General features: G+C 42.0%; 1 protein-coding gene across 5 annotated transcripts; it reads left to right on the top strand.

The window, feature by feature from the left end:
• The first annotated feature begins 17,953 nt into the window (after positions 1–17,953).
• Positions 17,954–24,020, top strand: LOC127305615 (fatty acid amide hydrolase). 5 transcript variants are annotated; one of them, XR_011747825.1, is made up of 9 exons: positions 17,963–18,605; positions 18,713–18,773; positions 19,547–19,711; positions 20,397–22,113; positions 22,235–22,323; positions 22,679–22,766; positions 22,964–23,115; positions 23,219–23,343; positions 23,499–24,020. XR_011747825.1 is itself a non-coding variant. In XM_071822952.1 (9 exons), exons 2-4 carry the CDS (start codon positions 18,390–18,392, stop codon positions 19,570–19,572), a joined length of 303 nt encoding a protein of 100 aa, XP_071679053.1. In that variant the 5' UTR covers positions 17,968–18,291; positions 18,373–18,389; the 3' UTR covers positions 19,573–22,113; positions 22,235–22,323; positions 22,679–22,766; positions 22,964–23,115; positions 23,219–23,343; positions 23,499–24,020. The 5 variants fall into 5 exon arrangements, 2 of the variants coding, with proteins under 2 accessions (XP_071679053.1, XP_051192076.2); XM_071822952.1 differs by having other exon boundaries at positions 17,968–18,291; positions 18,373–18,605; positions 19,547–22,113; XR_011747826.1 differs by having other exon boundaries at positions 17,954–18,605; positions 19,547–22,113; positions 23,219–23,395.
• The last annotated feature ends 48,069 nt before the right edge of the window (positions 24,021–72,089 follow it).

The following is a 72,089-nucleotide window of genomic DNA, read 5'->3' as shown; positions in this document are numbered from 1 at the left end:
TTATTAATAACATCCAATGTTCATGATTATGAAACTAATCATCCATTAATCAACAAGCTAGTTTAAGAGGCATACTAGGGACTTCTTGTTTGTCTACATATCACACATGTACTAATGTTTCGGTTAATACAATTCTAGCATGATATATAAACATTTATCATAAACATAAAGATATAAATAATAACCACTTTATTATTGCCTCTAGGGCATATCTCCTTCAGTCTCCCACTTGCACTAGAGTCAATAATCTAGTTTACATTTGTAAAGATATAACACCTTGGCCTTCTGGTGCTTTATCATGTATTGCTCACGGGAGAGGTTTTTAGTCATCGGATCTGACACGCTCAGAAACGTATGTATTTTGTAATTCATTTGCGTCTCAACGCATCACTCATTTCCAAATGAGCTGGCATTAAATATGTTTGATCTTCTGGTGGAACCTTAATTCCGCTGTCTGAAATATGTCACTAATATTGTCACACACAATATAGCTTCAAAGTTCTGACTCTGTCGGAACTACACCAAGTTCTCAAAGAACCTCTTGACTTAACATCCTTTGTCATTGTCAAAACAATGACATACTCTGCCTTCTTTTGTAGAATCCGTCACCATATTTAGAACCCTTCTAAATCTAGCATAGACAACTTCTAGCTCATTGTGCTACCTTTTAAACAACACTTCGTCTAATTTGAGATTGAATTTATATTTTATATGTGATAAAACCAATATCGGTGTAACACCTTACATCGATTTGTTTGTCATTTCTTCATACAAAAATATATATATATATCCTTAGTTCTTCGAAAGTACTCAAGGATATTCTTACTGTCGTCCAATGATCATCATATGAATCATTCTGGTATATGCTCATAACACTTTATAGCACATGATATCTGATTGTGTACATATTATTCGTGATCTATAATCACTCATGTGTTTTTAATCATTGAGTGTCAGATACACTCAAGTCTTGTTAAACCTTCACATGACAAGAACATTTTCTTAATATTTCTATATTGAACTACTTCAATATCCATCATATGCACTTTGACTTAAACTTATTTATGTGTTTCAATCTATCTTCATAGATCTTGACACTAAATTTGTTTCAGTCCATATCCTTTCATTGAAGTTAATTCTCAATGAAACCTTTTAATCAAGTATATAATTACATCATTTATAACCAACTATATGTCACCTACATAAAGTATTATAAATGTGTCTTAGCGCTCCCACTTAATTTCTTGCAAATGCAAGCCTCTTCATTGTTTACGATGAAATCAAAAACTCTTTGACTATTTCATCTAGTGAAGATTCAAACTCCGCTATACTTACTTCATCAAATTGAAGTTTGTATACCTATCTAGTATTCCACGGATCAGCAAAACTCTTGGTTGTATCTTGTATACACCTTTAATACACACTTCTGATAAGTAATGTATTTTGCCATCCTACTAACATATCTCATAAAGGAAATATGTAGTGATTACTAGAATAATCCATATAGACTTTAAGCATTGCTACGGAAGATCTAATCTTGTCGTAGTCAACTCTTTGAACTTTGTCGTAAACAACTTTTCGACAAGTTAAGCTTCTTCAAGGATATTTCATCCAAGTCCATCAATTTTATAGATCTATTTTCTTTCAAAAAGTATTCATCTATCTTGGATTTCATGGCGTATGGCCATTTTAACGGAGTCAGGGCCCATCATAACTTCTTTGTTTTGTAGTTGGTTTATCATTGTTCAAAATCAATCCTTTGTCCACAAATCATTTATTTGATCACAAAGTAAACCATACCTACAAGGTTCAATATGTAGTTCGATCTCCATGGCTAAAACACTTTGTAGTCATGGGAGCCATGATCGTTGTGGCCGCTTTCGAAACCAATTCCGATGCTGCGCTACTCTGATCATTATGCTCAGGTTCATAAACCTTATCAAAATATATTGTCCTCCCACTCAAATACTTCACTAGAAACAATTTCTCGGAAATAAGAAATATTGACAAACACTTTTTTCTTTGTCTCGTGGGAAGAATTCCCAATCAAATCTCTGGGATAACCAACAAAGACATTCATCCGATTTTGGTTGACTATTAGGGTTTATACCCATGCCATAACTTGTATGGTGTCATTTCAACGGATCATGATGATGCTCTATTCAGTGTAAAAGCGGTAGTACTGAAGGAGATATGCCCTAGAGGCAATAATAAAGTGGTTATTATTTATATCTTTATGTTTATGATAAATGTTTATATATCATGCTAGAATTGTATTAACCGAAACATTAGTACATGTGTGATATGTAGACAAACAAGAAGTCCCTAGTATGCCTCTTAAACTAGCTTGTTGATTAATAGATGATTAGTTTCATAATCATGAACATTGGATGTTATTAATAACAAGGTTATGTCATTGTGTGAATGATATAATGGACACACCCAATTAAGCGTAGCATAAGATCTCGTCATTAAGTTATTTGCTATAAGCTTTCGATACATAGTTACCTAGTCCTTATGACCATGAGATCATGTAAATCACTTATACCAGAAAGGTACTTTGATTACATCAAACACCACTGCGTAAATGGGTGGCTATAAAGGTGGGATTAAGTATCCGAAAAGTATGAGTTGAGGCATATGGATCAACAGTGGGATTTGTCCATCCCGATGACGGATAGATATACTCTGGGCCCTCTCGGTGGAATGTCGTCTAATGTCTTGCAAGCATATGAATGAGTTCATAAGAGACCACATACCACGGTACGAGTAAAGAGTACTTGTCAGGAGACGAGGTTGAACAAGGTATAGAGTGATACCGAAGATCAAACCTCGGACAAGTAAAATATCGCGAGACAAAGGGAATTGGTAATATATGTGTATGGTTCATTCGATCACTAAAGTCATCGTTGAATATGTGGGAGCCATTATGGATCTCCAGATCCCGCTATTGGTTATTGGTCGGAGTGAGTACTCAACCATGTCCGCATAGTTCTCGAACCGTAGGGTGACACACTTAAAGTTGGATGTTGAAATGGTAGTTCTTGAATTATGGAATGGAGTTCGAATATTTGTTCGGAGTCCCGGATGAGATCCCGGACATCACGAGGAGTTCCGGAATGGTCCGGAGAATAAGATTCATATATAGGATGTCATTTTATGTGAAATAAAATGTCGCGGAAGGTTCTAGAAGGTTCTAGAAAAGTCCGGAAGAAACCACCAAGGAAGGTGGAGTCCACAAGGGACTCCACCTCCATGGCCGGCCAGCCCTAGTGGGGGTGGAGTCCCAAGTGGACTCCACCATAGGGGGCCGGCCACCCCAATAATGGGAGGTGGGAATCCCACCTTTGGGTGGGAGTCCTAGTTGGGCTAGGTTTGCCCCCTCCTATGGAAGGTTTTGGTTTCGGGTCTTATTCGAAGACTTGGACACCAACACTTGGGATCCACCTATATAATGAGGGGCCAAGGGAGGGGGCCGGCCACCCCAAAGACCACAGCTTGGCCGCCCCCCTTGAGTGGCCGGCCACCCCCTCCCAAACCCTAGCTTTGCTCCTCCACTTCATATTTCCCGCGTAGCTTAGCGAAGCTCCGCCGGACTTCTACACCGCCACCGACACCACGCCGTCGTGCTGTCGGATTCAAGAGGAGCTACTACTTCCGCTGCCCGCTGGAACGGGGAGGTGGACATCGTCTTCATCAACAACCGAACGTGTGACCGAGTACGGAGGTGCTGCCCGTTCGTGGCGCCGGAACCGATCGTGATCAAGATCTTCTACGCGCTTTGGCAAGCGTCAAGTGATCGTCTACCGCAGCAACAAGAGCCTCATCTTGTAGGCTTTGGAATCTCTTCAAGGGTGAGACTCGATACCCCCTCGTTGCTACCGTCTTCTAGATTGCATCTTGGCTTGGATTGCGTGTTCGCGGTACGAAAATTTTTGTTTTCTATGCAACGTTATCCTACAGTGTTCCTACCGCGAACACGCAATCCAAGCCAAGATGCAATCTAGAAGACGGTAGCAACGAGGGGGTATCGAGTCTCACCCTTGAAGAGATTCCAAAGCCTACAAGATGAGGCTCTTGTTGCTGCGGTAGACGTTCACTTGCCGCTTGCAAAAGCGCGTAGAAGATCTTGATCACGATCGCTTCCGGCGCCACGAACGGGCAGCACCTCCGTGCTCGGTCACACGTTCGGTTGTTGATGAAGACGACGTCCACCTCCCGTTCCAGCGGGCAGCGGAAGTAGTAGCTCCTCTTGAATCCGACAGCACGACGGCGTGGTGTCGGTGGTGTAGAAGTCCCAGCGGAGCTTCGCTAAGCTATGCGGGCAATATGGAGGAGAGGAGCTTGGCTAGGGTTTGGGAGGGGTGGCCGGCCACTCTATGGGGGGCGGCCAGCTTATGGTCTTGGGGTGGCCGGCCCCCTCCCTTGGCCCCTCATTATATAGGTGGATCCCAAGTATTGGTGTCCAAGTCTTCGAATAAGACCCGAAACCAAAACCTTCCATAGGAGGGGGCAAACCTAGCCCAACTAGGACTCCCACCCAAAGGTGGGATTCCCACCTCCCATGTGGGGGTGGCCGGCCCCTGGTGGAGTCCACTTGGGACTCCACCCCCACTAGGGCTGGCCGGCCATGGAGGTGGAGTCCCTTGTGGACTCCACCTTCCTTGGTGGTTTCTTCGGACTTTCTAGAACCTTCTAGAACCTTCAATAGAACCTTCATGACATTTTATTTCACATAAAATGACATCCTATATATGAATCTTATTCTCCGGACCATTCCGAACTCCTCGTGATGTCCGGGATCTCATCCGGGACTCGAACAAATATTCCAACTCCATTCCATATTCAAGAACTACCATTTCAACATCCAACTTTAAGTGTGTCACCCTACGGTTCGAGAACTATGCGGACATGGTTGAGTACTTACTCCGACCAATAACCAATAGCGGGATCTGGAGATACATAATGGCTCCCACATATTCAACGATGACTTTAGTGATCGAATGAACCATTCACATACATAACCAATTCCCTTTGTCTCACGATATATTAATTGTCCGACGTTTGATCTTCGGTATCACTCTATACCTTGTTCAACCTCGTCTCCGACAAGTACTCTTTACTCGTACCGTGGTATGTGGTCTCTTATGAACTCTTTCATATGCTTGCAAGACATTAGACGACATTCCACCGAGAGGGCCCAGAGTATATCTATCCGTCATCGGGATGGACAAATCCCACTGTTGATCCATATGCCTCAACTCATACTTTCCGGATACTTAATCCCACCTTTATAGCCACCCATTTACGCAGTGGTGTTTGGTGTAATCAAAGTACCTTTCCGGTATAAGTGATTTACATGATCTCATGGTCATAAGGACTAGGTAACTATGTATCGAAAGCTTATAGCAAATAACTTAATGACGAGATCTTATGCTACGCTTAATTGGGTGTGTCCATTATATCATTCACACAATGACATAACCTTGTTATTAATAACATCCAATGTTCATGATTATGAAACTAATCATCCATTAATCAACAAGCTAGTTTAAGAGGCATACTAGGGACTTCTTGTTTGTCTACATATCACACATGTACTAATGTTTCGGTTAATACAATTCTAGCATGATATATAAACATTTATCATAAACATAAAGATATAAATAATAACCACTTTATTATTGCCTCTAGGGCATATCTCCTTCAGTCTCCCACTTGCACTAGAGTCAATAATCTAGTTTACATTTGTAAAGATATAACACCTTGGCCTTCTGGTGCTTTATCATGTATTGCTCACGGGAGAGGTTTTTAGTCATCGGATCTGACACGCTCAGAAACGTATGTATTTTGTAATTCATTTGCGTCTCAACGCATCACTCATTTCCAAATGAGCTGGCATTAAATATGTTTGATCTTCTGGTGGAACCTTAATTCCGCTGTCTGAAATATGTCACTAATATTGTCACACACAATATAGCTTCAAAGTTCTGACTCCTCTTGACTTAACATCCTTTGTCATTGTCAAAACAATGACATACTCTGCCTTCTTTTGTAGAATCCGTCACCATATTTAGAACCCTTCTAAATCTAGCATAGACAACTTCTAGCTCATTGTGCTACCTTTTAAACAACACTTCGTCTAATTTGAGATTGAATTTATATTTTATATGTGATAAAACCAATATCGGTGTAACACCTTACATCGATTTGTTTGTCATTTCTTCATACAAAAATATATATATATATATCCTTAGTTCTTCTAAAGTACTCAAGGATATTCTTACTGTCGTCCAATGATCATCATATGAATCATTCTGGTATATGCTCATAACACTTTATAGCACATGATATCTGATTGTGTACATATTATTCGTGATCTATAATCACTCATGTGTTTTTAATCATTGAGTGTCAGATACACTCAAGTCTTGTTAAACCTTCACATGACAAGAACATTTTCTTAATATTTCTATATTGAACTACTTCAATATCCATCATATGCACTTTGACTTAAACTTATTTATGTGTTTCAATCTATCTTCATAGATCTTGACACTAAATTTGTTTCAGTCCATATCCTTTCATTGAAGTTAATTCTCAATGAAACCTTTTAATCAAGTATATAATTACATCATTTATAACCAACTATATGTCACCTACATAAAGTATTATAAATGTGTCTTAGCGCTCCCACTTAATTTCTTGCAAATGCAAGCCTCTTCATTGTTTCTGATGAAATCAAAAACTCTTTGACTATTTCATCTAGTGAAGATTCAAACTCCGCTATACTTACTTCATCAAATTGAAGTTTGTATACCTATCTAGTATTCCACGGATCAGCAAAACTCTTGGTTGTATCTTGTATACACCTTTAATACACACTTCTGATAAGTAATGTATTTTGCCATCCTACTAACATATCTCATAAAGGAAATATGTAGTGATTACTAGAATAATCCATATAGACTTTAAGCATTGCTACGGAAGATCTAATCTTGTCGTAGTCAACTCTTTGAACTTTGTCGTAAACAACTTTTCGACAAGTTAAGCTTCTTCAAGGATATTTCATCCAAGTCCATCAATTTTATAGATCTATTTTCTTTCAAAAAGTATTCATCTATCTTGGATTTCATGGCGTATGGCCATTTTAACTGAGTCGGGCCCATCATAACTTCTTTGTTTTGTAGTTGGTTTATCATTGTTCAAAATCAATCCTTTGTCCACAAATCATTTATTTGATCACAAAGTAAACCATACCTACAAGGTTCAATATGTACTTCGATCTCCATGGCTAAAACACTTTGTAGTCATGGGAGCCATGATCGTTGTGGCCGCTTTCGAAACCAATTCCGATGCTGCGCTACTCTGATCATTATGCTCAGGTTCATAAACCTTATCAAAATATATTGTCCTCCCACTCAAATACTTCACTAGAAACAATTTCTCGGAAATAAGAAACATTGACAAACACTTTTTCTTTGTCTCGTGGGAAGAATTCCCAATCAAATCTCTCGGGATAACCAACAAAGACATTCATCCGATTTTGGTTGACTATTAGGGTTTATACCCATGCCATAACTTGTATGGTGTCATTTCAACGGATCATGATGATGCTCTATTCAGTGTAAAAGCGGTAGTCACTAAAGCATAATCCACAAAAATATAATGGCATCAATATTTTATCTCATCATTGATCCAACAAAGTTTGGATATATCTCTTGGATACTTCATCATCACTATGATACTCCAAGAAACGTAAGTTGTAGAACAATTTCATAACTCTCTTAGATGTTCGCTAAAACTCGTAATTCAAATATTTCCACCATGATCCAATCATAGATATTTGATTTCTATTACGATGATTTCCACTTCATGCTGAAATTTATTTGAATCCTATTCAAATGTTTCAAACTTTTCCTTATTGAATATATCCACATATATACTCAATTCATTGTTTGAAAGTTTTCATGAAGTAGAAGAATCTTCCGCACACAACTATGCCCAAAGTGAACCACATATATCATTATGTATGTTTTCACTAAGTTAGTTGCCCGTTCAACTCTTCGGCCTATGAACGGTATTTCAGTCATTACCTTTTAGAAAAGATTTTGCAAGTGCCAAACGATTCAACAAATCGAATGACTCCAAAAATCCATTTGCATGGAGTTCCTTCATGCGATCCTTTCTAACATGACCTAAATTGCGGTTCCACAAATAAGTGGAATTCAAATCATTTGCCTTATGGCAATTTTAGCGTCAGTGTTATGTATGTGTGTTTCACCATTTAAGATTTATAATAACTTATCCATCATACATGGAGTAATGTCATAATTTGAACAACTCATTGTTTTCATTTGACCAGAGCAAAATAACAATTTATTAAGCTCTTTATTATAAATTCTAAGGGCTAGATAGAATGCCAACGACGAACATAATAATACTTTATTTTTGTTCCAGGCGAACATTCTTATCATATTCCTTGTCAGTCACTTAGGCCATTGTATTCTTGAATTGCGTTGTTTTGTATGACACTTCATACCAACCAATATGGTATTAATACCCAAGAATTTCATTGTGTGACTTAACTAGGAATACAACCATAACATGTATATCATTTATATACACCTGAGCTAGACTTTCTAGTCTTTTCTTTTCTGTTGCCAAAATATCTTTTGCAGTTTCTCTTTTAGCTTTCCTCATTATTCAGAAAAACATTTCAACATCAATAACTTCTAGGTTTGTTGGTCAAATACCAATAACCTTGAGGTTCTTACTTTGAAGTTGATCATCATATGACAAGTGTTCTAGATTTCACATATTAGTAACTATGATGAACAATTTCACTCATAATTTTATCCATCAATTCATGACAACTTTTTGAGACCATGTCTCGTACATGCTAGGCTCATAAAGTTTAACCTTAGTATTCGCATGTGCAAATCAGGCTTGCACCCATTGTAAGCACACGTAGAATCTATAACACCCGATCATCACGTGATGCTTCGAAACGACGAGTCTTAGCAACGGTGCATACTAAGGATGATAACTTCATGGATATGCGAATATCATTAGTGCCCCAATAGCTAGAGGATTGTGACGTCTTGCGTCTTCAACCTTCATACATTCCCATAAAACTTATGAGTTTATGTAGTCTCACCAAATTATATTCTATCATCTTGCAATAAGGTCTTAGATATCACATATATCTCATACCTTGATTATTTATGAAAACTAAATTTTCAGCTCCTTATTTTTCAAACATATTTGAACTTTCAAGTTTCATGGAGACAAGATAACTTTAGGTACTAATTGAAACCATAGCTCTTTGAATCAACAATGTGAGGTTTACTAAAAGTTTGCAATAGGACTTAATCAATTCTTGATTCTTTAACAATACGGTACCAATCCGTAAAGTTTCTTGTCGATTTTAACAGTATTTCTATCTCAATAACAAGACTAGCGCATAGTAGTAAACGGATGCCAATACTACAAAATTAATTCAAAATACTACTCAGACTATGTTTATGATAATTAGTTCATGTTTTAATCTAATTACTAATGAACTCCCACTTAATACAACATCCCTCATAGTTGTTAAGTGGTACACGATCCAAATCCACTACACCAAAACCGATCATCACGTGAGATGATGTAGCTTCAATGGTGAACATCAACATGTTGATCATATCATCCATATGACTCGTGTTCAACCTTTCGGTTTCCGTTGTCCCGAGGCCATGTCTGTACATGCTAGGCTCGTCAAGCAAACCCAAGTATTCCGCGTGTGCAACATGGCTTACACCCGTTGTATGTCAAGTTTATCACACCCGATCATCACGAGATGCTTCAAAACGTCGAACAATGCAACGGTGCATACGAGGGAAGAACACTTTATTATCTTGATATTAATGTGAGGGATCATCTTATAATGCTACCGTCGCGATCTAAGCAAAATAAGATGCATAAAAGGATTAACATCACATGCAGTTCATATGTGATATGATATGGCCCTTTTGTCTTTGCGCCTTTGATCTTCATCTCCAAAGCACGGATATGATCTCCATCATCTTCGGGCATGATCTCCATCATCGTCGGTGTAGCGTCAAGGTTCATGGCGCCGTCTTCATGGTTGTTCACCTCATGTAGCAACTATAACAACTACTTTGAAATACTACTCAACATGAAAATTAAAGACAACCATAAGGCTCCTGCCGGTTGCCACAATACAATAATGATCATCTCATACATATTCATCATCATATCATGGCCATATCACATCACCAAACCCTGCAAAAACAAGTTAGACGTCTCTAATTTGGTTTGCATATTTTACGTGGTTTAGGGTTTTCGAGAGAGATCTAATCTACCTACGAACATGAACCACAACGTTGATACTAATGTTTTCAATAGAAGAGTAAATTGAATCTTCACTATAGTAGGAGAGACAGACACCCGCAAAGCCTCTTATGCAATACAAGTTGCATGTCAAACGAGGAACAAGTCTCATGAACGCGGTCATGTAAAGTTAGTCCGAGCCGCTTCATCCCACTATGCCACAAAGATGCAAAGTACTCAAACTAAAGATAACAAGAGCATCAACGCCCACAAACCATTGTGTTCTACTCGTGCAACCATCTATGCATAGATACGGCTCATTCTGGTATATGCTCATAACACTTTATAGCACATGATATCTGATTGTGTACATATTATTCGTGATCTATAATCACTCATGTGTTTTTAATCATTGAGTGTCAGATACACTCAAGTCTTGTTAAACCTTCACATGACAAGAACATTTTCTTAATATTTCTATATTGAACTACTTCAATATCCATCATATGCACTTCATATGTGATATGATATGGCCCTTTTGTCTTTACGCCTTTGATCTTCATCTCTCAATGATTAAAAACACATGAGTGATTATAGATCACGAATAATATGTACACAATCAGATATCATGTGCTATAAAGTGTTATGAGCATATACCAGAATGATTCATATGATGATCATTGGACGACAGTAAGAATATCCTTGAGTACTTTAGAAGAACTAAGGATATATATATATATTTTTGTATGAAGAAATGACAAACAAATCGATGTAAGGTGTTACACCGATATTGGTTTTATCACATATAAAATATAAATTCAATCTCAAATTAGACGAAGTGTTGTTTAAAAGGTAGCACAATGAGCTAGAAGTTGTCTATGCTAGATTTAGAAGGGTTCTAAATATGGTGACGGATTCTACAAAAGAAGGCAGAGTATGTCATTGTTTTGACAATGACAAAGGATGTTAAGTCAAGAGGTTCTTTGAGAACTTGGTGTAGTTCCGACAGTCGAACTTTGAAGCTATATTGTGTGTGACAATATTAGTGACATATTTCAGACAGCGGAATTAAGGTTCCACCAGAAGATCAAACATATTTAATGCCAGCTCATTTGGAAATGAGTGATGCGTTGAGACGCAAATGAATTACAAAATACATACGTTTCTGAGCGTGTCAGATCCGATGACTAAAAACCTCTCCCGTGAGCAATACATGATAAAGCACCAGAAGGCCAAGGTGTTATATCTTTACAAATGTAAACTAGATTATTGACTCTAGTGCAAGTGGGAGACTGAAGGAGATATGCCCTAGAGGCAATAATAAAGTGGTTATTATTTATATCTTTATGTTTATGATAAATGTTTATATATCATGCTAGAATTGTATTAACCGAAACATTAGTACATGTGTGATATGTAGACAAACAAGAAGTCCCTAGTATGCCTCTTAAACTAGCTTGTTGATTAATGGATGATTAGTTTCATAATCATGAACATTGGATGTTATTAATAACAAGGTTATGTCATTGTGTGAATGATATAATGGACACACCCAATTAAGCGTAGCATAAGATCTCGTCATTAAGTTATTTGCTATAAGCTTTCGATACATAGTTACCTAGTCCTTATGACCATGAGATCATGTAAATCACTTATACCGGAAAGGTACTTTGATTACACCAAACACCACTGCGTAAATGGGTGGCTATAAAGGTGGGATTAAGTATCCGGAAAGTATGAGTTGAGGCATATGGATCAACAGTGGGATTTGTCCATCCCGATGACGGATAGATATACTCTGGGCCCTCTCGGTGGAATGTCGTCTAATGTCTTGCAAGCATATGAAAGAGTTCATAAGAGACCACATACCACGGTACGAGTAAAGAGTACTTGTCAAGAGACGAGGTTGAACAAGGTATAGAGTGATACCGAAGATCAAACCTCGGACAAGTAAAATATCGTGAGACAAAGGGAATTGGTAATGTATGTGAATGGTTCATTCGATCACTAAAGTCATCGTTGAATATGTGGGAGCCATTATGGATCTCCAGATCCCGCTATTGGTTATTGGTCGGAGTAAGTACTCAACCATGTCCGCATAGTTCTCGAACCGTAGGGTGACACACTTAAAGTTGGATGTTGAAATGGTAGTTCTTGAATATGGAATGGAGTTGGAATATTTGTTCGGAGTCCCGGATGAGATCCCGGACATCACGAGGAGTTCCGGAATGGTCCGGAGAATAAGATTCATATATAGGATGTCATTTTATGTGAAATAAAATGTCGCGGAAGGTTCTATGGAAGGTTCTAGAAGGTTCTAGAAAAGTCCGGAAGAAGGGACTCCACCTCCATGGCCGGCCAGCCCTAGTGGGGGTGGAGTCCCAAGTGGACTCCACCATAGGGGGCCGGCCACCCCCCACATGGGAGGTGGGAATCCCACCTTTGGGTGGGAGTCCTAGTTGGGCTAGGTTTGCCCCCTCCTATGGAAGGTTTTGGTTTCGGGTCTTATTCGAAGACTTGGACACCAATACTTGGGATCCACCTATATAATGAGGGGCCAAGGGAGGGGGCCGGCCACCCCAAGACCATAAGCTGGCCGCCCCCCATAGAGTGGCCGGCCACCCCTCCCAAACCCTAGCCAAGCTCCTCTCCTCCATATTGCCCGCATAGCTTAGCGAAGCTCCGCCGGACTTCTACACCGCCACCGACACCACGCCGTCGTGCTGTCGGATTCAAGAGGAGCTACTACTTCCGCTGCCCGCTGGAACGGGGAGGTGGACGTCGTCTTCATCAACAACCGAACGTGTGACCGAGTACGGAGGTGCTGCCCGTTCGTGGCGCCGGAAGCGATCGTGATCAAGATCTTCTACGCGCTTTTGCAAGCGGCAAGTGAACGTCTACCGCAGCAACAAGAGCCTCATCTTGTAGGCTTTGGAATCTCTTCAAGGGTGAGACTCGATACCCCCTCGTTGCTACCGTCTTCTAGATTGCATCTTGGCTTGGATTGCGTGTTCGCGGTAGGAAAATTTTTGTTTTCTATGCAACGTTATCCTACAGTTCAATTATACGTAGGCACTCCTAAGCAAAATAAGATTGGGGAATTACCGAAAAAAGCACCAGTGGCGCCTGAGACAACCCTTAGAGAGCTGCTATAAAATACAGAGTTAAAACCACCTGCAATGCAATGATGCGGACCTCCATAAGATGAACAACATGTAGGAAAGTCCTATATATCACGTAGGTGGCAAGTCAAACATCATATGTTGCATTGGTATGAGAGAAAAGAAATGTGATATCTTTTCTCTGGGCCCTTTGTATAAGAATATATTAGGAAATGCAGAGTCTCTCCTCGTGCTTCAAGTCCCTGAGCAAAAGCAAATGCAACACACACAGTCAGCTAATACTGAAGAAATTCAGCTAGCGTGCTGTCACACTGTTACCAGTACCTATCCAGCACAACCCAGCTCGCCTGCGCCTGCGCCTCCTTCGACTCGGCGGCCACCACGCCACCGGAGGGCGAGGTGTGGACGATCCTGACCTCCACATCTACCTGCAGCGCATTAAGCAGCACGAGTTACGAAATTGAAAGTAAATTGAGTAGATGAACTGAAACTGAGAAACATCAGCAACATTCAGTGAAATTCTTAGGTTAATCTTTCAGGCTACAAGTAATTAAATCCCAATAGGTATCAGCCAATGTATACTACTTTTATGAGAGATAGGTGCTTCCACTACTCTCTCATACTAAACATTCAGAACCATGCATGTATCTTCTCTGTTACCGCCTCACTGGTGCTTACATTAGAGATCTTAGTTGTTGAACTTCGGTGTCGTTTTTATGGCGTAACGTGTTTTACGGCGATCGACCCTTCATGACATTATAATGCTTATCACGTAAGCTTATGGCATATGACATCAAGTTAAATTAGCACTACTAAGAGATTTGCACAAGGCTTTGATAATGAGTTGTGGGGTTTTTCGCTACAGTAGAAAGTTTCTGAAAAAGAGGTTTGCAGAAGCTTACCAAATTCCACCGCAAGCGTAAAATATAAGACATTTTGGTGATCTAAAATAGCCAACTAAAACATCTTATATTTGTTACGCAGTTAGTAGTATCTACAAGTGGCAGCTGCAATTTAATCTGACGCGGTGTCTAATCTAGGTGGCTGACAACAGCTTACTTTACACAAGGCTAGGAACATCACGATGTACTAAGATATCAAGTTACTAAGAAAATGTCAAGTCATCTACATAGGCAAGGTAAAAGCTAAATAAGGATTAATTAAGACGAAGTGATCCTGATCAGTGCAATCCTCACCTCTCTCTTGACCATGCTCCTGTGTCGTCGACTCTTATAATTATCATCCAAGATTCCTAATCCTATATATATCATAAATGAATGTAGAAGAGCCATAAGCAATGATAGGTATCAACCAAGAGCAAGATAACTGAACAATTTAATAGAAGAAATCTAAACAAATATGGAAATTACCTAATCTGTTATTTAGCACTAAGATCTGGGGTAATTTATGTGAGTTAAAGAAAAGTTTGCCTTCTGAAATATATTAATCCCCAAATTAATTTGAACAATCATCCAAATCTCACACAAGAAATGAAGTACAGATGAGAGGAGGAAGGAGTGGCCTGGAACTAAGCAAGGAACAAAACATGCCTATGAGCATGGGCACATTCCTAGTACGTGTAAGTGTCCTCGAACAGGCCTTTCTCTGTTTCTTCCCTGCAAATAATAGGGGCACATGAACCGAGACCTTCATAGCATAAAATAGAGAGGAAAAAAAGGGGCACATGAACCGAGACCTTCATAGCATAAAATAGAGAGGAAAAAAAGATGTGAATCTTGATCAGCGTGAGATGGCTCCATTACGCAAGTCCATCAGATAAGATGTAAACTGAAAGTGCACACAGAGGGAAAGGTTGAGAATAAAATAAAATTATGTTTTCGAATCGCTCACGATTTTGCAATGCCTTTTTCTTATATATTGGTGTCAAAAGTATGAGTTTGAGATAAAATGCAACACATAGCCATCGACATAATATTATGACCGTGATAAACAGGGGTAGATAAAACTAATAAGCATGTGCTTACATAGTAGAAGCTTGTGCTTATCAACATAAACAAGCATGTAAGATGCAAAACAGGGAAGGGAAAAATGCATAAATAGGCTGTATGAGCATATTAGCAATTACCTGCTCATAAGATGAGAATGAATTCAAAGTGTTGGATCTTTCAATTGCCAGTACCAACACAGTAGTTCCATCTCAGCTATTATTTTTCAAGCTGAATGTTTGAATCAAATATAACATAAACCAACATCTCTAATCTACCATAGCACAAACTAACACATGTAAAAGACAAAAGAGCATACACATTAAATCTAATAAATTATATCTCTCCAAAGGAAAGAAAGGCATCCAGTACACCGCAGCAAACAACCACTACAACTTGATAGAACAGGTTACCTGTGGGCAAAACGTTTGTCACTACAAAAACTTCGAAAACAGCATCGAAACCTTGTTGTGTGGAGCAAATCCCACACCTTCATATAAGAGAAGAGATCTGGAGTTCCATGTCATCCATAAGCAAATATTTGACCATTTGAATCACAAATAATATAGTTTCAGTTAGGAACAAGTCATGAGTAGTTTACAAATTTTCAGTTGAAGAACTGAACCAGTACCTTCATTTATCTCATATTCATAGCTGCATCCATCACCATCTCAGTCTCAAATGTCCTAAACATAAAAGTAATAAACCAGTCAGTTGCAAAAAACAAACACCAGAAACAAGCCCAGCCATGAGAGCATGCAGATCCAACAATCTAATTACATTCAAGAACCCCATAAATCTGTAGAATAGAGTGACAATGATAATGATATGTTGCCCAAAGTTACAGATCTGAATCACCTAAATGACATAGCCAAAAAGAACAGACATCTGTAGGAATCTAACATGAGTAAAACCTTAAATATGAACATCAATATTTACTTCTAACTCTAGCATCCAAATTCCTATGCTTCCATTCAGCAGTAAGGAAATCCTTTTGTTCCCCATCTAAGAACTCACACATGGTACAAGTAGAAAAGGTCCTTGGTTTGGGAACAAATAACCATGTCAGCCAAATTGGAATGGATTGGGTGGGGAATCAGGAGAAGGGGGCAATTACCAGTGGGCTGTAGCAAGGAGGACGAGGCATGGAGGCGGAGGAGAGAGGCTGGGCAGACAAGGACACAATAAGGAGTGAGGCCACGGACTCCATGCCAAGCAGCTCGGGAGAGGGATGAAGTCCCCCGCTGCTCCAAACCTCGCCGTTGTCTCCAACGCTGACGGAGGGCGGGGAGGAGGAGCAGCGGCGGCCTTGGCGGCGGCAAGCTCGACGGGGAGGACCAGGGATGAGCGAGCTGGCGTTGAGCACGGGAGGAGGCAGAGCGGGGGCGGGGGCGCAGAGGAGGGGGCGGGGGCGGCGGCGCAGAGGAGGAGGCGGGGGCGGCGGCGCCGGTGCAGAGGAGGAGTCAGGGCACGGGGCGGCGGCGGGATGCGCAGGGTGGTGCGGGAGGAGAGAGGAGGACGAATGGGTAGGGTTTGTTGTGGGATTCTCTGGTTTTGTCTCAGGCAGGTAGGAGGAAAACCCAAAATTGCCCCTGGTGGAGATCTTTTCCACAAGCTAATGCCACACATGACCAAACCAACTCCCAGCCACAGCGACCGACGAGTGGACCCGGCCAAAGGTGGGACCCACGAGCAGTCTCAGGCGGGTAACACACGGCCGTTGCATGAGGTTATCTAGTGGGAGGAGGGCTGTTTCCTGCCCAGAATGAACGGCTGAGATACATAGATGAGGAGATCCGATGGCTCACGTGCGCTGATCGCTGTGAAGCCCCCTATGGGAGGCATCGTTTATACCTTTAGATACGTGTGGATAAGACGCCGGCCACGAAGGTAGCTGGCGATCCAAGAAATGCTTAGCACATGCTTCTACAAGACAACCAACTCTGTCACATAGCTCTCGCACACATGCTTAGATATCTTCTTTTGTTCTGGAATGTACTTCCGGCCGATCGATCGATTATATATTCCGCTAGCTAGGTATAAGAAGATTATCCATGCCATCTTACCGGAAGCATATCTACTCTGCGGGCTGTCGTGTTCTCCGGATGGACCACGGATTTGGTCATCTCCTATTCGAGAAATAATAAGTGCTTCTTGCATGGTCACTTGGTCAGTGTCATGTTAAACAAGAGCTATCCGTTTTGTCCAAGGCCAAGGGCATGTGTTGCTAATGATGGCTAGATCGTAACGGGTGGGCTTGCATTTGGAAGGATATCCTCTTCTTGGTTGGCCAATTATTCGCACAAGCTCAGTTTCTTGCCTCGAATTGTCGAGGTGCCATTTCATGTGTCATGTGAGGTTGGATCTTGTGGAGTAACGGGTGTAGAAAATGGTTAGCTAACTTGTCATATCCAAACATTTGTCCTAACCTTGCTAAGCATTATGTTAGTGCATGTACGTGGCCGAATGTGGCGGCGACTCAACCATACGGGTGGGTTGGCGTTTATGAAGAAAGAAGATACTCCCTCCGGTCCGAATTATTGGGCGTGATGCTCTTCTTACAAATCGCCCCTTGTAATTTTCCCGACAAACAACCGCCCCTCCCCGCTCTTCTCTGCGTCGTCTCTATCCCCGCCCCTCCCCGCTGCTCCCCGCCGGCCACCACGCTCTCGCCCGCGCGGCCTGCTCCGCCCCTCCCTCGCCGGCCGCCTTCCTTCCTCATCATCTCCCCGCCTTCCTTTCTCTGCCTTCCACCAATCCGAACCCAACGAGGATGAAGCAAAGATGAAAGGGATCCCTTTTCCCCCCAAGCGTCTGATTTTGCCGGCTTCGGCGGCGGTGCTCGTGGCTCGGCGGCGGTGCTCGTGGCTCGTGGCTCGGCGACGGTGCTCCACTCTCTCTCTCTCCCTCCCTAGCTCCCGCCGCGCATCGCAATTTCGCATTTACTCTGCTGCTCCGGACCACAGCCCACAGGGCAGCCAAGATGGGCGGCGGATCAAACTCCAAGGCCAAGGGGCAGCCGCGGGCGATGGCGCCGGTGGCGGAGGTCGACATCGCCGCCGTGCGCTACGAGCCGCGGCCGATGCAGGCGCCGCACCTCACGGGCTTCGGCCTCAGGGCCTTCGTCTGGCTCCTCGAGTCCCGCCTCCTCGGCCCCCTCGTCCTCTCCGCCCTCAAGAAACAGAACAACATGACGCAGGTACTACTATCCTCAATTCTGCACCCCTCCCCTCTATTTGTGCACTGTAGCTTGCTTCGGCTACTGAACTTACCGCGATTCTGGACTCGTTGGGCGCACGCGTGCAGATGCTGCAGAACACGGTGATCCCCGAGCGGCCCATGTACTACCCGGAGTTCCCGCCGCAAGGTACGGCGGCGCGCCATATCCTCTGCGTTGCTCCTTTGAATTCGTCAATGGAATATCCTTTTTCATTGTTTGCATGCGTTAAATTCAATGATGGTAAATTAGTAAGCTGGCATCGAAACTGCTGGGTCCAGAACGCTCTGCAGTGCTAGATTCAGAACATGGCTGCCTGATCACTGTATGTATGTACCCTAGTGATCCGGCCTCCAAGTACCAGCACTAGAAGATGGTTAAGCAGGGTATCCAGGTATCCAGTTTATTTGTGTTTGCTGCTGGGCCAGAACGCTCTGTGGTGTTAGATTCAGAACAGCTGGCCTTGTAGAGGATCGGAGCTAGTTTACATGTACTCCTTGTTTTGCTTTCTGTTTTGGTTGGAATGATTTAAGTTTCTGTTTACATGGACAAGAGGTAGAGCTCCAGGAAGCTTTTAGTTTAGAATGATTTAAGTTATCTCTGTTTTGCTGTTACAAATTGTCCAGCTGTTGGAAGCATGTACCGCAGCTTGTTTCTCAGTATACTTGTACAGTTTGAAATTGCAGTTTGTTGGAAAAGTACAGACTTGGTCTCCTCCCGTTTGTTTCAAAAGCTGATGTTTAGGACTGACAGGTTGGTCTGTGTGTCTGGTAGAAGGATTTTCTGTATACATGTATTGGTTTGTGTGCTATACTTGTTGGTCTCGATCGACCGTGTAGATGATCATCTGGTACTAGCATCGTTGCTGCCCGCGTGCAGGCGGACATGCCTGGTTTGCTCATTGGCGTTTTTGCAATGTGCAGGTTGTTGCGGTGGCGTTGGAAGATGAGGAGGAGGAGGAGGAGGAGTAGTAGGAGGAGGATGCGGCCTGGCTGAGCGGATGCTTTTGGTCTTGCCTGTTTTGTGGGTCGTCAAGGTTGCCGCTGCTGTGGGTGTGGTGATGGATGCTTGTGATGCCGCAGCAATGGGTAAGTAGCCTGCTTCCTTGTGTAACCTTGCATGAGCATTGTAAGAGCTTGTTTCGCCTTTGACGCTGGTCTTGATTTGACATATTGGGATGTGTTATTGTTGCATACCAACTCCTGTCATGGACGTTGTTCGTGCTTTAGGACATGAACGTTGGGTTTTCTTGAGTACTGTAAAAGCTTGTTTATTCTATATTTGCAGTAGTGGTTTCCCTGTATAGATTAATTAGTGTAAATCTGGGATAATTATAAGCACTATGTGTAAGATCTTGCTTAATTAGTGTAAATCTGGGATAATTATAAGCACTATGTGTAAGATCTTGCCAGTATATGCCATCAATAATATACAACCATCTTTCACCTTTACATTGCATAATGTTCAAACAATTATAGCGAACATAATTATATACTCCACCTTGTTTCAGCCATCTTTCACCTTGTTCAATGTACTAAACAAGCTCTTACAGTACTACATGCCAGCTATTTTAGGAGGACTAGCTGTTTGTTTGTGCCATCCTTAGCCGAGCTTATCCTTGGTCGACCAATTATATACTCCATGCTTCTACTTTATACTTTACAGCCAACACAATTACAACCATCTTTCACCTTTACATTTTTTTGCAATATACCATGCTTGTACTTTACATTTGTTTGCGCCCTCCTTATCCGAGCTTCTCCTGTATTGAAGCTTGGAATTCGCCTATTTTTGTTTCCCGGATGAGGTTAATTGTCCGTGTCTCGACTCGACGCCATTGACGGATAAGGCTTGATGGGTCATTCAACCATGTCTCATATGTGTTTCCTGGGATAATTATGTGATCATCGACAATTACTTGGGGGAATTTTCTCTTTGATGCTTTGGCTGGTTGTTTTCCTTTGATCTTCTTCTCCTCTTGCTCCTCTTGTTGAGCCAATGCTGCCAGGTTTTGTAGTGTGCATTGTTGCTCATAGTTGGCTATCAGCTCCAAGGTTTTTTGATAGAGTTTGTCGTCAACTTCTAGTGTGTCAGACAACTTTCCCTCCTTTTTGAGTTTGTCCTTGCCCATGTGGGGTGGCTTGTAGTTGTTTCCACCTTCGTCTTTCATAACCTCTACCAAGACAGTTTGCAAGGTTATAAACACTTTCTCAAGTGTATCCACCTTGTAAGCATCGTAAGCTTGTTCAACAGATTCTATCAGTTCTTTCAGAGTGTTAGGTGCACTCTCAAATGCTAGGGACTGAATTGACCTGAAAAAGCAAAGATCTAGGACATTCAAGTCAGGTGAATTTGGAGGTTGGTAAGTCAACTTGATATCCAGTCCTGAATCTTTAACGGCAGCCAGAAATGCGGGATCATCTGGCAGAACATGCGTTCTAGCATTGTCTTGTTGTATCCAGATTGTTTCCCCATGACCATCGTCGGGCCATAGTTCTGCGATTGCTGGAATTACTTTTTCACAGAGATATTCCCGCATGACATCTCTAGTAACATTGATTGTCTTTAGTTCCATGGTGCCTTTTGTCCTATTCTTGGAGTTGTATTTAGCTGCACTTTCAGTGACAAAGGCCCATATTCCTACCTTTCCATCGAACGTTACATTTCCTTGCGCATCATGTCTGGGTTTCGCAACCGCAGTTAAGAACATGACTTTGCCAATACTGTTCTTGTTTTGAATAGTGCGCACAGGATCTTCTTCTTCTGGAAGGAGGTAGTACGTTCGAGTTCTTTTGGTCATATCAAACCATTTTTCGTCTATGTGAATTATGTTCTCCATCTTTTTGAACAAAGGCATTGCATTTGTTGTTGTTGTTGTTGTTGTCGTTGTTTCATCAACCATTGAAATGCAGAACTTGAGCCGTTTGATCTTGTTTTCCTTAGATTGAAATGGCTTGAGGCTGCTGGTGTGGCGCCTTAACTCGCCCCATGTTAACCGTCTTTGTAGTGTAGAATAAGGGATATCCAGGGACCTTGCCAACGCTCTCAATGTACCCCTTTTGTTGAGTGCAACCTGAGGCACCCTTTCAGAGAGATTAAGCGCTTTCCTCTTTCGACCACATCTGCCCTTTCGCTTGTTTGAAAAATCAGGTTCTTCATTTTCTTCCTCTTGACCGAGTGCCTTCTTCCATGCCTTCTCGACGGTTCTAAGACTTGTTTTTAAAAGTTGAGCCACAAGTTCTTTATCTGCCTTCTCAATTGTTTTATATTTGCTGAGAGCTTTCAACGCAATATATGCTGCGAATTTATGACCCTCTGGTACATCTGTACGGTGCCTCTGCGGAACATGTTCTTCTTCTTCCTCGGGAAATATGTCTGGGTGCACAACATGTTCTTCCTCTTCCTCCTCATTTTCTTCTTGTTCTTCGGGAATATGGTCTGGGAGCACAACATGTTCTTCTTCTTCTTGTGGTGTGATGTTGAGATCTAGGTACAACCCTCTATCCTCCTCCTCTTCTAGTCTCACATTGAGATCCAGGCCCATCTCTATATCCTGCATCAATGAGCAACATGTTTGTCAGTTGTAATCAACAAAGAAATTTGTTTTGCAGATTCTTCCAAGGGAACACAAAAAGGAAGAATATCTAGATGCTGTCAAGGAGTGGTAAAAGCACCTTCCGGAAATCAAGCGGATTGTCAGGTAAGCTACTAGTCACGGGGAAGTGCTTAAGCTAACTGCACTAAGAACTGATGGAATTAAACATCAACACAACCTGAAGTTTAGTACTCCAGATGTTGCATGGTGATAATATGGCACCTCAAAATACTGACACCTCAAAATCATAGTCCAGGTAACAAAATGAATGGTGATATATGGCTGGCACTATGCCATCAATCTATTACTCCTTGTCTCTGTCATTGCAATCTACCAGTATATGCCATCAGTCTACCAGTCTGCTTCCTTGTGTAACCTCGCATGTAGTACAGCCTGTTGGTTCTGAAATCTCACTGTACCGTGTTCTCTAAAATCTCACTGTAGCGTGTTCTTTCTACAGCAAGGGCTGAAAGTCTGGGGGCTTCAATGAAGTGTTCTAGTTGCCAGGGAGCTGACTACAAGATGCAAATACTAATGACTCTGCAGTGGTGAGACCATCAGTGACTACAAGATGCAAATACTAATGACTTTTGCAATATACCATGCTTCTACTTTACATTTGTTTGCTCCTTTTTCAATATACCATGCTTCTCCATTTCCTGACATTTCCTAGCCATTTCCTGACATGTTTCCAGAGTTGGTACCCATTGTTGAAACTAACAGGTTCACGTCTGATGCTTTGCAGGATACGTTAGACTCTGTGGATGGAGAGAAAGACCTGGATGCCAGAGACAACAGGGGTGAGCATTGGAGTTGACACAGAGCTTGTTGCGGCTCAAGTACTGCCTCGTTTGTTTCTGCAGAGGGAGCAGCAAGTAGCTGTGCATGTAGATCAAGGTGTAAATTTATTTGCAATTTTCTTGACCCAATATGTGCACAGTATTACAAAGTAACGCCTAGCCCTGTTCTCTGAAACATTCTCGTCCATTATTTGGTGCAGAGCTTCGCGTCTCCGCGCAGTTTTTGGTTGGTGGTGGCTGCGAGAGCAATCTTTTGTCGCCGCAGAGCGTGGCCGCATGGTGGGAGGGATGAAGGAGTACACGGAAAGCAGCCGTGTTTTGTTTAGTAAGTACCTGATGAGTTGTCGATCACCATTGAAGCACATCTGACATTTGTAGTAAGCACATGGTTACCAAATTATGGGCACGATCTACTTATGCCCGCGTGGTGGGAGTCAATACAGTGCTGGACAAATGACCAATTCATACATTCCTACACAGGTCAGATGACTACAAGCTTGAGCAACATGTATTGTGGTGGATTACTCACCGAGGCAAAGGCGTGTCCAAGGAGGACCACAGCACAGAGGGGCGCGGAAGGGGCAGCGTCGATGGGCACGGAAGGGGCGGCAACGAGTGCGTCCGACGGAGGCGGAGCGGCGGCGGAGAGGGTGTTGAGAAAGAGGAGGCCGGAGCTCGACGGCCGACGGCGGCCGTGCTCGATGGTGGAGGTGCCGTCAAGGGAAGGGAAAGGGGAAGCGGCTGGCCTAGGCAGGGAAACGGGAAGCGGCCGGCCGGCGCGACTCCTCCGCGGGAGCCTCCCAACTGCAAGCGGATCTGCGCGGACTCCGTCTCGCCGGGGAGCTGCCGACGGCAGCAGCGCGCGGCCTGCCCAGACGCGAGGAAGAAGAAGACCCCTTGATTTGGACCAATTGTGAAATGAATTTAAACTATTAAGGGGGTTTTCGTAAAATCGGGTTAAAACACGGCCACGCCCATTAATTCGGGCCGGAGGGAGTATATCATTAGTTGATCAAGATGGACGCCTGACTTGTCATGTCTTTAACTTTTGTCTTAGCGCACGTACCATCAAGCCACAAGAGGAAAAAAAGTTAAACCTTCACAAGAGATCAATCAGTATCGACGAATAAGTACATACAGAAAATTCACAAGGATTAAAGAAGAGTTTTGTGCAGACACGAAAAGGAACTTGGGTGGGACAGCAACGCGACAGAGCTTTTACGCACGCTAGTTAATTGCACGAAGCAACGGGGTGCTGTTGGGTGATTTGTCCATGCAGAGTCCACACACCAGAGCTTGCAGGTGAAGGCACCCACCAACTAGACTCACGAAACATAGACATGAAATCACACGGACGGGGACTAAGACTGACAGTACAAAATGACAGAGTCGTCCGTCAGAGTCATACACCATCGGAAATATACGTCTGATGACTATCAAGCATACGAATAAGATTGAGGAAATGCAGCTAGCCCACCATGCAGTCTGTGGATAAGTTCCAACATGCACTTACCTACAACTAATAACGTGTAACAACTAACAAGACGCACGGTGTGTGTTCAAAAAAAAAAAAAAAAAAAAAAAAAAAAAAAAAGAGGCACGGTGAGATGGTGCCCAAATTGCCCAATGATCGAAACAGCCAGCCCCACACCGTTACCATGAACCTGGTCTCGAAACAGCACTCAGATCCCGAGTACCCTACGCCATCCGATCGATATCGATCTTTCTTCCTCGGGAGGTTGTTGGGCACCGATCGAAAGCCGTCTCAAAACTCTTTCCGATCGCTGAAACGCTGCAGGATGCGACCGACGGCGTAGTACATTACTGCTGCCGATGATAGAAACCCTCAGAATCTGGAGCAAGTTGTACATAATCCAACATAGGATTTGGTGGTGGCGTATGTCTTGTCATTGCCTTAGCTACCTTTTCGTTTGACCTCCCTGATCAGTTCTCTGCGAGGAAGATTCGTGTGAACCACACCCAACTTGCCGAGTGGAAGAAGTTGGCCATCTCAGTCTCAGGATCTTTGTTCCGTTCCAAGTTCCAACCGGGTGTGGAGGAGCTAGCTCTCCGACCGGGTTCCACCTGGGAGGCCAGGTCAGCACCATCTTTATAGAAACTTCAGAATTTCGGAAATTGATGACTTTTCAAGTGGATGTCCTATATATATCCAGGTCATGGCTATTCATTATCATGAAAAAAGGACCAAGGGGTTGGTGGTACTGCTGCGTCCGTTTATAATACTCACCTCGGTTGACTGAAATTTTGGTTAGATGTCAGAAAAATACACTTGCAGTACTGTCCTGCAATTTTATCAGAAAAATAGATGCAATCTTTTAATCTTAAAGCTATTATACGTTATTTATACAGGTTAATGTAGGATGATGATGGTTTGCATGCGAATCCAATACTAGTTTATTAGTATGTGAATTAGATTTCGAAAATAAAGGAAAGTAGATGCTATAGTGCTGCTATAGCCTCGGTGTCCGAACGAGGACCTGAATTCTTCTGAATGTCTGAACCTGCGGGAGATGCCTGTTACAGGAGATAGATGACGATTCGCCACCAAAGTTGAGCCCTTGTCCCGCAACCAAAGTTTGGATTCGTCTACCAATGTTCTCTTATACGAGGAGGAGACGATGACGAGAAAGAAGAAAAGAGGGGCTACAGTGCTGTGGATACACTACGGGAAACACACAAGGTGCTCACGGCCGCTAGCCGTCCGCATAGCAGGGGATGCCGTCGGCCGAAGGCTGTTGAAATCGGAGTTTTTTGAGAAAATCATTTTGAAAGGTTATACAATTTTTTCGACGTATGTGTAAAAGATAATGCCGTTTTACAGAGATTTTTTTTAAAAGTCAAAATTTGAATTTGTTAATTTCCCTAATAGCAGGCTGGGTAACATACAGGGATTTCAAAATATTTTATTTTTTATCATTTTCTGCCATTCATTTGAAACTTAAAAAGGCGACCGAGGAGTGTGTGGAGGAAAAAAACTCAGGGCTTTGTGCCGACGGCTAGGCCGTAGGCACGCCCTTGACGTCGTCACCCTGCTGTTACGGCGCAGCTCCCAAGCACACGCGTAGGCCTCTGTGCCGTCGGGGCAGCCATCGGCACAGTAAGTGCATGTGCCAACGGTCCACAATGTGTCGACGGCGGTTGTCAGCACAGAACTCCCTGTGCTGATGGTCCGTCCGGCGGGCTGATGGGAAGAGTAGCTGTGCTAATGGCCTCGATAAAATGCAGTCGGCGCAGAACACAGCTTTTCCGTAGTGATAGCCTGATAGGCGCACACACAGCTACCGACAGATTACGGCTATTTCATTTGAATCATGGAGACTAAAAGCCCATTGCCGGCATGTAAGGCGAAATAATGGATCACCCAACCATGCATTCACGCGCCGGTGCCTTGTGTAATGTCACCGAATCGATGGTCCCTCTCTCCGACTCTCCAGCGTGTTTTGCATCCGCTGTGCTCGATGGTACTTAAACACGGCTAGCTTAGCGGAAATTCAATTCGGCTCCCGGGTGCGTATGCTCCTTCTCAAAAAATCATATTTTGAAATTTCAAAAATGTAGACAAAAAATCATGCATGTACTTCTCCATAATATATGTGTGTTCATCAAATTTCACGAAAAATCAATAATTTTTGTGGTCTATGTAAAAAGGAGAAAGTTTATCTTGCGACAAGTATTATTTTTAGCATATAGTTTTATCTTTTTTACACACGTCACATGATAAGTCGATTTTTTATGAAACGACTTTGGAATAGAAGCGCGAGACTTCAAATCCAGCCACAATAATCCGCTTCCCTCCCATTACGACCTAGAGGATGTTAGAAGTATAATACGTAGGGGTGTGATTAGACTAGGACTCCCCTCAAAAAAAAAAAAAAGATTAGACTAGGACTCATCATCTTGTACTCAAGTTTATTCTCTCTCTTTGTACCTCTATATATACCCCACGAGGGTCATATCAATAAAACAAAAATTGTTAGGGATTGTATATTTTCTTCATGATATCGGAGTGGTTAGCCTCGCGGCGCCGATCCTAAAGTTCCTTACCACTTTCGCATTGCACCGCTCTCGGAAAGATCTTCTTCTTGGGGACGCGAAACCCGATCAAAATTAAAGATTAGATTGGTGCTTAGATTATATTAGATCCAATTTTCGAAATTCCCCAATTCCTAGATTAGACCCAAATTAGCCAAATAAATTTCTAGATCAAGACCCTCCGTTGAAAATTGGTGCTCACAGGGAGCGCTCAACTACATCAAGATCACCAACGCGAACAACTACATCAAGATGTACGGCTACATTAAGATCAATGTCAAGTTCTACATGGCCAACACAATCATCACCAAGGTCTACACCACGTGGTTTTCAACTTCCCACTAACAACCAAAAACCCTTCGTCCATCACCGCAGATCCGCTACGCCGACGCAAAAAAAACCTATTGCCGCTATACAATGACACAAAAACCGACCACCATCGTAGATCCCTACCGCCGCCACGCTATGACACAAAAACCCACCGCTGACACGCAAAACCTAAAACCCTACTGCACACATCGTGCATTTTTTTGGCGCCTCCGGCTTTAGCGGCTACAATGGCCACGACTACATCATGTTCTTCTACCTCAACATCGACATAAAAAATACGTCTATAGAAACTCAAAGAATTCCCGTCAACAATATCTGCATTTTCACTTGCGTCGATAACACTCACGCTGTGACTGCGGGAGGCAACAGAAGGAACCATAAGGGGACGATGATGTTGACAAGGTGGAGAAGGTGATAGATGCACCTGACTTCTCCAGTTGTAAGCTTTCGCTTCACTTTTTTTTTATATAAAAAGCACTCGGTGCCCAACTTTAAATCAATAAATCCCTGCAAGATTCACCACATAATACGGATACAAGCTGAGGCATACAACTTAGCCAAAGTATGGAAGACATAATCTGGGGTCGACCTCCCCTAAGAGATTGAACACCACAGAGCACCCACACACTACGCATCAGGAGCAATCAACTCAGCGTGAAGCCTCTTAAGTCCGTTTGGCGTCCACCGCGGGAAAGGAAGATCCTTGGGCCTCGCCAGTGGCATCCAAAGCCGCAAGAAAAGCATGGTTTTGAAAACAATGTCAGCCGAATGCCTAAACACTTTAGATTCAATGGTTAGTTTGTTCCTACACAGCCACAAAGCCCAACATTGTGCAACAAACAACACCCAAACCAAGCGTCTAAACCAGCTCAAATAGTTAGACGCGCTCGCAAAGAATTGTGCAAATCATGCCAGGCACCAATTGCAACCCAGCAGCTCCTGCAAGACACACCGGGCTAGAAGAGCCAGAGAGCAAGAGAGAAAATGTGATCTGCATCCTCTACCCTACCACAAACAACACAACAACCATTGCCTGGACCGTGCCTACAGGCTAGGTTGCAAGTAGAAGGCAACCGGTCTAGCACAAGTTGCCAAGAAAAAATGCGGATCTTGAGCGGAATTTTGGCAGCCCACACGTCCTTGAAGTGCGCAACCACCTCCCCTTGCGACAATTTCGCATACATAGAACTGACTGAGTACACCCTAGATTGTTCTATATTCTAGATCACCTCATCCTGACCTTCCCTAAGGATGGTGCTCTCAATCAACTCTCTGAACTCCTGCCAATTGTATTGACCGTCCTGATCAAGATGTCGCCTGAATTCTATAGGCCTCTGACCCCGCAAATATGTGCCACAATGATGTCATGGACATAGCAAATGAGGAATAACCCCGGAAAATGGTCCTTAAGAGGTATGTTCCAACCCACTGGTCCAACTAAAATCTTGTACGATGCCCGTATTTCACCACATTTGTGGCTCCCACTTTAAAGAGGTGTTTGATTTTATGAATGCTACGCCAAAATTGGGAGCCTGTCTAGCACGACCCCACAAAGATGTCATCCGCTGAAGCATATTTGGGTCTAATAATCTGAGCCCAGATCGCATTATCAGGTTGGTATAGTTTCCAAACCCACTTCAACATCAACGACACATTCATGAGCCTTGAGTTGGTGATGCCCAACCCCCCAAGTTCTTTCGGCCGGCACACCGATGGCCAGTTTACCAAGTGGTATCTACGCTTTGGCCCCAAGCCTTCCCAGTAGAATCTAACCCTGTGCGAGTCAAATTTTTCACTAGTAGGAAAATCCTTATAGGTGAGAACTTATTTTTGTGACGCACTAGCCTAATATGCGCCACAGAAAGCTGTTTTGTAGCGCACCTGGCACGGTGCGCCACAAAAATAGCTTATTTTTTTGGCGCACCAAGAATCCATGCGCCACAGAAACAAGGTGGGGCCCACACCCTGCCACCCCCAATCATAGGTTTCACTATTTCTGTGGCGCATAGGACAGGGTGCGCCACAGAAATAAGTGTTTCTGTGGCGCACTGGTGCCGGTGCGCCATAGAAATAATTGATTCTGTGGCGCAGTGGTTCTGGTGCGCCATAGAATTAGCGCCTCTTATATCATGTCGTACCCCCTCCCTCACCCGTACATCTCTCCCTACCGCCCGTACCCCTCTCCCCTCTCCGATCCCTACCGCCGCGCGCCGCTGCCTTCCATGGTGAGCGCTGCCATCGCCATCGCCGCCACCTTCCTTAGCGAGGGCCGCATGCCGCCACGCTCCACCTAGCCCCGCCACCAGCAGCACAAGCCACTACAGCAAGGAGGGGTCGTCACATCAAGGAGGAGGGGCCGGCGTCGCGTCAAGGTGGAAAGTTCGCCGCGTCCTCCGCCCCTGCCGTCGTCATCGGTGAGCTCCTCCACCCCTGCCGTCGTCGGTGAGCTTTCTCCCCTCCCTCTTCCTCTCCCGCGCGAGCACAAAGTGCTCGACGAAATGTGCCACAGAAAGGTTGTGCTGCTAGGTTGTGCTGCTGTTGCTCGACGAAATTACTTTGTTGTGCTGCTATTGCTCGATCAAATTACTTTGTTGTGATGCTGTTGCTCGACGAAATTACTTTGTGCTGTTGTTGTGCTGCTAGTTTCTGTGAGCTGATGTGGGTGTTGTGCATGTGGTTCTTGCTGGAACCATTGCTTTAGCAAGAACAAATGCTCTTGCTCATTAGCTTAAGCAGTAATGATGTGATGCTTACCTATGTAATGATACTGCTTTTATATGAACTGTTTATGGTAATGATTAAATAGGCATGTGCTAAGCTTATTGGATTGAGTGATATGGCTACTGCTTGTTTGCTCTCCAAATGTGTTGGTAGCTAGTGTGGGTTTGGAAAGTGGCCTGTTAATCAGTAGGTGATTAGTATATAATCCCTTGGTCTATACCAAGTGATGAATATATAATCCCTATGGAGCATCTGCCCCATGCTATATATGTGTGTTTAAGCATGCTTATGATGGATTGCTTGCTTGTTTGTGTTGCTGGTTGCATCTCAAAGTTGGACATTTGGTTGGTTTTGATGAAAATAGAGATATTCGGTAAGCAGGAACCGTAAGGGTCGTGGCGCAATCGGCCGTCATCGGTTTCCTTATTCCAACGATCAGTCTTTTGGTTCACCGGGCAAGAAGGCGAAGAGTGCAGGGTGCGGGAGACACGGCTAGAAGCGCGGCAACAGGGGCCGGCATGATGTTGGGTAGGCTGGCATGGTCTTTGCATCAAGGACTCGTTCACTGGACGGCGAGGGAAGAAAAGTGGCATCTGCTGCAAAGTACTATGCACCTGTGGAGTCTGACGATAGTGGTGATGGCGATTATCATTATCCCCCCGGTGAATCCAATCGTGGTCCGTCCATGGAGAAGAGCGCGGGGCGCAGGAGACGCGGCCACAAGGGAGGTGGCTGAGACTGGCGTGGTTTTGCACCGGAGAGGCAGGTCGGCGTTGTTGTCTCGTCAAGGACTCGTTCACGGAACGGCGACCGGGGAAAGGGGGGCCCTTCTGCAAAGTATACTGCGGCGTATACTGCAGCTGATTTTTGACCATAGGGGGGCCTCTAAATGTTAATATTTGTGTTGACCAACAATGTATGAGGCATTTATTCCATTTCTCTTGTACATCGGACTTGTTGGTCTCACTTGGTCTCACTTTCTTCCATTTTAATCATAGTAGGAACCGGATGAAGACCTCGATGCAAGCGAGCCTGGTGGGTAGAGAGGAGGGAGCAAAGGAGGAACCGGATGAAGACCACTTTGTATCTCGAAATTGTGAAATTTGTATGAATTAAGATTTGTATGTAAAACATTTGACACTTGCCACTATATATGTATCTTGATCGGGCTCTAAGTAATGTGATGATGATGTCTATATTATATCTGTGCAATGTACATGCTATTTATATTATATCTGCATATTTCTGTATGTTGCTGTATATAACCTGTATATTGCTGTCTATAACATGTATGTGTATAGCTGGCAACACAAAATCGTGTATAATACGAGCAAGTTCTTTGGCGCACTGAAAATCAATTCTGTGGCGCACCTTTTTCTGTGGCGCACCTAAGCCCCCGTGCACCACAGAAACCAGAAACCTTATTTTAGTGGCTGATGGCGTGTAACTCACACGTTCGTTGGGAACCCCAAGAGGAAGGTATGATGCGCACAGCAGCAAGTTTTCCCTCAGAAAGAAACCAAGGTTTATCGAACCAGGAGGAGCCAAGAAGCACGTTGAAGGTTGATGGCGGCGGGATGTAGTGCGGCGCAACACCAGGGATTCCGGCGCCAACGTGGAACCTGCACAACACAACCAAAGTACTTTGCCCCAACGAAACAGTGAGGTTGTCAATCTCACCGGCTTGCTGTAACAAAGGATTAACCGTATTGTGTGGAAGATGATTGTTTGCAGAAAACAGTAGAACAAGTATTGCAGTAGATTGTATTTCAGTAAAGAGAATTGGACCGGGGTCCACAGTTCACTAGAGGTGTCTCTCCCATAAGATAAACAGCATGTTGGGTGAACAAATTACAGTTGGGCAATTGACAAATAAAGAGAGCATGACCATGCACATACATATCATGATGAGTATAGTGAGATTTAATTGGGCATTACGACAAAGTACATAGACCGCCATCCAACTGCATCTATGCCTAAAAAGTCCACCTTCAGGTTATCATCCGAACCCCTTCCAGTATTAAGTTGCAAAGCAACAGACAATTGCATTAAGTATGGTGCGTAATGTAATCAACAACTACATCCTTAGACATAGCATCAATGTTTTATCCCTAGTGGCAACAGCACAACACAACCTTAGAACTTTCTGTCACATCGTCCTGTGTCAATGCAGGCATTAACCCACTATCGATCATAAGTACTCCCTCTTGGAGTTACAAGCATCTACTTGGCCAGAGCATCTACTAGTAACGGAGAGCATGCAAGATCATAAACAACACATAGATATAACTTTGATAATCAACATAACAAGTATTCTCTATTCATCGGATCCCAACAAACGCAACATATAGAATTACAGATAGATGATCTTGATCATGTTAGGCAGCTCACAAGATCCGACAATGATAGCACAATGGGGAGAAGACAACCATCTAGCTACTGCTATGGACCCATAGTCCAGGGGTAGACTACTCACTCATCACACCGGAGGCGACCATGGCGGTGTAGAGTCCTCCGGGAGATGATTCCCCTCTCCGGCAGGGTGCCGGAGGCGATCTCTGGATCCCCGAGATGGGATCGGCGGCGGCGGCGTCTCTGGAAGGTTTTCCGTATCGTGGCTCTCGGTCCTGGGGGTTTCGTCACGGAGGCTCTTTGTCGGCGGACGGGCAGGTCGAGAGGCGGCACGGGGGCCCCCCACCATAGGGCCCCGCGGCCACGGGGGGCGCCGCCCTAGGGTGTGGCCCCTCGTCGCCCCTCTTCGTCTCTCCTTCGGACTTCGGAAGCTTCGTGGAAAAATAGGCCCCTGGGCTTTGATTTCGTCCAATTCCGAGAATATTTCCTTACTAGGATTTCTGAAACCAAAAACAGCAGAAAACAAAGAATCGGCACTTCGGCATCTTGTTAATAGGTTAGTTCCAGAAAATGCACGAATATGACATAAAGTGTGCATAAAACATGTAGATAACATCAATAATGTGGCATGGAACATAAGAAATTATCGATACGTCGGAGACGTATCAGCATCCCCAAGCTTAGTTCGGCTCGTCCCGAGCAGGTAAAACGATAACACAGATAATTTCTGGAGTGACATGCCATCATAATCTTGATCATACTATTTGTAAAGCATATGTAGTGAATGCAGCGATCAAAACAATGTATATGACATGAGTAAACAAGTGAATCATAAAGCAAAGACTTTTCATGAATAGCACTTCAAGACAAGCATTAATAAGTCTTGCATAAGAGTTAACTCATAAAGCAATAATTCAAAGTAAAGGCATTGAAGCAACACAAAAGAAGATTAAGTTTCAGCGGTTGCTTTCAACTTGTAACATGTATATCTCATGGATATTGTCAACATAGAGTAATATAATAAGTGCAATAAGCAAGTATGTAGGAATCAATGCATAGTTCACACAAGTGTTTGCTTCTTGAGGTGGAGAGAAATAGGTGAACTGACTCAACATTGAAAGTAAAAGAATGGTCCTCCATAGAGGAAAAGCATCGATTACTATATTTGTGCTAGAGCTTTGATTTTGAAAACATGAAACAATTTTGTCAACGGTAGTAATAAAGCATATGCATCATGTAAATTATATCTTATAAGTTGCAAGCCTCATGCATAGTGTACTAATAGTGCCCGCACCTTGTCCTAATTAGCTTGGACTACCGGATCATCACAATGCATTGTTTTTACCAAGTGTCACAAAGGGGTACCTCTATGCCGCTTTGTACAAAGGTCTAAGGAGAAAGCTCGCATTGGATTTCTCGCTATTGATTATTCTTCAACTTAGACATCCATACCGGGACAACATAGACAACAGATAATGGACTCCTCTTTTATGCATAAGCATATAACAACAATTAATAATTTTCTCATTTGAGATTTGAGGATTGTTGTCCAAAACTGAAACTTCCACCATGGATCATGGCTTTAGTTAGCGGCCCAATGTTCTTCTCTAACATATGCATGCTTAACCATAAGGTGGTAGATCTCTCTTACTTCAGACAAGACGGACATGCATAGCAACTCACATGAAATTCAACAATGAATAGTTGATGGCGTCCCCAGTGAACATGGTTATCGCACAACAAGCAACTTAATAAGAGATAAAGTGCATAATTACAAATTCAGTACCACAATAGTTTTTAAGCTATTTGTCCCATGAGCTATATATTGCAAAGGTGAATGATGGAATTTTAAAGGTAGCACTCAAGCAATTTACTTTGGAATGGCGGAGAAATACCATGTAGTAGGTAGGTATGGTGGACACAAATGGCATAGTGGTTGGCTCAAGTATTTTGGATGCATGAGAAGTATTCCCTCTCGATACAAGGTTTAGGCTAGCAAGGCTTTTTTGAAACAAACACAAGGATGAACCGGTGCAGCAAAACTCACATAAAAGACATATTGAAAACATTATAAGACTCTACACCGTCTTCCTTGTTGTTCAAACTCAATACTAGAAATTATCTAGACCTTAGAGAAACCAAATATGCAAACCAAATTTTAGCATGCTCTATGTATTTCTTCATTAATAGGTGCAAAGCATATGATGCAAGAGCTTAATCATGAGCACAACAATTGCCAAGTATCACATTACCCAAGACATTTATAGCAATTACTACATGTATCATTTTCCAATTCCAACCATATAACAATTTAACGAAGGAGAAACTTCGCCATGAATACTATGAGTAGAAACCAAGGACATACTTGTCCATATGCTACAGCGGAGCGTGTCTCTCTCCCATAAAGTGAATGCTAGGATCCATTTTATTCAAACAAAACAAAAAAAAACAAAAACAAACCGACGCTCCAAGAAAAAGCACATAAGATGTGATGGAATAAAAATATAGTTTCAGGGGAGGAACCTGATAATGTTGTCGATGAAGAAGGGGATGCCTTGGGCATCCCCAAGCTTAGACGCTTGAGTCTTCTTGATATATGCAGGGGTGAACCACCGGGGCATCCCCAAGCTTAGAGCTTTCACTCTCCTTGATCATGTTGCATCATACTCCTCTCTTGATCCTTGAAAACTTCCTCCACACCAAACTCGAAACAACTCATTAGAGGGTTAGTGCACAATATAAATTGACATATTCAGAGGTGACACAATCATTCTTAACACTTCTGGACATTGCATAATGCTACTGGACATTAGTGGATCAAAGAAATTCATCCAACATAGCAAAAGAGGCAATGCGAAATAAAAGGCAGAATCTGTCAAAACAGAACAGTTCGTATTGACGAATTTTAAAATGGCACCAGACTTGCTCAAATGAAAATGCTCAAATTGAATGAAAGTTGCGTACATATCTGAGGCTCATGCACGTAAATTGGCTTAATTTTCTGAGCTACCTACAGGGAGGTGGACCCAGATTCGTGACAGCAAAGAAATCTGGAACTGCGCAGTAATCCAAATCTAGTACTTACTTTTCTATCAACGGCTTAACTTGGCACAACAAAACACAAAACTAAGATAAGGAGAGGTTGCTACAGTAGTAAACAACTTCCAAGACACAAAATAAAAACAAAGTACTGTAGGTAAAACATGGGTTGTCTCCCATAAGCGCTTTTCTTTAACGCCTTTCAGCTAGGCGCAGAAAGTGTGTATCAAGTATTATCAAGAGACGAAGTGTCAACATCATAATTTGTTCTCATAATAGAATCAAAAGGTAACTTCATTCTCTTTCTAGGGAAGTGTTCCATACCTTTCTTGAGAGGAAATTGATATTTTATATTACCTTCCTTCATATCAATGATAGCACCAACGGTTCGAAGAAAAGGTCTTCCCAATATAATGGGACAAGATGCATTGCATTCAATATCCAAGACAACAAAATCAACGGGGACAAGGTTATTGTTAACGGTAATGCGAACATTATCAACCTTACCCAAAGGTTTCTTTGTAGAATGATCAGCAAGATTAACATCCAAATAACAATTTTTCAGCGGTGGCAAGTCAAGCATATTATAAATTTTCTTAGGCATAACAGAAATACTTGCACCAAGATCACATAAAGCATTACAATCAAAATCTTTAACCTTCATCTTAATGATGGGCTCCCAACCATCCTCTAGCTTTTTAGGAATAGAGGCTTTGCGCTCTAATTTCTCTTCTCTAGCTTTTATGAGAGCATTTGTAATATGATGCGTGAAAGCCAAATTTATAGCACTAGCATTAGGACTTTTAGCAAGTTTTTGCAAGAACTTTATAACTTCAGAGATGTGGCAATCATCAAAATTCAAACCATTATAATCTAAAGCAATAGGATCATCATCCCCAATGTTGGAAAAAATTTCAGCAGCTTTATCACAGGCAGTTTCAGCAGTTTTAGCAGTTTCAGGCAGTTTTTCGCGCTTTGCATTAGAAGTGGAAACATTGCTAACACCAATTCTTTTATTAGTATTAGTAGGGGGTGCAGCAACATATGTAGCATTAGCATTACTAGTGGTGGTAATAGTACAAACTTTAGCTACATTCTTCTCTTTAGCTAGTTTTTCATTTTCTTCTCTATCCCACCTAGCACGCAGTTCAGCCATTAATCTTATATTCTCATTAATTCTAACTTGAATGGCATTTGCTGTAGTAGCAATTTTATTATGATGATCCTCATTAGGCAAAACTTTTGATTTCAAAAGATCAACATCAATGACAAGACTATCGACTTTAGAAGCAAGTATATCAATTTTCCCAAGCTTTTCTTCAACAGATTTGTTAAAAGCAGTTTGTGTACTAATAAATTCTTAAAGCATGGCTTCAAGTCCAGGGGGTGAACTCCTATTATTATTGTAAGAATTCCCAATAGAATTACCATAGCCGTTGCCATTATTATAAGGATATGGCCTATAGTTGTTACTAGAATTGTTCCGGTAAGCATTATTGTTGAAATTATTATTTTTAATGAAGTTTACATCAACATGTTCTTCTTGTGCAACCAATGAAGCTAACGGAACATTATTAGGATCAATATTAGTCCTATCATTCACAAGCATAGACATAATAGCATCAATCTTATCACTCAAGGAAGAGGTTTCTTCGACAGAATTTACCTTCTTACCTTGTGGAGCTCTTTCCGTGTGCCATTCAGAGTAGTTGATCATCATATTATCAAGAAGCTTTGTTGCTTCACCAAGAGTGATGAACATAAAGGTACCTCCAGTAGCTGAATCCAATAAATTCCGTGAAGAAAAATTTAGTCCTGCATAGAAGGTTTGGATGATCATCCAAGTAGTCAATCCATGGGTTGGGCAATTTTTAACCAGAGATTTCATTCTTTCCCAAGCTTGAGCAACATGTTCAGTATCTAATTGTTTAAAATTCATTATGCTACTCCTCAAAGATATAATTTTAGCAGGGGGATAATATCTACCAATAAAAGCATCCTTGCATTTAGTCCATGAATCAATACTATTCTTAGGCAGAGATAGCAACCAATCTTTAGCTCTTCCTCTTAATGAGAAAGGGAACAATTTTAGTTTAATAATATCACCATCTACATCTTTATATTTTTGCATTTCACATAATTCAACAAAATTATTAAGATGGGCAGCAGCATCATCAGAACTAACACCAGAAAATTGCTCTCGCATAACAAGATTCAGTAAAGCAGGTTTAATTTCAAAGAATTCTGCTGTAGTAGCAGGTGGAGCAATAGGTGTGCATAAGAAATCATTATTATTTGTGGTTGTGAAGTCACACAACTTAGTATTTTCAGGGTTGGCCATTTTAGCAACAGTAAATAAAGCAAACTAGATAAAGTAAATGCAAGTAAACTAATTTTTTTGTGTTTTTGATATAGCAAACAAGATAGCAAGTAAAGTAAAACTAGCAACTATTTTTTTTGTATTTTGATTTAGTGCAGCAAACAAAGTAGTAAATAAAAATAAGCAAGACAAAAACAAAGTAAAGAGATTGAGAAGTGGAGACTCCCCTTGCAGCGTGTCTTGATCTCCCCGACAACGGCGCCAGAAAATATGCTTGATGGCGTGTAACTCACACGTTCGTTGGGAACCCCAAGAGGAAGGTATGATGCGCACAGCAGCAAGTTTTCCCTCAGAAAGAAACCAAGGTTTATCGAACCAGGAGGAGCCAAGAAGCACGTTGAAGGTTGATGGCGGCGGGATGTAGTGCGGCGCAACACCAGGGATTCCGGCGCCAACGTGGAACCTGCACAACACAACCAAAGTACTTTGCCCCAACGAAACAGTGAGGTTGTCAATCTCACCGGCTTGCTGTAACAAAGGATTAACCATATTGTGTGGAAGATGATTGTTTGCAGAAAACAGTAGAACAAGTATTGCAGTAGATTGTATTTCAGTAAAGAGAATTGGACCGGGGTCCACAGTTCACTAGAGGTGTCTCTCCCATAAGATAAACAGCATGTTGGGTGAACAAATTACAGTTGGGCAATTGACAAATAAAGAGAGCATGACCATGCACATACATATCATGATGAGTATAGTGAGATTTAATTGGGCATTACGACAAAGTACATAGACCGCCATCCAACTGCATCTATGCCTAAAAAGTCCACCTTCAGGTTATCATCCGAACCCCTTCCAGTATTAAGTTGCAAAGCAACAGACAATTGCATTAAGTATGGTGCGTAATGTAATCAACAACTACATCCTTAGACATAGCATCAATGTTTTATCCCTAGTGGCAACAGCACAACACAACCTTAGAACTTTCTCACACTGTCCCAGGTGTCAATGCAGGCATGAACCCACTATCGAGCATAAGTACTCCCTCTTGGAGTTACAAGCATCTACTTGGCCAGAGCATCTACTAGTAACGGAGAGCATGCAAGATCATAAACAACACATAGATATAACTTTGATAATCAACATAACAAGTATTCTCTATTCATCGGATCCCAACAAACGCAACATATAGAATTACAGATAGATGATCTTGATCATGTTAGGCAGCTCACAAGATCCGACAATGATAGCACAATGGGGAGAAGACAACCATCTAGCTACTGCTATGGACCCATAGTCCAGGGGTAGACTACTCACTCATCACACCGGAGGCGACCATGGCGGTGTAGAGTCCTCCGGGAGATGATTCCCCTCTCCGGCAGGGTGCCGGAGGCGATCTCCTGGATCCCCCGAGATGGGATCGGCGGCGGCGGCGTCTCTGGAAGGTTTTCCGTATCGTGGCTCTCGGTACTGGGGGTTTCGTCACGGAGGCTATTTGTAGGCGGAAGGGCAGGTCAAGAGGCGGCACGGGGGCCCCACACCATAGGGCCGCACGGCCAAGGGGGGGCCGCGCCGCCCTAGGGTGTGGCCCCCTCGTCGCCCCTCTTCGTCTCTCCTTTGGACTTCTGGAAGCTTCGTGGAATAATAGGCCCCTGGGCTTTGATTTCGTCCAATTCCGAGAATATTTCCTTACTAGGATTTCTGAAACCAAAAACAGCAGAAAACAGCAACTGGCACTTCGGCATCTTGTTAATAGGTTAGTTCCAGAAAATGCACGAATATGACATAAAGTGTGCATAAAACATGTAGATAACATCAATAATGTGGCATGGAACATAAGAAATTATCGATACGTCGGAGACGTATCAGTGGCGAAGTTTCTGTGGCGCACCTCCCATGCGCCACAGAATCATTTTCTGGTGCGCCACAGATGAGGCTTTCCCTACTAGTGGTCCCTGGAGTAAGAACATACCCATCACAAACACCGGTAAGCTAGTTAGGCATGAGTTGGATAAGATCAGTCTTCCCCCTGAAGACATGAACTTGCCCCACCACGGCTCTACCCTCGCCGCCAGTTTCCTGACCCGAAACAGCCACTGTTCCATTGAGAGTTTTATGTCCGAGATCGGGAGACCCAAGTACATGAAAGGGAATCCCCCAGCTTGCAGTTCAGATAATCTGTAACCGTCTGTTGTCTCGCTGCAGATCTGCCCATAACTATAACTTCTGATTTGTGATAATTGATCTTTAAATCGGATATGTCCCCAAAGCACATCAAAAGAAACTTGAGATGGGAAATCTGAGCATCATCATCCTTAATCATGATAATGGTATCATCGGCATATTGGAGGTGTTTAATACCCCCAGGTATCAAGTGCGGAATCACCCCTTCTATGTGACCAGCCTCGTTTGCCCTAGTCAGAATCGCTGAGAGAGCCTCATCCATGAAATTGAAGAGCTGGGGAACAACGGAACCCCTTTACGCATGCCGCGTTGGTTACGGAAGAAATGACCAATCTCCTCATTGATGGATATCGTCGTTTGACCTCCTCTGACCAGTTGGTTAATGCGATGAGCCACCCTTGGTTCCAAGCCTTTGCATCAAAGGATCTCGCAGAGGAACTCCCAGTTCACTCTATCGTACGCCTTCTCGAAGTCAAGCTTCAGGAAGATGCAGGCGGACTTCTGGGTTATGAAAAGCTGAACGCCGGCAAGATGAAGAGAAGTGCCTTCACGGACGACGACCTGGCGGCATTCACCAACATGGTTGTCGTTGTGAAGGATGTCGCACGGGCCATCCGGGACAACAATCCCATAGACATGCACCCTCTCATGTACCAGGCGGTCATGGACATGGTTGGCTTTGCTGAAGTGGATCTCATGGAGGCGCAGAGCCACCTCGTGGACCACAAGGCCCAGGGTTATAGCTTTGTGGGCATGAAGCAACCACACCGCATCATCTGGCTATGGAACTACCTTGCCAAGTACCACTACAACCTACAGTGGTGCCCTTGAGGGAGTGGGCAAGGGGATGCATGCATGGAGGTGTTGGACTTGATGATGATGTACATTTTGGAAGTAGCTAGGGATGAAAGACTTTTGATGGCCCCCTTTTGTAACTGTGGTGAGGTGGTATATACTAACCTCTCATGTGATGGTAAACTTGCAGTGCTAGGATGACACCCACTTTTATTATGGTGGTAGCATGACACCATATTAGTGTAGGATGAACTTGTGATCCACTTTTGCAATGATCATGCATGCCCCTGTTAGTTTATCATTTGCTTTCAATATTTGTGATGTTCTGTAATTGTGTTGCTTTGTTATGAATTGGTTCATGGTTGTGATCGATCAACAACCTTACTTGTTCTTTTTTTTTGCCGTGCTAGTTGTATGTGGTGTTCCGAGGAAGGGTTTCAGGAATCTATAGCTCATAGAGGATCTATCAAGATCAAGTTAGTGGCTACTCCAACAACAGCTACAGAGGGTATGAAACATTGGAGGAGGCACAACAAGAGTACTAAAGCTTCTTAGATGATGAGGCCATGGCAGTTGAGGCCATTGGTCAGCCAGTGTCATTAGCACAGCTACCCCGGAGGAAGTGCATGCTCTACAAGAAGCACCTGAGGTACGTGAGAGAATGGTCAAAGATTACAACATCGCCTTCCTGATCGTCCCAGTCGTGAGGTTCTTGCTCTTCTGAATGGTGTGCTATCGTATGTAGATATGCTATGACATGGTATTCTTACTCAATTTAAATAGTGGTAAAATTATGAAACTGTGATCTGTGCAACCAAATAACTAATGTGCGTCTAAGTTGAGCTGGAATCAGGTAACCAAACAATGGGAGTTGGCTTCCCTATCTGGGGTTGAAAATGGCTTCACATGCTACTAAATAATAGGTCTTTTCTGGCTCGTGACCCATCTGAAATGCGCATGTGAGCTCTTCTCCTTGAAGCAGTTATGCAGATTTTTGACCCAGACTACGGACCCAAAGAGTACAGCCTTATCCAATGTGTGAGCCTTGTTTATGCCTTGTTGATGCGTGCTCTTCGCCTCTTCGTCGTGGATTGCCTCCAGTTGCTGGAATGAGAATATTTGGAAGTTTCCAAGTGTCCCGTGATGCTATGTGAGCTGTGATGCATGATTGTATATTTGCAGAGACGGTGATGCTAGGTTGGATCTTGTGGATGAACTAGGTGTGGAAAATGGAAGGCTAGCTTGTCATTCATATCCAACTTTCTTTGTCTTGGCCTAGCTAGTGTAGCAGAACGATCAAGACGCCGGCACAACTAGCTACGCTGGAATTTTCTTTTCATTTTTGGTGGCTAACTAACCGATCGAGTTGGAATATATGAAGAAGCAAGCTAGGTAATGAGCCAATTAGAGAAAATATAAAGTAGACCAATGTAAAGTAGGGCCTTTTATCATTTTAAAATGGATTATTTGATAAAATGCACCACTTTACTTTAACATTTGCCCCAAAAGATACATTTACTTTTGGCATGGATTAGAGCAATGTAAAGTAGGGCATTTTATCCATGTCAAAGTGAATGTGTCCTTTGTGGCAAGTGGCGAAGTGAAGTGTGGCATTTTATCAGATGCCCTTTTAGAAAAGGAAGCATTCTATTATTTGTACATTCAGAATTTAGCTTACCTAGCATACCAGCTATCGTAGGTCAGAACAAGATAATGTGGAAGGGGCTGGAAGTACTGGTCTCGATGTGAGACATATGAACTCAAAGTTTGTCTATGTATACAAGGTTGCTTTGTCTTGTCTTCAGTAAAATAATTAAGTTTGAAAAAGTTTATAAAAAATTATCAGCACATGAACTACTAGATAAGTATTACCAAATGATATGGGGTGGCCCGATCTTCTCAGTAAGCAACGGTGGTGATGATGATCACGGGGTGATTGCAGCGCAGGTAACTTGATGAAGTGGATGATAACTTGTATGAAGCAACGAGATCTCTCGATTGGTCTCTGATGTCTACGCACGCTTCTTTTCCTGTAGACAGTGTTGGGCCTCCAAGAGCAGAGGTTTGTAGAACAGCAGCAAGTTTTCCCTTAAGTGGATCACCCAAGGTTTTATCGAACTCAGGGAGGAAGAGGTCAAAGATATCCCTCTCAAGCAACCCTGCAATCACGATACAAGAAGTCTCTTGTGTCCCCAACACACCCAATACACTTGTCAGATGTATAAGTGCACTAGTTCGGCGAAGAGATAGTGAAATACAAGTGGTATGAATGAATATGAGCAGTAGTAACGGCGCCAGAAAATAGCTTGCTGGCGTGCAGTTGATGGTAGTAATATTGCAGGAAGTACAGATGCAGTAGAACAGTAAATAAGCGATGATTGCAGTATTTGGAAACAAGGCCTAGGGATCATACTTTCACTAGTGGACACTCTCAACATTGATCATATAATAAAACCACTCTACACTCTCTTGTTGGATGATGAACACTGATAAGTCTCCGACGTATCGATAATTTCTTATGTTCCATGCCACATTATTGATGATATCTACATGTTTTATGCACACTTTATGTCATATTTATGCGTTTTCCGGAACTAACCTATTGACGAGATGCCGAAAGGCCAGTTGCTGTTTTCTGCTGTTTTTGGTTTCAGAAATCCTAGTAAGGAAATATTTTCGGAATCGGACGAAATCAACACCGGAGATCTTATAATTCCAGGAAGCTTCCAGAGCACCGGAGAAAAGTCAGAGGGGAGCCAGGGGCCCCACCCCACAGGGCGGCGCGGCCCAGGGGGGGCGCGCGCCCCTATCATGTGGGCACCCCGTGGCCCCTCCGACTCCGCCTCTCCGCCTATTTAATCGTCCCTGACCTAAAAACCTCGACGAGTTCGACGAAACCAGAGAAAACCATCCAGAGCCGCCGCCACCGCGAAACTCCAATTCGGGGGACAGAAGTCTCTGTTCCGGCACGCTGCCGGGACGGGGAAGTGCCCCCGGAAGGCTTCTCCATCGACACCACCGCCATCTTCATCAACGCTGCTGTCTCCCATGAGGAGGGAGTAGTTCTCCATCGAGGCTCGGGGCTGTACCGGTAGCTATGTGGTTAATCTCTCTCCTATGTACTTCAATACAATGATCTCATGAGCTGCTTTACATGATTGAGATTCATATGAGTTTTGTATCACTATTCATCTATGTGCTACTCTAGTGATGTTATTAAAGTAGTCTATTCCTCCTGCACGGTGTAATGTGGACAGTGTGTGCATCGTGTAGTACTTGGCGTATGCTATGATTGTGATCTCATGTAGATTATGAAGTTAACTATTACTATGATGGTATTGATGTGATCTATTTGGTTATGTTGATCTATCTTGCACTCTAAGGTTATTTAAATATGAACATTGAATATTGTGGAGCTTGTTAACTCCGGCATTGAGGGTTCGTGTAATCCTACGCAATTAGTGGTGTTCATCATCCAACAAGAGGGTGTAGAGTCTAGCATATATCTATTTATTTATGTGATCAATGTTGAGAGTGTCCACTAGTGAAAGTATAATCCCTAGGCCTTGTTCCTAAATACTGCTATCGCTGTTTGTTTACTGTTCTACTGCAACTCTACTTACTGCAATATTACCACCATCCACTGCACGCCAGTCCTGGATAGCAAAGCACTTTTCTGGCGCTGTTGCTACTGCTCATACTTATTCATACCACCTGTATTTCACTATCTCTTCGCCGAACTAGTGCACCTATTAGGTGTGTTGGGGACACAAGAGACTTCTTGCTTTGTGGTTGCAGGGTTGCATGAGAGGGATATCTTTGACCTCTTCCTCCCTGAGATCGATAAACCTTGGGTGATCCACTTAAGGGAAACTTGCTGCTGTTCTACAAACCTCTGCTCTTGGAGGCCCAACACTGTCTACAAGAATAGAAGCTCCAGTAGACATCAAGCACTTTTCTGGCGCCGTTGCCGGGGAGGAAAGGTAAAAGGCACTCATACTCCGGTTCCAGGTAACAGTACTTTTCTAGCGCCATTGTATTTGTGCTCGAAGCTATTTCCTTTAGATCCTGCAATTGCATCTTTTTGTTTCTTGTTTTACACTAGTTAGGCATAATGGACAACAATGAGCTTCTTATTTTATTTCCTGAGTTAAGACATGAATTGTGTGATGCGAAAATTAAAGAACCTATGGAGCCTCAATTGCATGCTAGTAGCAATGTTATTAGTATGAACGCAATCACTACTAATGCTATGGATAAGTCTAAGCTTGGGGAAGCTAGTTTATATAAAAATAATCTTTTTTGCTCTTCAGCTTTGGAAGAAATATTTTGCTCTGGTAATGCTTTATCTCCCATATGCGATAACTCTAATGATGCTTCTGATATTTTAAATCCACCTACTGCAAGTACTTCTTTCAAGATACCCATGAAAATTATTGAACGTGTTATGGATAACCGCTATGAAGGGGATGGAACTGTCCATCCTGGAGATCATTTACTGTTTTTGCATGAATTATGCAGGTTATTCAAGTGTGCAGGTATCTCTATGGATGAAGTGAGGAAGAAGCTATTCTCTGTTTCGCTGTCTGGTAAAGCGGCGCATTGGTATAAATTGTTGGAGAATAGTCATTCTCTTGGTTGGGAGGAAATTGTATCTCTCTTTTACTCTAAATTTTATCCTCCTTATGAAGTGCATATTGATAGGAATTATATTTATAACTTTTATCCTCGTGATGGAGAGAGTATTTCTCAAGCGTGGGGGAGATTGAAGTCACTAATGCTCAAATGTCCCATTCATGAGCTCCCCCGTAATGTTATTGTTAACAATTTTTATGCGAGGCTTTCAGGACAACACAAGGACTATCTGGATGCCTGTTCGGAGGGATCTTTCACAAGCAAGGAGATTGAAGCTAGGTGGGATCTTCTTGATCGGATTGAGGAGAACACTGAAGGATGGGAGAACAATGAAGGTAAAGAGTCAGGTATAAATTATGATTATGAATGCATTGAAGCTTTTATGGATACTGATAAATTCCGAAATATGAGTGCTACTTATGGTCTTGACTCTCAAGTTGCTGCAAATCTTTATAAAGCCTTCGCTTCTCATTTTGAATTGCCTAAAAAGAATTTTGATAAGTATCATGAACCTTTTAAAGAGGCTTGCATGAAGAATGAAATTGTTGTTAATTATTGCAATAAGCATGCTCAAACTCCTAAGAATGCTATTTCCTATAAGCATGTTAATTTTTGTGGAATGCATAGACCTTGTGGAATTAATCAAATCAAAGATGAATATTGTATCCATCATAATAATGAAAAAACTAGAAAGTGGTTTAGGGCTCTAGATGATCTTGGTAAAAAAGTGTGTGCCCTCTATCCTTTTATTTGTGAACTTTGCCATAGAGTGGGTCATTTTAATTTTCAATGCTCCTCCAATGATAATCTGAACCCCATGAGTGCTACAAAGTTGTATTGTGATGATGAAATTACTCCTAATCAGCATGATAAACTCACTTTATTTTTGTGGTGTGAAGAGTTATCAAGGAAAATTTCTTTGTTAGATATTAATGATCTTGATATTGATGATGTCCTGCATGGGTGTTTTTCTTATTGCATTGATAATAGCCATACAAATACTTACATACAAAATATTTTAGAAGATGACACCTTGCCCAAATATGATAGGACCGCTGTGTGTTTTGAACTAATTAATGAAAAGGAGGAATCCTCCCAAGTTTCTTCTATTGTTTCTGAAAGTAAATCAGGTTATGCGGACAAGCCACCCTTCAAGCCTCTTCCTCCTAAAGAAAGGAATAAGGAGAAGGAAGAGAAGAAGAAGAAGAAGAAGAAGGGAACGAAGAAGAAGAAGAAGAAGGAGAATAAAAAGAAAGAGGTAACGGCATATCCCCGCGTGAATGAGATAACGCTAGGTAACCGTAAGTATGTTGCTCCTAATGATTATTATGATAATGAATCTGAATACGATGATCTTCCTATGTTCTTTACATACATTAGTGATCATGATTTGAATGAGCACACTACTTTTGATATCGCAAATCTCTGGGAAACTAATTCTGAAAATGAGGATGATAATAATTGCCATAGTATCAGTGCTATCTATGCTTCCTCCCATAATGATATAGAAAGCTCTAAGCTTGGGGAAGAGGTGTTTGAAAATCCTTTTGCTACTGATCATTATGTGTTTGATACATCTCCTTCTAATAACAATGATGGTATGGTCAAAGATAAACCGACTGTGAAAGATAACTATTCTATTTCTTATGATGACACTGTGCCTCCGACCTTTGATGATTATTATAAAGAATGCTATGATATAGGTTATAACTATCCTTATGAAACTTGTCATAGTCATGATTGGATTACCAAAAACAATTCCCTTAATATGCAACTTGTTTACCATGTTCAAATTCTTGATAATAATCTTGCTCCAATTACTATTAACAAGAAGAACTCTTCTTATGCTAAAATTAATGATACTTCTATGCATATGAACCATGATAAGAATGTTTTAAGTGATGGGTATATTGTGGATTTCATCAATGATGCTACTGAAAGTTATTATGAGAGAGGGAAACATGGTTATATGCATCTTAATAATATTAAGTTTCCCCTCTTTATGTTGAGAATCTTGAAGTTACTCGTGTTTTATCCTCTTATGCTTGTCACTTTGTTCTTCATGAATTTATTTGTGTATAAGATTCCTTTTCATAGGAAGCATGTTAGGCTTAAATTTGTTTTGAACTTGCCTCTTGATGCTCTCTTTTGCTTCAAATACTATTTCTTGCGAGTGCATCATTAAAACTGCTGAGCCCATCTTAATGGCTATAAAGAAAGAACTTCTTGGGAGATAACCCATATGTTTATTTTTCTACAGTAATTTTGTTTTATATTTGTGTCTTGGAAGTTGTTACTACTATAGCAACCTCTCCTTATCTTAATTTTGTTGCATTGTTGTGCCAAGTAAAGTCTTTGATAGTAAGGTTCATACTAGATTTGGATTACTACGCAGAAATAGATTTCTTGCTGTCACGAATCTGGGCCAAATTCTCTGTAGGTAACTCAGAAAATTATGCCAATTTACGTGAGTGATCCTCAGATATGTACGCAACTTTCATTAAATTTGAGCATTTTCATCTGAGCAAGTCCAGTGCCTCTAAAAAATTCGTCTTTACGGACTGTTCTGTTTTGACAGATTCTGCCTTTTATTTCGCATTGCCTCTTTTGCTGTGTTGGATGGATTTCTTTGTTCCATTGACTTCCAGTAGCTTTGGGAAATGTCCAGAAGTGTTAATAATGATTGTGTCACCTCTGAACATGTGAAATTTTTGATTATGCACTAACCCTCTAATGAGTTTGTTTTGAGTTTGGTGTGGAGGAAGTTTTAAAGGGTCAAGAGAGGAGGATGATATACTATGATCAAGGAGAGTGAAAAGTCTAAGCTTGGGGATGCCCCTGTGGTTCATCCCTGCATATTTCAAGAAGACTCAAGCATCTAAGCCTGGGGATGCCCAAGGCATCCCCTTCTTCATCAACAATTTATCAGGTCACTTCTCTTGAAACTATATTTTTATTCGGTCACATCTTATGTACTTTACTTGGAGCGTCTGTGTGCTTTTGTTTTTGTTTTTGTTTGAATAAATGCTTGTGTGGGAGAGAGACACGCTCCGCTGGTTCATATGAACACATGTGTTCTTAGCTTTTAATTTTCATGGCGAAGGTTGAAACTGCTTCGTTAATTGTTATATGGTTGGAAACGGGAAATGCTACATGTAGTAATTGCTAAAATGTCTTGGATAATGTGATACTTGGCAATTGTTGTGCTCATGTTTGAGCTCTTGCATCATATACTTTGTACCTATTAATGAAGAAATACATAGAGCTTGCTAAAATTTGGTTTGCATAATTGGTCTCTCTAAGGTCTAGATAATTCCTAGTATTGAGTTTGAACAACAAGGAAGACGGTGTAGAGTCTTATAATATTTACAATATGTCTTTTATGTGAGTTTTGCTGCACCGGTTCATCCTTGTGTTTGTTTCAAATAGCCTTGCTAGCCTAAGCCTTGTATTGGGAGGGAATACTTCTCATGCATCCTAAATCCTTGAGCCAACCACTATGCCATTTGTGTCCACCATACCTACCTACTACATGGTATTTCTCCGCCATTCCAAAGTAAATTGCTTGAGTGCTACCTTTAAAATTTCTATCCTCTACCTTTGCAATATATAGCTCATGGGACAAATAGCCTAAAAACTATTGTGGTATTGAATATGTACTTATGCACTTTATCTCTTATTAAGTTGCTTGTTGTGCGATAACCATGTTCCTGGGGACGCCATCAACTACTCTTTGTTGAATATCATGTGAGTTGCTATGCATGTCCGTCTTGTCTGAAGTAAGGGAGATTTACCGCTAGAATGGTTAGAGCATGCATAATGTTAGAGAAGAACATTGGGCCGCTAACTAAAGCCATGATCCATGGTGGAAGTTTCAGTTTTGGACAAATATCCTCAAATCTCATATGAGAAAATTAATTGTTGCTACATGCTTTTGCATAAAAGAGGTGTCCATTATCTGTTGTCTATGTTGTCCCGGTATGGATGTCTAAGTTGAGAATAATCAATAGCGAGAAATCCGATGCGAGCTTTCTCCTTAGACCTTTGTACAGGCGGCATAGAGGTACCCCTTTGTGACACTTGGTTAAAACATGTGCATTGCGATGATAATCCAGGTAATCCGAGCTAATTAGGACAAGGTGCGGGCACTATTAGTATACTATGCATGAGGCTTGCAACTTGTAAGATATAATTTACATGACACATATGCTTTATTACTACCGTTGACAAAATTGTTTCTTGTTTTCAAAATCAAAGCTCTAGCACAAATATAGCAATCGATGCTTCCCTCTGCGAAGGGCCATTCTTTTACTTTTATGTTGAGTCAGTTCACCTATTTCTCTCCATCTCAAGAAGCAAACACTTGTGTGAACTATGCATTGATTCCTACATACTTGCATATTGCACTTGCTATATTACTCTACATTGACAATATCCATGAGATATACATGTTACAAGTTGAAAGCAACCGCTGAAACTTAATCTTCCTTTGTGTTGCTTCAATGCCTTTACTTTGAATTATTGCTTTATGAGTTAACTCTTATGCAAGACTTATTGATGCTTGTCTTGAAGTACTATTCATGAAAAGTCTTTGCTATATGATTCAATTGTTTACTCATGTCATTTACCATTGTTTCGATCGCTGCATTCATTACATGTGCTTACAATAGTATGATCAAGATTATGATGGCATGTCACTCCAGAAATTATCTTTGTTATCGTTTACCTGCTCGGGACAAGCAGAAACTAAACTTGGGGATGCTGATACGTCCGACGTATCGATAATTTCTTATGTTCCATGCCACATTATTGATGATATCTACATGTTTTATGCACACTTTATGTCATATTTATGCGTTTTCCGGAACTAACCTATTGACGAGATGCCGAAAGGCCGTTCTTTGTTTCTGCTGTTTTTGGTTTCAGAAATCCTAGTAAGGAAATATTTTCGGAATCGGACGAAATCAACACCGGAGATCTTATAATTCCAGGAAGCTTCCAGAGCACCGGAGAAAAGTCAGAGGGGAGCCAGGGGGGCCCCACCCCACAGGGCGGCGCGGCCCAGGGGGGGCGCGCCCCCCTATCATGTGGGCACCCCGTGGCCCCTCCGACTCCGCCTCTCCGCCTATTTAATCGTCCCTGACCTAAAAACCTCGACGAGTTCGACGAAACCAGAGAAAACCATCCAGAGCCACCGCCACCGCGAAACTCCAATTCGGGGGACATAAGTCTCTGTTCCGGCACGCTGCCGGGATGGGGAAGTGCCCCCGGAAGGCTTCTCCATCGACACCACCGCCATCTTCATCAACGTTGCTGTCTCCCATGAGGAGGGAGTAGTTCTCCATCGAGGCTCGGGGCTGTACCGGTAGCTATGTGGTTAATCTCTCTCCTATGTACTTCAATACAATGATCTCATGAGCTGCTTTACATGATTGAGATTCATATGAGTTTTGTATCACTATTCATCTATGTGCTACTCTAGTGATGTTATTAAAGTAGTCTATTCCTCCTGCACGGTGTAATGTGGACAGTGTGTGCATCGTGTAGTACTTGGCGTATGCTATGATTGTGATCTCTTGTAGATTATGAAGTTAACTATTACTATGATGGTATTGATGTGATCTATTTGGTTATGTTGATCTATCTTGCACTCTAAGGTTATTTAAATATGAACATTGAATATTGTGGAGCTTGTTAACTCCGGCATTGAGGGTTCGTGTAATCCTACGCAATTAGTGGTGTTCATCATCCAACAAGAGGGTGTAGAGTCTAGCATCTATCTATTTATTTATGTGATCAATGTTGAGAGTGTCCACTAGTGAAAGTATAATCCCTAGGCCTTGTTCCTAAATACTGTTATCGCTGTTTGTTTACTGTTCTACTGCATCTCTACTTACTGCAATATTACCACCATCCACTGCACGCCAGTCCTGGATAGCAAAGCACTTTTCTGGCGCTGTTGCTACTGCTCATACTTATTCATACCACCTGTATTTCACTATCTCTTCGCCGAACTAGTGCACCTATTAGGTGTGTTGGGGACACAAGAGACTTCTTGCTTTGTGGTTGCAGGGTTGCATGAGAGGGATATCTTTGACCTCTTCCTCCCTGAGATCGATAAACCTTGGGTGATCCACTTAAGGGAAACTTGCTGCTGTTCTACAAACCTCTGCTCTTGGAGGCCCAACACTATCTACAAGAATAGAAGCTCCAGTAGACATCAAACACCATTAATTGTGTAGGGCTACAAGAGCACCTCAATGCCGGAGTTAACAAGCTCCACAACATTCGATGTTCATATTTAAATAACCTTAGAGTGCATGATAGACTGATACGCGTACAACACGCGACCGTTGGGAACCCCAAGAGGAAGGTGTGATGCGTACAGCGGCAAGTTTTCCCTCAGTAAGAAACCAAGGTTTATCGAACCAGTAGGAGCCAAGAAGCACGTTGAAGGTTGATGGCGACGAGATGTAGTGCGGTGCAACACCAGGGATTCTGGCGCCAACGTGGAACCTGCACAACACAACCAAAGTACTTTGTCCCAACGTAACAGTGAGGTTGTCAATCTCACCGGCTTGCTGTAACAAAGGATTAGATGTATAGTGTGGATGATGATTGTTTGCAGAAAACAGTAGAACAAGTATTGCAGTAGATTGTATTCGATTAAAAGAATGGACCGGGGTCCACAGTTCACTAGAGGTGTCTCTCCCATAAGATAAATAGCATGTTGGGTGAACAAATTACAGTTGGGCAATTGACAAATAAAGAGGGCATGACCATGCACATACATGATACGATGAGTATTGTGATATTTAATTGGGCATTACGACAAAGTACATAGACCGCTATACAGCATGCATCTATGCCTAAAAAGTCCACCTTCAGGTTATCATCCGAACCCCTTCCAGTATTAAGTTGAAAACAACAGACAATTGCATTAAGTATGGTGCGTAATGTAATCAACAACTACATCCTCGGACATAGCATCGATGTTTTATCCTTAGTGGCAACAGCACATCCACAACCTTAGAACTTTCTGTCACTGTCCCAGATTTTATGGAGGCATGAACCCACTATCGAGCATAAATACTCCCTCTTGGAGTTACTAGCAAAAACTTGGCCAGAGCCTCTACTAATAACGGAGAGCATGCAAGATCATAAACAACACATAGGTAATAGATTGATAATCAACATAACATAGTATTCTCTATCCATCGGATCCCAACAAACGCAACATATAGCATTACAGATAGATGATCTTGATCATGTTAGGCAGCTCACAAGATCCGACAATGAAGCATAATTAGGAGAAGACGACCATCTAGCTACTGCTATGGACCCATAGTCCAGGGGTGAACTACTCACTCATCACTCCGGAGGCGACCATGGCGGTGAAGAGTCCTCCGGGAGATGATTCCCCTCTCCAGCAGGGTGCCGGAGGCTATCTCCTGAATCCCCCGAGATGGGATTGGCGGCGGCGGCGTCTCTGGAAAGTTTTCCGTATCGTGGCTCTCGGTACTGGGGGTTTCGCGACGAAGGCTATAAGTAGGCGGAGGAGATAGGTCAGGGGGGCGGCCTGACAGGGGGCCCACACACTAGGCCGGCGCGGCCAGGGCTTGGGCCGCGCCGCCCTAGCGTCTGGCCACCTCGTGGCCCCACTTCGTGACTCCTTCGGTCTTCTGGAAGCTTCGTGTCAAAATAGGCCCCTGGGCGGTGATTTCGTCCAATTCCGAGAATATTTCCTTACTAGGATTTCTGAAACCAAAAACAGCAGAAAACAGCAACTGGCTCTTCGGCATCTCGTTAATAGGTTAGTGCCGGAAAATGCATAAATATGACATAAAGTATGCATAAAACATGTAGATATCATCAATAATGTGGCATGGAACATAAGAAATTATCGATACGTCGGAGACGTATCAGCATCCCCAAGCTTAGTTTCAGCTCGTCCCGAGCAGGTAAACGATAACAAAGATAATTTCTGGAGTGACATGCCATCATAACCTTGATCATACTATTGTAAGCATATGTAATGAATGCAGCGATCAAAACAATGGTAATGCAATGAGTAAACAATTGAATCATAAAGCAAAGACTTTTCATAAATAGTACTTCAAGACAAGCATCAATAAGTCTTGCATAAGAGTTAACTCATAAAGCAATAATTCAAAGTAAAGGTATTGAAGCAACACAAAGGAAGATTAAGTTTCAGCGGTTGCTTTCAACTTGTAACATGTATATCTCATGGATAGTTGTCAATGCAAAGTAATATAACAAGTGCAATATGCAAGTATGTAGGAATCAATGCACAGTTCACACAAGTGTTTGCTTCTTGAGATGGAGAGAAATAGGTGAACTGACTCAACATAAAAGTAAAAGAAAGGCCCTTCGCAGAGGGAAGCATTGATTTCTATATTTGTGCTAGAGCTTTGGTTTTGAAAACATATAGATAGCATAAAAAGTAAAGTTTTGAGAGGTGTTTGTTGTTGTCAACGAATGGCAGTGGGTACTCTAACCCCCTTGTCAGGCAAACCTTCAAAGAGCGGCTCCCATTTTATTTTTATTTTTGTGTGGCACTCCTTCCAACCTTTCTTTCACAAACCATGGCTAACCGAATCCTTCGGGTGCCTGCCAACAATCTCATACCATGAAGGAGTGCCTTTTTATTTTAGTTTTATTATGATGACACTCCTCCCCACCTTTGCTTTCTCAAGCCATGGCTAACCGAATCCTTCGGGTGCCGTCCAACAATCACATACCATGGAGGAGTGTCTATTTTTTTGTTAATTAATTTGGGACAGGGAATTCCATTGCTAGCTCTTTTTGCAAAATTATTGGATAAGCGGATGAAGCCACTAGTCCATTGGTGAAAGTTGCCCAACAAGATTGAAAGATAAACACCACATACTTCCTCATGAGCTATAAAACATTGACACAAATCAGAGGTGATAAATTTTGAATTGTTTAAAGGTAGCACTTCAAGCAATTTACTTTGGAATGGCGGAGAAATACCATGTAGTAGGTAGGTATGGTGGACACAAATGGCATAGTGGTTGGCTCAAGGATTTTGGATGCATGAGAAGTATTCCCTCTCGATACAAGGTTTAGGCTAGCAAGGCTATTTGAAACAAACACAAGGATGAAGCGGTGCAGCAAAACTCACATAAAAGACATATTGTAAACATTATAAGACTCTACACCATCTTCCTTGTTGTTCAAACTCTTTACTAGAAATTATCTAGACCTTAGAGAGACCAATTATGCAAACCAAATTTTAGCAAGTCTATGTATTCCTTCATTAATAGGTGCAAAGTATATGATGCAAGAGCTTAAACATGAGCACAATAATTGCCAAGTATCACATTATCCAAGACATTTTACCAATTACTACATGTGGCATTTCCCGATTCCAACCATATAACAATTTAACGAAGAAGAAACTTTCGCCATGAATATTATGAGTAAAGCCTAAGGACATATTTGTCCATATCCAACAGCGGAGCGTGTCTCTCTCCCACACAATGAATGATAGGATCCATTTTATTCAAACAAAACAAAAACAAAAACAAACCGACGCTCCAAGCAAAGTACATAAGATGTGATGGAATAAAAATATAGTTTCACTAGAGGAACATGATAATGTTGTCGATGAAGAAGGGGATGCCCAAGAACATGATAATGTTGTCGATGAAGAAGGGGATGGCTTGGGCATCCCCAAGCTTAGACGCTTGAGTATTCTTGAAATATGCAGGGGTGATCCACCGGGGCATCCCCAAGCTTAGAGCTTTCACTCTCCTTGATCATATTGTATCATCTCCCTCTCTTGATCCTTGAAAACTTCCTCCACACCAAACTCAAAACAACTCATTAGAGGGTTAGTGCACAATTAAAATTTACATGTTCAGAGGTGACATAATCATTCTTAACACTTCTGGATATTGCACAAAGCTACTGAAAGTCAATGGAATCGAAAAATCCATCAAGCATAGCAAAACAGGCAATGCGAAATAAAAGGCAGAATCTATCAAAACAGAACAGTTCGTAAAGACGAATTTTATTGAGGCACCAGACTTGCTCAAATGAAAATGCTCAAATTGAATGAAAGTTGCGTACATATCGGAGGATCACTCACGTAAATTGGCATAATTTTCTGAGTTACCTACCGAGAATTAGGCCCAGATTCGTGACAGCAAAGAAATCTGTTTCTGCGCAGTAATCCAAATCTAGTATGAACCTTACTATCAACGACTTTACTTGGCACAACAATGCACAAAACTAAGATAAGGAGAGGTTTCTACAGTAGTAACAACTTCCAAGACTCAAATATAAAATAAAGGTGCAGTAGTAAAATCATGGGTGGTCTCCCATAAGCGCTTTCTTTATAGCCATTAAGATGGGCTCAGTAATTTCAATGATGCACTCACAAGAAATAAGAGTTGAAGCAAAAGAGAGCATCAAAAAGCAAATTAAAAACAAATTTAAGCCTAGGAATCTTGTAAATAAACAAATTCATGAAGAACAAAGTGACAAGCATAGGAAGGCAACACAAGCTCAACTTCAAGATCCTCAACATAAAGAGGGGAAACTTAATATTATTAAGATGCATATAACCATGTTTCCCTCTCTCATAATAACTTTCAGTAACATCATGAACAAACTCAACAATATAACTATCACATAAAGCATCATGAGTTTCATGCATAAAATAATTACTACTCCCAACATAAGCATAGTCATTCTTATTAATTGTAGTGGGAGCAAATTCAACAAGGTAGCTATCATTATCACCATAATCATCAAATATAGGAGACATTGTAGAATCATAATTAATTTTCTCCTCAATAGTAGGTGGATGATAGTCATCATTGTAATCATCATACATAGGAGGTAAAGTATCATCAAAGTAAATTTTCTCCTCCATGATTGGGGGAGTAAAAATATCATGCTCATCAAAACCAGCTTCCCCAAGCTTAAAATTTTCCATAGCATTAGCAACAATTGTGTTCAAAGCATTCCTACTAATAACATTGCCATTAGCATGCATATAAAGTTCCATAGGTTTTTTAATTTTCTCTTCAAACTCCTCATGTCCTAACTCAAGATAAATACTATAAAGATCTCTAATATTTTTGTTGTTTTCCATTAAGCCTAACTAGTGAAATAAAAACATGCATGGAATTAAGTAAAGTAAAACAAGCAACTAATTTTTTTTGTATTTTGATACAGTGCAGCAAACAAAGTAGTAAATAAAAGTAAAGCAAGACAAAAACAAAGTAAAGAGATTGGAGGTGGAGACTCCCCTTGCAGCGTGTCTTGATCTCCCCGGCAACTGACCCAGAAAACAGTCCTGATACGCGTACAACACGCGACCGTTGGGAACCCCAAGAGGAAGGTGTGATGCGTACAGCGGCAAGTTTTCCCTCAGTAAGAAACCAAGGTTTATCGAACCAGTAGGAGCCAAGAAGCATGTTGAAGGTTGATGGCGGCGAGATGTAGTGCGGCGCAACACCAGGGATTCCGGCGCCAACGTGGAACCTGCACAACACAACCAAAGTACTTTGTCCCAACGTAACAGTGAGGTTGTCAATCTCACCGGCTTGCTGTAACAAAGGATTAGATGTATAGTGTGGATGATGATTGTTTGCAGAAAACAGTAGAACAAGTATTGCAATAGATTGTATTCGATTAAAAGAATGGACCGGGGTCCACAGTTCACTAGAGGTGTCTCTCCCATAAGATAAATAGCATGTTGGGTGAACAAATTACAGTTGGGCAATTGACAAATAAAGAGGGCATGACCATGCACATACATGATATGATGAGTATTGTGAGATTTAATTGGGCATTACGACAAAGTACATAGACCGCTATCCAGCATGCATCTATGCCTAAAAAGTCCACCTTCAGGTTATCATCCGAACCCCTTCCAGTATTAAGTTGAAAACAACAGACAATTGCATTAAGTATGGTGCGTAATGTAATCAACAACTACATCCTCGGACATAGCATCGATGTTTTATCCCTAGTGGCAACAGCACATCCACAACCTTAGAACTTTCTGTCACTGTCCCAGATTTAATGGAGGCATGAACCCACTATCGAGCATAAATACTCCCTCTTGGAGTTACTAGCAAAAACTTGGCCAGAGCCTCTACTAATAACGGAGAGCATGCAAGATCATAAACAACACATAGGTAATAGATTGATAATCAACATAACATAGTATTCTCTATCCATCGGATCCCAACAAACGTAACATATAGCATTACAGATAGATGATCTTGATCATGTTAGGCAGCTCACAAGATCCGACAATGAAGCATAATTAGGAGAAGATGACCATCTAGCTACTGCTATGGACCCATAGTCCAGGGGTGAACTACTCACTCATCACTCTGGAGGCGACCATGGCGGTGAAGAGTCCTCCGGGAGATGATTCCCCTCTCCGGCAGGGTGCCGGAGGCGATCTCCTGAATCCCCCGAGATGGGATTGGCGGCGGCGGCTGATGTCTACGGGAGCTTCTATTCTTGTAGACTGTGTTGGGCCTCCAAGAGCAGAGGTTTGTAGAACAGCAGCAAGTTTCCCTTAAGTGGATCACCCAAGGTTTATCGATCTCAGGGAGGAAGAGGTCAAAGATATCCCTCTCAAGCAACCCTGCAACCACAAAGAAAGAAGTCTCTTGTGTCCCCAACACACCTAATACACTTGTCAGATGATGAACACCACTAATTGCGTAGGATTACACGAACCCTCAATGCCGGAGTTAACAAGCTCCACAATATTCAATGTTCATATTTAAATAACCTTAGAGTGCAAGATAGATCAACACAACCAAACCAAGTACTAACATAGCATGCACACCGTAACCTTCACACTATGAAAGGAGGAATAGATCACATCAATACCATCATAGTAATAGTTAACTTCATAATCTACAAGAGATCACAATCATAGCATAAACCAAGTACTTCATGATGCACACACTGCCAACATTACATCATGGAGGAGGAATAGACTACTTTAATAACATCACTAGAGTAGCACATAGATGATATTCAACTAGATCACAAAGAGAGAGAGATGAACCACATAGCTACAGCGGAGCCCTCAGCCCCGGGAGTGAATTACTCCTCCTCATCATGGAGGCAGCGGTGGCGGTGAAGATGGCGGTGGAGACGGCGGTGGAGATGGCTCCGGGGGCAATTCCCCGTCCCGGCAGGGTGCCGGAACAGAGACTTCTGTCCCCCGAATTGGAGTTTCGCGATGGCGGTGGCTCTGGATGGTTTTCTCTGTTTCCGTCGAACTGGTCGATGTTTTTAGGTCACGGACGAATATATAGGCGGAGAGTCGGAGTCGGAAGGTCAACGGGGCTACGACACCATAGGGCGGCGCGGGCCACCCCTAGGCCGCGCCGGCCTATGGTCTGGTGGGCCTGTGGCCCCCCTCTGGCCTCTCTCGTGTGTTCTGGATGCTTCCGGGGATTCTAAGATCTTCGGCGTTGATTTCGTCCGATTCCGAGAATATTTCCTTACTAGGATTTCTGAAACCAAAAACAGCAGAAAACAGGAACTGGCACTTCGGCATCTTGTTAATAGGTTAGTTCCAGAAAATGCACAAATATGACATAAAGTGTGCATAAAACATGTAGATATCATCAACAATGTGGCATGGAACATAAGAAATTATCGATACGTCGGACGTATCAGCATCCCCAAGCTTAGTTTCTGCTCGTCCCGAGCAGGTAAACGATAACAAAGATAATTTCTGGAGTGACATGCCATCATAAACTTGATCATACTATTGTAAGCATATGTAATGAATGCAGCGATCAAAACAATGTAAATGACATGAGTAAACAACTGAATCATAAAGCAAAGACTTTTCATGAATAGTACTTTCAAGACAAGCATCAATAAGTCTTGCATAAGAGTTAACTCATAAAGCAATAATTCAAAGTAAAGGTATTGAAGCAACACAAAGGAAGATGAAGTTTCAGCGGTTGCTTTCAACTTATAACATGTATATCTCATGGATATTGTCAACATAGAGTAATATAACAAGTGCAATATGCAAATATGTAGGAATCAATGCACAGTTCACACAAGTGTTTGCTTCTTGAGGTGGAGAGAAATAGGTGAACTGACTCAACAATGAAAGTAAAAGAATGGTCCTTCAAAGAGGAAAGCATCGATTGCTATATTTGTGCTAGAGCTTTGATTTTGAAAACAAGAAACAATTTTGTCAACGGTAGTAATAAAGCATATGTATCATGTAAATTATATCTTACAAATTGCAAGCCTCATGCATAGTATACTAATAGTGCCCGCACCTTGTCCTAATTAGCTTGGACTACCGGGATTATCGCAATGCACATGTTTTAACCAAGTGTCACAAAGGGGTACCTCTATGCCGCCTGTACAAAGGTCTAAGGAGAAAGCTCGCATTGGATTTCTCGCTATTGATTATTCTCAACTTAGACATCCATACCGGGACAACATAGACAACAGATAATAGACTCCTCTTTTATGAATAAGCATGTAGCAACAATTATTTTTCTCATATGAGATTGAGGATATATGTCCAAAACTGAAACTTCCACCATGGATCATGGCTTTAGTTAGCGGCCCAATGTTCTTCTCTAACAATATGCACGCTCTAACCATAAGGTGGTAGATCGCTCTTACTTCAGACAAGACGAACATGCATAGCAACTCACATGATATTCAACAAAGAGTAGTTGATGGCGTCCCCAGGAACATGGTTATCGCACAACGAGCAACTTAATAAGAGATAAAGTGCATAAGTACATATTCAATACCACGATAGTTTTTAGGCTATTTGTCCCATGAGCTATATATTGTAAAGGTGAAGAATGGAAATTTAAAGGTAGCACTCAAGCAATTTACTTTGGAATGGCTGAGAAATACCATGTAGTAGGTAGGTATGGTGGACACAAATGGCATAGTGGTTGGCTCAAGTATTTGGATGCATGAGAAGTATTCCCTCTCGATACAAGGCTTAGGCTAGCAAGGTTATTTGAAACAAACACAAGGATGAACCGGTGCAGCAAAACTCACATAAAAGACATATTGTAAACAATATAAGACTCTACACCGTCTTCCTTGTTGTTCAAACTCAATACTAGAAATTATCTAGACCTTAGAGAGACCAATTATGCAAACCAAATTTTAGCATGCTCTATGTATTTCTTCATTAATAGGTGCAAAGCATATGATGCAAGAGCTTAAACATGAGCACAACAATTGCCAAGTATCACATTATCCAAGACATTATCCCAATTACTACATGTATCATTTTCCGTTTCCAACCATATAACAATTAACGAAGCAGTTTCAACCTTCGCCATGAACATTAAAAGCTAAGAACACATGTGTTCATATGAACCAGCGGAGCGTGTCTCTCTCCCACTCAATCATTTATTCAAACAAAAACAAAAATAGAAACATATAGACGCTCCAAGTAAAGTACATAAGATGTGACCGAATAAAAATATAGTTTCAAGAGAAGGAACCTGATAATTTGTCGATGAAGAAGGGGATGCCTTGGGCATCCCCAAGCTTAGATGCTTGAGTCTTCTTAAAATATGTAGGGATGAACCACCGGGGCATCCCCAAGCTTAGAGCTTTCACTCTTCTTGATCGTAGTATATCATCCTCCTCTCTTGACCCTTGAAAACTTCCTTCACACCAAACTCGAAACAAACTCATTAGAGGGTTAGTGCATAATCAAAAACTCACATGTTCAGAGGTGAAACAATCATTCTTAACACTTCTGGGCATTGCCCAAAGCTACTGGAAGTCAATGGAACAAAGAATCCATCCCACATAGCAAAAGAAGCAATGCGAAATAAAAGGCAGAATCTGTCAAAACAGAACAGTCCGTAAAGACGAATTTTATTGAGGCACCAGACTTGCTCAAATGAAAATGCTCAAATTGAATGAAAGTTGCGTACATATCTGAGGATCACTCACGTAAATTGGCATAATTTCCTGAGTTACCTACAGAGAACTTTGCCCAGATTCGTGACAGCAAAGAAATCTGTTTCTGCGCAGTAATCCAAATCTAGTATCAACTTTGCTATCAAAGACTTTACTTGGCACAAAAATTCAACAAAACTAAGATAAGGAGAGGTTGCTACAGTAGTAACAACTTCCAAGACACAAATATAAAATAAAATTACTGTAGCAAAATAAACACATGGGTTATCTCCCAAGAAGTTCTTTTCTTTATAGCCATTAAGATGGGCTCAGCAGTTTTAATGATGCACTCGCAAGAAATAGTATTTAAAGCAAAAGAGAACATCAAGAGGCAAATTCAAAACACATTTAAGCCTAACATGCTTCCTATGAAAAGTAATCTTGTAAATAAACAAGTTCATGAAGAGCAAAGTAACAAGCATAGGAAGATAGAACAAGTGTAGCTTCAAAAATTTCAGCACATAGAGAGGTGTTTTAGTAACATGAAAATTTCTACAACCATATTTTCCTCTCTCATAATAACTTTCAGTAGTGACATGAGCAAACTCAACAATATAATTATCACATAAAGCATTCTTATCGTGAGTCTCATGCATAAAATTATTACTCTCCACATAAGTATAGTCAATTTTATTAGTAATAGTGGGAGCAAATTCAACGAAGTAGCTATCATTATTATTCTCATCAAGTGTAGTAGGCATAGTACAATCATCATAAAATGTACTCTCCATAGTAGGTGGCACCAAAAGGCTGCTATCATTATAATCATCATAAATAGGAGGCAAAGTATCATCAAAGAAAATTTTCTCCTCAATGCTTGGGGGACTAAAAATGTCATGCTCATCAAAACCAGCTTCCCCAAGCTTAGAATTTTCCATAGCATTAGCAACAATAGTGTTCAAAGCATTCATATTAATAACATTCCCATTAGCATGCATATAAAGTTCCATGGGTTTTTTAATTCTCTCTTCAAACACATCATGTCCTAATTCAAGATAAAGTTCATAAAGCTCTCTCATATTTTTGTTGTTTTCCATTATGCCTAACTAGTGTAAACAAGAAACAAAAAGTTGCAATTGCAGGATCTAAAGGAAATAGCTTCGAGCACACACACAATGGCGCCAGAAAAGTACTGTTACCTGGAACCGGAGTATGAGTGCCTTTTACCTTTCCTCCCCGGCAACGGTGCCAGAAAATAGCTTGATGTCTACGGGAGCTTCTATTCTTGTAGACAGTGTTGGGCCTCCAATAGCAGAGGTTTGTAGAACAGCAGCAAGTTTCCCTTAAGTGGATCACCCAAGGTTTATCGATCTCAGGGAGGAAGAGGTCAAAGATATCCCTCTCAAGCAACCCTGCAACCACAAAGAAAGAAGTCTCTTGTGTCCCCAACACACCTAATACACTTGTTAGATGTATAGGTGCACTAGTTCGGCGAAGAGATAATGAGATACAAGTAATATGGATGAGTATGAGTGATAATAGCAATCTGAATGAAATATGGCAGCGAGTAAACATTCAACAAAACAGTAAACAAACGGAGATTCGATGCTTGGAAGCAAGGCCCAGGGATCCTGCTTTCACTAGTGGACACTCTCAACAATGATCACATAATAGGACTACTCTACACCCTCTTGTTGGATGATGAACACCATTGTGTAGGATTACACGAACCCTCAATGCCGGAGTTAACAAACACCACAATATTCAATGTTCATATTTAAATAACCTTAGAGTGCAAGATAGATCAACACAACCAAACCAAGTACTAACATAGCATGCACACCGTAACCTTCACACTATGAAAGGAGGAATAGATCACATCAATACCATCATAGTAATAGTTAACTTCATAATCTACAAGAGATCACAATCATAGCATAAACCAAGTACTTCATGATGCACACACTGCCAACATTACATCATGGAGGAGGAATAGACTACTTTAATAACATCACTAGAGTAGCACATAGATGATATTCAACTAGATCACAAAGAGAGAGAGATGAACCACATAGCTACAGCGGAGCCCTCAGCCCCGGGAGTGAATTACTCCCTCCTTATCATGGAGGCAGCGATGGCGGTGAAGATGGCGGTGGAGACGGCGGTGGAGATGGCTCCGGGGGCAATTCCCCATCCCGACAGGGTGCCGGAACAGAGACTTCTGTCCCCCGAATTGGAGTTTCACGATGGCGGCGGCTCTGGATGGTTTTCTCTGTTTCCGTCGAACTGGTCGATGTTTTTAGGTCAGGGACGAATATATAGGCGGAGAGTCGGAGTCGGAAGGTCAACGGGGCGACGACACCATAGGGCGGCGCGGGCCACCCCTAGGCCGCGCCGGCCTATGGTCTGGTGGGCCTGTGGCCCCCCTCTGGCCTCTCTCGTGTGTTCTGGATGCTTCCGGGGATTCTAAGATCTTCGGCGTTGATTTCGTCCGATTCCGAGAATATTTCCTTACTAGGATTTCTGAAACCAAAAACAGCAGAAAACAGGAACTGGCACTTCGGCATCTTGTTAATAGGTTAGTTCCAGAAAATGCACAAATATGACATAAAGTGTGCATAAAACATGTAGATATCATCAACAATGTGGCATGGAACATAAGAAATTATCGATACGTCGGAGACGTATCAGCGGCGTCTCTGGAAGGTTTTCCGTATCGTGGCTCTCGGTACTGGGGGTTTCGCGACGAAGGCTATAAGTAGGCGGAGGAGATAGGTCAGGGGGCCTGACAGGGGGCCCACACACTAGGCCGGCGCGGCCAGGGCTTGGGCCGCGCCGCCCTAGCGTCTGGCCACCTCGTGGCCCCACTTCGTGACTCCTTCGGTCTTCTGGAAGCTTCGTGTCAAAATAGGCCCCTGGGCGTTGATTTCGTCCAATTCCGAGAATATTTCCTTACTAGGATTTCTGAAACCAAAAACAGCAGAAAACAGCAACTGGCTCTTCGGCATCTCGTTAATAGGTTAGTGCCGGAAAATGCATAAATATGACATAAAGTATGCATAAAACATGTAGATATCATCAATAATGTGGCATGGAACATAAGAAATTATCGATACGTCGGAGACGTATCATAGACCAACGTAATTATACCGAGTACTAACATAGCATGCACACTGTCACCAACAGACTATGAAAGGAGGAATAGATCACATCAATACTATCATAGTAATAGTTAACTCCATAATCTACAAGAGATCACAATCATAAACTACGCCAAGTACTACATGATGCACACACTGTCACCGTTACATCATGGAGGAGGAATAGAGTACTTTAATAACATCACTAGAGTAGCACATAGATTAATAGTGATACAAAGCTCATATGAATCTCAATCATGTAAGGCAGCTCATGAGATCATTGTATTGAAGTACATGGGAGAGAGATTAACCACATAGCTACCGGTACAGCCCTTAGCCTCGATGGAGAACTACTCCCTCCTCATGGGAGACAGCAGTGGTGATGAAGATGGCGGTGGTGTCGATGGAGATGCCTTCCGGGGGCACTTCCCCGTCCCGGCGGCATGCCGGAACAGAGACTCCTGTCCCCCAGATCTTGGCTTCGCGATGGCGGCGGCTCTGGAAGGTTTCTCGTACCATGGCTTATTCCTCCGAAGTTTTTAGGTCAGGACGGCTTAAATAGGCGGAGAAACGGAGTCGGAAGGGGTCTGGGGCCCCCTCACAGTAGGGCCCCCCCTAGGCCGCGCCGCCTTACTGTGTCACCGCCTCGTGGCCCCACTTCGTAATCTCTTCGGTGTTCCGGAAGCTTCGTGGAATTATAAGATTCTGGGCGTTGATTTCGTCCAATTCTGAGAATATTTCCTTACTAGGATTTCTGAAACCAAAAACAGCAGAAAACAGGAACTGGCACTTCGGCATCTCGTCAATAGGTTAGTTCCGAAAAACGCGTAAAATCATCATAAAGTGTGAACAAAACATGTAGGTATTGTCATAAAACAAGCATGGAACATAAGAAATTATCGATACGTTGGAGACGTATCAGCATCCCCAAGCTTAGTTCCTACTCGTCCCGAGTAGGTAAACGATAACAAAGATAATTTCTGAAGTGACATGCTATCATAATCTTGATCAATACTATTGTAAGCACATGTAATGAATGCAGCGATCCAAAGCAATGGTAAAGATAATGGTTAAACAACCGAATCATATAGCAAAGACTTTTCATGAATAGTACTTTCAAGACAAGCATCAATAAGTCTTGCATAAGAGTTAACTCATAAAGTAGTAAATTCAAAGTAAAGGCATTGAAGCAACACAAAGGAAGATTAAGTTTCAGCGGTTGCTTTCAACTTATAACATGTATATCTCATGGATAATTGTCAATGCAAAGTAATATGATGAATGCAAATATGCAAGTATGTAAGAATCAATGCACAGTTAACACAAGTGTTTGCTTCTTGAGACGGAAGGAAGTAGGTAAACTGACTCAACATAAAAGTAGAAGAATGGCCCTTCGAAGAGGGAAGCATGGATTGATATTTTTGTGCTAGAGCTTTATTTTGAAAACAAGAAACAATTTTGTCAACGGTAGTAATAAAGCATATGTGTTATGTATAAGATATCCTACAAGTTGCAAGCCTCATGCATAGTATACCAATAGTGCCCGCACCTTGTCCTAATTAGCTTGGATTTACATGGATTATCATCGCAATACATATGTTTTAACCAAGTATCACAAAAGGGTACCTCTATGCCGCCTGTACAAAGGTCTAAGGAGAAAGCTCGCATTGGATTTCTCGCTTTTGATTATTCTCAACTTAGACATCCATACCGGGACAACGTAGACAACAGATAATGGACTCCTCTTTAATGCATAAGCATTCAACAACAGATAATATTCTCATAAGAGATTGAGGATTGTTGTCCAAAACTGAAACTTCCACCATGGATCATGGCTTTAGTTAGCGGCCCAATGTTCTTCTCTAACAATATGCATGCTCAAACCATTCAACTCATGATAAATCACCCTTACTTCAGACAAGACGAACATGCGTAGAAACTCACATGATATTCAACAAAGGATAGTTGATGGCGTCCCCAGGAACATGGTTATCACTCAACAAGCAACTTAATAAGAAATAAGATACATAAGTACATATTCAATACCACAATAGTTTTTAGGCTATTTTTCCCATGAGCTATAAAACATTGACACAAATAAGGGATGATAAATTTTGAATTGTTTAAAGATAGCACTCAAGCAATTTACATTGGAATGGCAGAAAATACCATGTAGTAGGTAGGTATGGTGGACACAAATGGCATAGTTATTGGCTCAAGGATTTGGATGCACGAGAAGTATTCCCTCTAAATACAAGGCTTAGGCTAGCAAGGTTATTTGAAGCAAACACAAGTATGAAACGGTACAGCAAAACTTACATAAGAACATATTGCAAGCATTATAAAACTCTACACCGTCCTCCTTGTTGCTCAAACCCTTACTAGAAAATATCTAGAGTCTAGAGAGACCAATCATGCAAACCAAATTTTAGCAAGCTCTATGTATTTCTTCACTAGTAGGTGCAAAGAGCTTAAACATGATCCATATCAGCACAACAATTGCCAAGTATCAAATTATTCAAGACATTATACCAATTACCACATGCAGCATTTTCTGTTTCCAACCATATAACAATGAACGAAGCAGTTTCAACCTTCGCCATGAACACTAAGAGTAAAGCTAAGAACATATGTGTTCATATGAACCAGCGGAGCGTGTCTCTCTCCCACACAATGAATGCTAGGATCCAACTTTATTCAAACAAAATAAAAATAAAACAAACAGACACTCCAAGTAAAGCACATAAGATGTGACGGAATAAAAATATAGTTTCAATAGAAGAAACCTGATAAATTGTTGATGAAGAAGGGGATGCCTTGGGCATCCCCAAGCTTAGATGCTTGAGTCTTCTTGAAATATGCAGGGATGAACCACGGGGCCATCCCCAAGCTTAGACTTTTCACTCTTCTTAATCATATATCATCCTCCTCTCTTGACCCTTGAAAACTTCCTCCACACCAAACTCAAAACAAACTCATTAGAGGGTTAGTGCATAATCAAAAATTCACATGATCAGAGGTGACACAATCATTCTTAACACTTCTGGACATTGCCCAAAGCTACTGAAAGTTAATGGAACAAAGAAATCCATCCAACACAGCAAAAGAGGCAATGCGAAATAAAAGGCAGAATCTGTCAAAACAGAACAATCCGTAAAGACAAATTTTTTAGAGGCACCATACTTGCTCATATGAAAATCCTCAAATTGAATGAAAGTTGCGTACATATCTGAGGATCACACACAAAAATTGGCAGATTTTTCTGAGTTACCTACAGAGAACCCTGTCCAAATTCGTGACAGCAAGAAATCTGTTTCTGCGCAGTAATCCAAATCTAGTATCAACCTTTTTATCAAAGACTTCACTTGGCACAACAATGCAATAAAATAAAGATAAGGAGAGGTTGCTACAGTAGTAACAACTTCCAAGACAAAACAAAACAGTAGCAAAATAAAAACATGGGTTATCTCCCAAGAAGTGCTTTCTTTATAGCCATTAAGATGGGCTCAGTAATTTTAATGATGCACTCCCAAGAAGTAAGAGTTGAAACAAAAGAGGGCATCAAGAAGCAAATTCAAAACACATTTAAGTCTAACCCACTTCCTATGAAAAGGAGTGTTGTAAACAAACAAATTCATGAAGCATAATGCAACAAGCATAGAAAGATAAAACAAGTGTAACTTCAAAAATTTCAGCATATAGAGAGGTGTTTTAGTAACATGAAAATTTCTACAACCATATTTTCCTCTCTCATAAAGATTTTCAGTAGCATCATGAACAAACTCAACAATATAACTATCACATGAAACATTCTTATCATGAGCTACATGCATAAAAGTAATACTACTCCCAACATAAGCATATTCATTCTTATTAATTGTAGTGGAAGCAAATTCAACAAAGTAGCTATCATTATTATTCTCATCAAGTGTAGGAGGCATAGTATAATCATAATAAAATTTATCCTCCATAGTGGGTGGCACCAAAAGACCACTATCATTATAATCATCATAAATGGGAGGCAAAGTATCATCAAAGAAAATTTTCTCCTCCATGCTTGGGGGACTAAAAATATCATGCTCATCAAAACCAGCTTCCCCAAGCTTAGAATTTTCCATATCGTTAGTAACAATGGTGTTCAAAGCGTTCATACTAATATCATTGCTACTAGCATGCCAATAAGGTTCCATAGGTTTTTTAATTTTCGCAGCAAACAATCCATGTCGTAACTCAGGAAATAGATTAAAAAGCTCATAGTTGCTTTCCATTATGCCTAACTAGTGAAAAACAAGAAACAAAAAGATGCAATTGCAGGATCTAAAGGAAATAGCTTCGAGCACTTACAACGGTGCCAGAAAATAACTTAGTTACCTGGGACCGGAGTGTGAGTACCTTTTACCTTTCCTCCTCGGCAACGGCGCCAGAAAATAGCTTGATGTCTACGCACGCTTCTTTTCCTGTAGACAGTGTTGGGCCTCCAAGAGCAGAGGTTTGTAGAACAGCAGCAAGTTTTCCCTTAAGTGGATCACCCAAGGTTTTATCGAACTCAGGGAGGAAGAGGTCAAAGATATCCCTCTCAAGCAACCCTGCAATCACGATACAAGAAGTCTCTTCTGTCCCCAACACACCCAATACACTTGTCAGATGTATAGGTGCACTAGTTCGGCGAAGAGATAGTGAAATACAAGTGGTATGAATGAATATGAGCAGTAGTCTAGGGCCCCCTCACAGTAGGGGGGCGCCCCCCCTAGGCCGTGCCGCCTTACTGTGTCACCGCCTCGTGGCCCCACTTCATAATCTCTTCGGTGTTCTGGAAGCTTCGTGGAATTATAAGATTGTGGGCGTTGATTTCGTCCAATTCTGAGAATATTTCCTTACTAGGATTTCTGAAACCAAAAACAGCAGAAAACAGGAACTGGCACTTCGGCATCTCGTCAATAGGTTAGTTCCGGAAAAAGCGTAAAATCATCACAAAGTGTGAACAAAACATGTAGGTATTGTCATAAAACAAGCATGGAACGTAAGAAATTATCGATACGTTGGAGACGTATCAGTCCCTGTCGCCAATGCAACAGCTCTCAACCCTGCAAGATATTCGCAACTCCACACACTTGCCACGTAGCCACCGTCCACGAAGCGGTAAGTTGCAACCTTCTAATTCCCAATGGAACAACAGGTTACACAAGACTTTCAGATCTACACAATATCAAGTAATATGGTGTAGGGAATTCAATAGTTTTGCAGAGCAAATAACTAAGAACTAGGGTTTATCTTAAACGTGGTCTAAAACAACTTTGGGGGCGTCCTGGGCACTTATATAGGGGTTCAAGACGACCTCAGGTCGAAAAAGTACGAAAATAACCGACCCGGAATAGATCTGGTCGAGACAGACTCGGACACGGCCGGCCGGAGGGCCGGTTGACCGGGTCTGGGACCGGCCTGTCCGGTTCAAACCGGACCTGGAACCGGGTGGTGACCGGGCGAGGCTTCCGGGCATACTGGACAGCGCCCGGTTGGCACAAGCGCCACAGCCGGTTTGGACCGGACGGATCCGGCGCGGGATCCGGTCGGACAGGGCCTGGGACCGGATGGTCCGGCGGCACGGTCGGTCGGACCGGATGTGGAACCGGCTTGGACAGCATCTTCTCCTCTCGCGCATGCCTCCCGCTCCTCCCTCGCGCGTCCACGACATATCTTCATGTCCAGCTCCATGTCCAGCTCCACGTCCATCTTGACGTCCATCTTCACGTCCAGCTGCTCCTCTCCTCCTCGTGCGATGCTTGTCTCCTCTTCACACCTGATGATACATAAGTAACAGGACTTAGGCAGTATAAAGTTCTCAACAATCAAAGTATCGTTTAGGAACAAGTTCACCTGTTGTTTAAGTAGCTTCGCACAAGCCCTTGTAATAGGTCCAATCCGAACTTCATTGGACTTGAGCTTCATAGTAGGTTCATCTTCATGTGGTAATGACAGAGGTAGTAGTGAGGTAGGGATGTCCTCATCATCTCCCCCCCCCTTCAAAAGGCGTCGACCTCGACGCTCCAAGATCTTCTCCGTCATATGGTGTCAAATCAACAACATTGAAAGAATTACTGACACCAAACTCATCAAGTGGAAAATCTATCGAGTATGCATTATCATTGATCTCCGCAAGCACTTTGTAAGGACCAGCACCACGAGGAAGCAACTTGGACTTCCGTAGCTTCGGGAACCTATCCTTGCGAAAATATACCCAGACCATATCACCAGGCCTGAACAATATTTCCTTGCGCTTCTTATTCATCCTTGCAGCATTGCTCTTGCCTTTCTTCTCTATCAACTCTTTAATCTTCATGTGTATCTTCCGTACAAAATCTTCCCTCTTTGATGCCTCCATATTGTCTCTCTCATGTATAGGCAAAGGCAGCAAGTCAAGTGGAGTAATGGGTTTGAAACCATACACCACCTCAAAAGGACATAGCTCCGTGGTAGAATGTACCGCCCTGTTATAAGCAAACTCCACATGCGGAAAACACTCTTCCCACTTCTTCAGGTTCTTCTTGATCATGGATCTCAACAGTTGTGACAATGTTCTGTTGACCACTTCAGTTTGACCATCAGTTTGGGGATGACAAGTAGTACTGAACATTAGCTCTGTCCCTAGCTTTCTCCACAGCATCTTCCAGAAGTAGCTCATAAACTTCACGTTACGATCAAAAACAATAGTCTTCGGGACTCCATGTAGACGTACAACCTCCCCGAAAAACAGGTTAGCAATATGCGACGCATCGTCGCTTTTGTGGCAGGCAATAAAGTGTGATATTTTAGAAAATCTGTCCACTACCACAAATATAGAATCATGGCCTCTCTTAGTTCGCGGCAAACCCAACACAAAATCCATACTTATGTCCGCCCATGGTGTAATAGGTCCCGGTAAAGGAGTATACAAACCGTGAGGCTTCAGCCTGGACTTGGACTTGTTGCAAGTAATGCACCTCTTCACATACCTGTCCACATCCCGCCTCATCTTTGGCCAATAAAAGTGAACAGCGAGCATGAGTAGCGTCTTCTCACGCCCAAAGTGACCCATCAAACCTCCAGCATGTGATTCCTGCAATAAGAGCAAACACACAGACGATTCTGGAACACATAGTTTGTTAGCTCTAAACAAGAACCCATCATGTATGTGATATTATTCCCATGCTTTACCAAGAGCACATAAGAGATATGGTTCTGCAAAATCATGATCAGTAGCATACAAATCACATAGTACTTCTAATCCAGGAATTTTAACATCAAGTTGAGTTAGTAGCATATTCTTCCTAGATAGAGCATTAGCAACAATATTATCTTTTCCCTTCTTATGCTTAATAATGTATGGAAAAGACTCAATGAACTCAACCCACTTAGCAAGACGCTTATGCAAAGTAGACTAAGCTTTCAGGTATTTTAAAGCTTCATGATCAGAATGTATGATAAATTCTTTTAGCCACAAGTAATGTTGTCAAACCTCAAGAACTCTAAATAAAGCATACAATTCTTTATCAAATATAGGATAGTTCAACTTAGCACCAGACA

This window comes from Lolium perenne, chromosome 6 (assembly GCF_019359855.2).
Source record: "Lolium perenne isolate Kyuss_39 chromosome 6, Kyuss_2.0, whole genome shotgun sequence".
NCBI lineage: Eukaryota > Viridiplantae > Streptophyta > Magnoliopsida > Poales > Poaceae > Lolium > Lolium perenne.
Note: the sequence above shows the minus strand (reverse complement) of the source record. Positions and strands in the feature narration are given on the sequence as shown.

Excerpts from the sequence above, each read along its gene's own strand:
- LOC127305615 (XM_071822952.1), top strand. The coding sequence starts at position 18,390 with ATGGGCGGCGGATCAAACTCCAAGGCCAAGGGGCAGCCGCGGGCGATG. Across the intron at positions 18,606-18,712 it reads AACAGAACAACATGACGCAG|ATGCTGCAGAACACGGTGAT; the intron begins GTACTACTATCC and ends GCACGCGTGCAG. Across the intron at positions 18,774-19,546 it reads CCCGGAGTTCCCGCCGCAAG|GTTGTTGCGGTGGCGTTGGA; the intron begins GTACGGCGGCGC and ends TGCAATGTGCAG.